General features: G+C 38.4%; 1 protein-coding gene across 1 annotated transcript; it reads right to left on the reverse strand.

The window, feature by feature from the left end:
• Positions 1-33,635: 33,635 nt before the first annotated feature.
• Positions 33,636-46,008, reverse strand: KLRB1 (killer cell lectin like receptor B1). The gene is made up of 6 exons (XM_023741549.1): positions 45,736-46,008; positions 41,489-41,587; positions 40,460-40,555; positions 39,154-39,308; positions 38,686-38,801; positions 33,636-35,883 (listed from the first exon to the last, which is right to left on the reverse strand). The coding sequence occupies exons 1-6, from the start codon at positions 45,818-45,820 to the stop codon at positions 35,742-35,744; spliced, it is 693 nt and encodes a 230-aa protein (XP_023597317.1). The 5' UTR covers positions 45,821-46,008; the 3' UTR covers positions 33,636-35,741.
• Positions 46,009-64,633: the final 18,625 nt, after the last annotated feature.

Raw genomic sequence — 64,633 nt, forward strand, 5'->3', positions numbered from 1 at the left:
AGCCTCTGGGGTCTTAAAAGCCTGTGAGCAGCCATCTAAGATACTCCACTGGTCTCACCCCTTCGGGAGCAAGGGAGAATGAAGAAAACAAGATATAAGGAAAAAATTAGTCCAAAGGACTAATAGACCACAGCTACCAAGGCCTCCACCAGACTGAGTCCAGTACAGCTAGATGGTGCCCGGCTACCACCACTGACTGCACTGACCGGGATCACAACAGAGGGTCTCGGACAGAGCTGGAGAAAAATGTAGAACAAAATTCTAACTCACAAAAAAAGACCAGACTTACTGGCCTGACAGAGACTGGAGAAACCCCTAGAGTATGGCCCCTGGACACTCTTTTAGCTCAGTAATGAAGTCGTTTCTGAGGTTCACTGTTCAGCCAAATATTAGACAATGCCATAAAACAAAACGAGACTAATGGGGCACAAGAGTCCAGGGACAAGGACTAGAAGGCAGGAGGGGACAGGAAAGCTGGTAATAGGGAACCCAAAGTTGGGAAGGGACAGTGTTGACATGTCATGGAGTTCTTAACCATTGTCATAAGACACTATGTGTACTGTTTAATGAGAAACTATTTGTTCTATAAACCTTCATCTAAAGTACAAAAAAAAAAAAAAAATTTTCCCCCTTATGAAGAGAATGAAAATACAAGTTACAGACTGGGAGAAAATATTTGCAATCACATATCTGGCAAAGGACTGGTATCCAAAATATACAAAACCAAAACCAAACCAGTTGCTGTCAAGTTGATTCTGACTCATGGCAAACCCATGTGTGTCAGAGTAGAATCGTAACCTGTAGAGTTTTCAATGTTGATTTTTTTAGAAGTAGATGGCCAGGCCTTCTTCAGAGACACCTCTGGGTGAACTCAAGCTTCCCACATTTTGGTTAGCAGCCAAGTGTGTTCATGTTTGCACTGCCCGGGAACTAACATATACAAAAACTCTTAAAATTCCAAAATAAGAAAGAAAAAAAAAATTATAAAATCAGCAAAAGATCTAAATAGATACCTCATCAAAGAAGATATAACCTGTTAAAACCTGTTGCTATCAAGTCAGTTTCTACTCACAGTGACGCTATAGGACAGAGTAGAACTGCCCAATAGGGTTTCCAAGGCCATAATCTTTATGCAAGCAAATTGCCACTCTTTCTTCAGTGAAGCGGCTGGTGGGTTCAAACCACTGACCTTTCAGTTAGCAGCTGAGTGCTTAAGCAGTGCACCACAGCACCCCTTAAAGAAGATATAATGTGTTTTTATTCAAATATTGCTCACCTTCTGTGTTTGTTTGCCCTTGAAGATATTTTCATAAGTGTATTACGCTAAATATTTTTACAGCAACAAGTGGAAGAGGATTGGCATGGCAGCACTTGCGAGGGTGCCTTGCAGTGGGGAGGGTGTGACCAGCAAACAAAAGCAGAAGGCAGGCATTATTTGCATAAACATATCGTACAGATGGAAAATAAGCATCTTAAAAGTATGTCCATCATTAAGCAATTGCAAGTTAAAACAATGAGATACCACTACATACCTATTAATCAAACCAGTCATGATCGACTCAACTCCAACTCATAGTGACTACTTGTGTGTCACAGTAGAACTGTGCTCCAAAGGTTTTCAATGGCTGATTTTTTTGGAATTAGATCACCAGGTCTTTCTTCCAAGGCACCTCTGGGTGGACTCCAAGCTCCAATCTTTCGGTTAGCAACCAAGTACGTTAACAATTTGCACCACCCAGGCCCTCCATATACCTATTAGAATGGCTAAAATCCAAAATGCTGGCAGCACCAAAGGCTGGTGAGGATGTAGAGCAACAGGAATGCTCATTCATTGCTACTGGGAATGCAAAATGGTACAGCCACTTTAGAAGACAGTCCGGGAGGTTTTTTTTTTTTTTTTACAAAGTTAAACATAGGCTTAAGAGCAGTGAAACTATTCTGCATAAAACTATAATAGTAAATACATGACCTTATGCATTTGTCAACACTCATAGAACTGTGCCACACAAAGAGTGAACCCTAAGGGAAGTTTTACACTTTAGTTAATAATAATGTACCAATATTAGTTCATCAATTGTAACAAATGTATCACTCTAATGCAAGATGCGAATGATAGTAGAAACTGCAGGGAGAAGGGTTATATGGAGATTCTCCATACTTTTGTGCAATTTTTATGTAAACTTGAAAACACTCTAAAAAATTCTATTAAAATTTTCCTTTAGAACTACCTGCGTAGAATCTAGTTAGACATAACTTCTTCATAGAATTGCACCTTCACAGTTTGAGTTTCAGAGATGATCTCAGCACTATCGTATCTAGCAGTAAGTGGACTTAATCACATTATCTAATACCGCAGCAGAAAATGACAGTGACGGACAACCTAACTTCTTGGGGTTCATTGTAAAAGTTTCTTACAGATACACACTATAGGGGCACTTGATGTCACATCTAACAAGTATAAAAGGAGGGAAAAAAAGGTCAAAGTTTGGAACGAATTCGGAACTATCTTGATGGGTTTAGACCGACCCTGAGTTGCTTTAGAAGGTTGCTATGAACATCGTTCCAAAGAGGTGGGAATGTATGTTGTTAACCATGGATGAATATTTTCTTCAGATTCTGTTCTCCTACTAGTGTCACTACAGGCTTCTTCCCAAAAAGTGTCAAACAGCTCAAAAATCTCACTTTTAACATATATCATTCTGCACTGATGCTTTTGTCTAAAATGTTTTCCTAAATAATTTATTTCCTACTTAGCAGAAAATGAATTATAGTTTTGATGTGTTCAAAATTTTATATCAGTAAGAAGTATTCTAAATTTTCATGCACAAGGAATAAGAAATTGAGAACTTATTTTGGTCATTATAGTATATACTTGAATTTATAATTCACTTTGACATTGAATTATGAGGGTAGGTAGATAAGTATTTTTTCAGAAGTTTTATTTATAAGTCTCTTTATAGTGTTAATCCAATATTATAATGCATTTGTTTCTCATCCAAAATTTGGGATTTTTTTGAAAAGTAGACATTCAAGAGATCTATTTCAGAATAAACGTTTCCTTTTTTTACTCTAGTTCTCCTATAGCAGAGTTGAAAAGATATCACTTGTCGTTCCATTAGAATAATGAAAGATTTAATTACAGGCAGTCCCCGGATTACGAACAAGTTCTGTTTCTAAATCTGTCTTTAAGTCGAATTTGTATGTAAGTCAGAACATTTAGGTACGGTTCGATACTAATGTCAGTTAGTCAAATGTTTGTCTTAGTATATGCTATATAGTGTACCTTACTATGCATAAAAAAAATTAAAGAAGCACTTTCAGAGACACTAAAATATCTTTAACATAATACAGTAATAATAATAATGTTTTGATATATGTCACAAAGTAGTTCCTGTTATATACCTCAAATTTTTAGTATAATAGGCTTTATGGGGGTTGGTCACAACTACGGGTTGTACTTAAGTTGGACGTTTATAACCCGGGGACCGCCTACACATATTATCTGCTACTTGTGCTGAGTCATGTGAGAAAAGAAACAAAGAGAAAATTAAACAGGATGAGCTGTGATATGGTGGGAAGAGTTAAGGTCCCTTTCCAAACTCCTTTCGTTATCAGATCTCTGGGGTAAGAGTCAAGAGAATGGGCTTTGTCATGGATTGAACTGTGTCCCCCCAAAATATTTGTCGATTTGACTGAGTCATGATTCCCAGTATTGTATAATTGTGTACCATTTCGTAAACTGATGTGATTTCATTATTTGCTGTAAATTCAATTCAATCACTATGATCTAATAAGATGGATTAGTGGCAGTTATACTGATGAGGTATACAAGATTGGACAGTGTCTTAAGAGAGAAGTGAGCAGAGACACATGGGAACCTCATACCACCAAGAAAGCAGTGCTGGGAGCAGAGTGCGTCCTTTGGACCTGAAGTTCCTGTGCAGAGAAGCTCCCAGACCAAGAGAAGATTGATGACACAAACCTTCCTGTAGAGGCGACAGAGAAAGCGTTCCTTTGGAGCTGACGCCCTGGATTTGAACTTGCAGCCAACTGGATTGTGAGAGAATAAACTTCTCTTTGTTAAAGCCACCCACTTGTGGCATTTCTGTTATAGCAGCACTAGATGACTAAGACAGGCTTTAATCAAGATTCTGCTACTACTCCGTCACGTGATGGTCAGAAAAATCAGAATATCAGAGATGTGCAAGACTTTAGAAATCATTTACTACAACTTTTCTTGAGAGGAGCTAAAGCATATAGTGGATCAATGATGGCCACACAAGTAAGCCAGGATAAGAATCCAATTCCCCTCAACTGGTCCACACTTCTTTTCATCAAACATCACTGTCTCTTAAACTGATACACGTATTCTCTATGTATTCATTTCCTGATTTATAGAGGTGGACATGAACATCTGTAAGATTCGTAGAAGTTTTAGAATTCTCCATACTTGTTCCTTTTGTGCCACTAAACGTACATTAGGCAGTATCCACGGTTTATGCAATTGAAAGTTCGGAGGCTTGTAATGGAAAGTAAAGAAGTTCAGAAAGGATTCGTAAACATAGTTAACTGTCAGGACATACTTTATTTCTGACAAGTTTTAGTTCTTTTTGGCAGATCCATTTATTACCTGAATGACAATTCTCAGAAATCATATTTTCATTTGAGAAGAAAGCACAGCTGTTTTCATAAGTATTACCAACAATTTTAAATCTGTGGAGCAAAAGAGACACTTCTTTAAGTGTCTAGGATGTTCTCACATAATTCTCCTCATCCAGCCAATGATTTCCTAGGACTTTCAGTAAACAATGGAATGCTAAATGATGAAGCACAGAGTAAGTATACAGTCACAAAAGTAATGGTATAAACTTTGAAGATAAAGCTCATGTAAATCTCTAGAATTTGCAGGCTCATCTTAACTGGAAAAGAATCCTTCTAACAAAAAGCTTCATAATGATATAAAAAAAGAAAATGCTTTGGAGACTGGGAATTGAATCTCCTGTTCTACTACTAACATTCCATATGCTAAGTTTCTTAATTTGACTGAACCTCGGTTGTTTTCTTTTGTTTTGTTTTATAAAAAAGGAATACCACCTAATATTTGGGGAGGCATGTGAAAATTCTTTTTAAAAAAGTATGTGCTCAGTAAAAGTAAGTATATAGAAGGTGGTGGACATACAAGCTCTACAGAATTTGGTTGCAGCTGGGGAAAAAGGCTAGGTTCATGTGGATTGTAGTCATTTCCTTTTTTCTCCATTTAAAACACAGGTTGAAGGGTATCAGCTTCAATATATTATTAGTTCTAAACAAGCATGAATCTTGTGGCTCACTGCAGATGGGGATGGTGATAGAATTCAGACAGTGGAATAGGCAGTATTAGGATTGAGTCATGAGGATGGGGTGGTTCAAACTCACCTATTTGTCTCAAAAAAAGGGTGAGGGGATAGCATTGGGCAGGGCTCCTTCACAGCTTCTTTGCTCCTTAGTTCCATTTCTTCAGGCAGCCCCTGGAGCCTGAGCAGCTAGTCTGATCTCTTCCTAGTGCTACCCCTTTAGTTAAACCACGAATTTCTCTCAAGTAGACTATGCTAAATCCCCTAACCTGTACTTCTTCAACCATTCTGATTTTCAGGGTAATGTGTTAAATGCAATTCTGCCCAAGTGACCCAGCTCCGTTTTCAAAAATGCCTCAATGGCTTCCCAGGCTTTCCATGACCAGATACCTGTCTAGTTCTGTGACATTTATCTCATTCAATCCCCAAAGCAATCCAGCAAAAGAAATATCTTTTTTTTTTTTTGTTAATTACCTGAAAACCAGAGCTTAGAGAGTTAAAATAAAAGTAGAGTCTAAGTGATGCTCTTTCTACTCTAATAAGCTACCTTCCAGGTTTACAGAGTCGACTCAATAGCAATTAGTATGGTTTTAAACAAAGCACACTTTTAATCCTCCGAATAAAATGGGATGTTCCACTGAACTTAACATATCCACTTTACATACATTTCTGCTCACAGACATGTAAAATCAATGGTTTTCAATTTTTTTTTACTATGAACCACTGTAAAATAAATATTTTCTATCACCGCCTAATAAAGAAGCACACACACACAATAAATTCCATAAACTAAAATTAACCTTTACTGCATATGAAAAAATAAAAATAAGTTAATACAAAATAGAATTTAATTTATATGTAATTAAACTAATATACGTAGAAAATAATTCCCGGAACACATTATAAGCAAAGAAATCAGGAATGATTTTATTTAATGGAATTGGTATGCTTGTATTTTCATAAATTCTTTCTAGTCCAGAACATTATTTTAAGTAATTTTCATTTTAAAGTCTTGTACTTTAAAAAATATTTTAGAATGTGGCTCAAACAAAGTCAAAATTTCTATTTAGTTTGTAAATTTCAATGCTTAATATTTCAATAATTAAAAAATTATCACTATTTTAGATGAACTTGAACACACTTTTGAGCATTTAATTTCAACTTCTTGTCTTCTAATCATTAAAATATCACTTTAAATGCAATTTATATAAGTCTGGTTAAATGTTACAATCATTCACAGACTCATAAAATGTCACACTCAGTATCATCTCTTCTAGAAACTCACCAAAAGTCCTTTACAGAAACGTTTTTGGAAACCTGCACACTTCTGCTTGCAGGGCAAAAATTTTACCCTGCCCTTTGTTACACAATTAACTATAAATTCTGTTAAAATGTGTCATTTAACTGGCATATCTTTCCTATTACATTAATGGTTATTATGACCATTGTGATGGTTAAGATTGTGTGTCAACTTGGCTGGGCCATGATTCTCCGTGTTTTAATGTAATCACTCCTATGATTGAATATACTGTGAGTAGCCAATCAGATGAAAGGGAGTCTCCTTGGGGGTGTGGCCCACATCTGTATATAAGCTGACCTTCTGGCTTTTTGCTCTCTCTGGATCCTGCGGCTGCTTCCTGTCATCTCATCTCCCGTTCTTGGGATTGAGCTGTCAGCTTATCTGCCAAACCTGGGACTCGTGGATCTGCACAGCCTGTGAGTGGGAGCCCTGCTCTCCAACCTTCCTATCCTGGGCTTGCCAGCTTCTACAGTAGTGTGACTTGGGAGAGGCCTCTACCCTGATCCATGGACTTGGGACTTTCTAGCCTCTACAATCGTGTGAGCTGTTTCCTTGATACAATCTCTCTCTAGATATATATTTATACACTTTACTGGTTTTGCTTCTCTAGAGAACCCAGCCTAAGACAACCATCTTATACAAGAAATTAAAATGAAATATCAGAGAGAAAACATCAAATTGTTCCTTTGTGGGTTATGCATGTATTCATTACATCCCCTCAAATAACTGTCTCTTTCAAACCACTGGTTAAAATACACTGCAGTATTTATCATAAGGAGCCCTGGTGGTGCAGCAGTTAAGAGCTCGGCTGCTAACCCAAAGGTCGGCAGTTTGAATCCACCAGCACTCCTTGGAAACCCTATAGGGCAGTTCTACTCTGTCCTTTAGGGTCGTTATGAGTTGGAATCAACTCGACAGCAACAAGATTTATCATAACATGCATAGTTCCTCTTAAGTGTGTTACACACTCTGATGCCAAATTAGATTCATGATTCGCTAAGATATTTTGTCAAGCAGTTTGAAAAAACTTCTTGGGAAATCCAGTGTGCCAACAGTCTTCAGCTAGAGAATTTTTATTGATGTACCCCTCCGAAGAGGCTAATCTATTCCTTGTCTTCTAAAATTCCATTGTGGGCAAAAATATATATTCTTATAAATGACTGATGCGTTTTTATAAATAGAATTTTCAGCCAACTTAGTAATCATCCATTTCTCTGCTTATTCTGAATCTATTGAGAATTTATAAACTAAATAAAAACTACAAAATTCAATCTTCAATAACAATGTTAATACCTTGCAATGTAAACTTAATGTGAATGGAACATTAATATTAGCTCATCTAATACCCACACATCGGAAGTTTAAGAAGAGCCATTTATCCACTTCCAGTTCTTCTCTGATAATGCATACTTTAATCCAATCTAATATAGAATTCCTCCAGTCTTTATCAGGTACTGTATGAGTCTCTATAAATGGAACAGAAGAAATGACTGAATACTGAATCTGTTTATTTATTTATTCTACTCATCCACTAAAACCCAGTTCAAACATCACTCCATTTATAAAGTCTTTCCTGACTCCACATAAGAGTTAGTCATTCATTTACGTATTTATATATTTACATATTTTCATTGTTATATTCATTAAATTATTTGTCTGCTTGTCTGTTGAGTCTATAAGACTATAAGCTTCTTGAAGTCAAGGTGTCTACTTCCATCCGTATAAAACCTTTGGGCTACTGCCCTAAACCTTCTATGGTTTTCCATCAAGCAGACCTGAGTCTATTAAATGGCCTAATAATCGCTATTCAACCTGGATCTCCATAACTTCTCTGACTTCATCTCCTTCTGGTCTTCATGCATGCACTCTGCCATCTGACAGCAACCTACATGCTTCTCCTAAAAAAGGAAAGTCATGTTCCCGTCTCAGGGCTGTTGTATTTGCTGGTACAACATCCTAGAAGGTCAGAGAGCACACCTCTCTCCCTCACTTTTTTCAAGTCTTGATGCAAATGTTATCTTCTCAGAGAGACTTTCTATGACTCCTACTCCAAGTCCCAATCCTATGTTATAATTTTTCTCAACAGTGGCTAACACCATCTAATCTTTGTTGTTGTTGTTAGGCGCTGTGGAGTCGGTTCCAACTCACAGCAACCCTATGTACAGCAGAACAAAACGCTGCCTGGTCCTGCGCCATCCTCACAATTGTTGTTATGCTCGAGCCCATTGTTGGCAGCCACTGTGTCAATCCATCTCGTTAAGGGTCTTCCTTTTTTTCACTGACCCTATACTTTACCAAGCATTATGTCCTTCTCCAGGGACTGGTCCCTCCTGATAACATGTCCAAAGTAGAGTCCTTCAAAATTGCAACTCAAGGATTGAATTTGTTCTTTCAGCTTCAGAAATGCTGAGTGTGTTCTTCCCTTTTGGTTTTCTAACTCCAGGTCTTTGCACATATCATTATAATACTTTTGTCTTCTCGAGCTGCCCTTCGAAATCTTCTGTTTAGCTCTTTTTACTTCATCATTTCTTCCATTTGCTTTAGCTACTCTACATTCTAGAGCAAGTTACAGAATCTCTTCTGACATTCGTTTTGGTATTTCTTTCCTGTCTTTTTAAGGACCTTTTGCTTTCTTCATGTATGATGTCTTTGATGTCATCTGACAACTCGTCTGGTCTTTGGTCAGTAGTGTTCAATGTATCAAATGTATTCTTGAGATGGTCTTTAAATTCAGGTGGATATACTCAAGGCTGTATTTTGGCTTTCATGGAATTGTTTTACTTTTCTTCCGCTTCAAATTGAACTTGCATATGAGCAACTGATGGTCTGTTCTGTAATCGGCCCCTGGCCTTGTTCTGAATGATGATATTGAGCTTCTCCACCGTCTCTTTCCACAGATGTAGTTGATCTGATTCCTATGTATTTCATTTGGCAAGGTCCACTTGTATAGTTGCCATTTATGTTGTGGAAAAAAGGAATTTCCAATGAATAAGCTACTGATCTCGCAAAATTCTATCTTGCGATCTCCGGTGTCGTTTCTATCACCAAGACTGTATTTTCCTACACCCGACCCTTCTTTGTTTCCAGCTTCTGCATTCCAGTTACCAGTAATTATCAATGTATCTTGATTGCTTGTATCAATGTATCTTGATTGCATGTTTGATCAATTTCAGAATGCAGAAGTTGTTAAAAATTTTCAATTTCTTCATCTTTGGCGTTGTGGTTGGTGCATAAATTTGAGTTATAGTCATATTATCTGGTCTTCCATGTAGGTGTATGGATATTATCGTTTCACTGACAGCATTGTACTTCAAGATAGAACTTGAAATGTTCTTTCTTATGATGAATGTGATGCCATCCCTCTTCAATTTGTCTTTCCTGGCAAAGTAGAATATATGATTATCTGATTCAAAATGGCCAATACCACTCCATTTCAGCTTACTAATTAATGCCTAGGATATCGATGTTTATGTGTTCCATTTCATTTTTGATGACTTCCAATTTTCCTAGATTCATACTTAGTACAATTCTATGTTCTGATTATTAATGGATGTTTGCAGCTGTTTCTTCTCATTTTGAGTTGTACCACATCAGCAAATAAAGGTCTTGAAAACCTGACTCCATCCGCATCATCAAGGTCGACTCTACTTTAAGGAGGCAGCTCTTTCTCAGTCATATTTTGAGTGCCTCTCAACCTGACGGGCTCATCTTCTGGCACTATATCAGACAATGTTCCACTGCTATTCATAAGGTTTTCACTAGTCTTTTTCCTAAGTAGGCTGCCATGTCCTTCTTCCTAGTCTGTCTTAGTCTGGAAGTTCCGCTGAGACCAGTCTGTCCATCATGGGTTATCCAGCTGGTATTTGAAATACTGGTGGCATAGCTTCCAGCAACACAGCAACATGAAAGCCCTCACAGTACAACAAACTGACAGACGAGTGGTGGAAGAGCCCAGTAGTGGTTTCAAAATAATTGTAATACCAGGCAAGTGTTCTGTAGTCACACATTTTGCTCTGACATTATTCTACTACATTTTTTTTTTTTTCAGATTTACTTTTAGAATGTTATTTTATACAATAATGATTACAATGAGAGTAGACTGATTTTCTGGACACTTTGAATTGGGACCATAGTAGCTTTTGAGGAACTCTCAATGCCTTTCTCTATATTCACTTTTTTACATCCCCATTCAACAAACTCCTTCCTATTTACTAGATACGAACAGGGGAGAAGAAAGTCTTGTTCTTTCTCATTAAAAAAAACTGAGACTTTACCAAACCCTCACTGCCATTCAAAATTCTCCAATTTCCCCTGTCCCTGGCATGAAGATTACAGAGAAAATTACTTGATGATTTAATAATTTCTAATTTAATAGTTTCAAACTTACATCAAACAGTTCTTGATTGTATTCTTGGTCAGCACAATATGGAATGACTATCAGATTGGATAATAATTGTTATATTATTGATGTCAGCAAATTTGGCTAGATTTCAGAAGGTAGTACTATGTCTTGATAATTTCATATGTGTTTTCTGTCTAGGTTTCAGTTTTCATCCATCCTTAGACTATGCGACCCATCATCTATCATCTCACATTAAACTTCTCCATTTCTTTCACTCAGAATGCTAACTCCCCTGACACAGAAAAGTACTGATTTCAACAGTAACAAATAAGTTTGTTAGTGATATGCCTCAGAGTATTTTGGATTATATTCTCCTAAGGCGTGATGCTTTTATATCAGAAACTACCAGTTGTAATTATAGTTAAGTCTTTGATCTTGAAAATAATTTTATTCCAGGAGTTATTTCCATATCCCTTTGGAAAATGGAAGGTGTTAATAATAAGCATATACTTTGTATTCTGAAAGGAATGCTATGGATGTAAGTGCACAAGAATGTAATCATAAAATTAATATTTTGTAGAGGGATTTGGAATAAGGTAGGTTGCTATTACAGCAAGGTAGCAATTTTTAGTTCCTTAAATATTTCTTTGTTCATATATGTAAAATGTTGTTTCTTTAGGGTTTTTTGACTAAGGCTCAGTAATAAAAGGCGTGTTTATTTTTTACACTGACAATCTTGATTAAAAAAAAAATCTAATGAGGCGTGCATTTTTCTCCACAGTAGAGGTGACCTAAATGCAAGCTATGTTAACTCCATTTGTCAATAAAATAGAACAGCTGCTCAACTTCAAATCAACAACTTTAAGCCATAAATTTAAGATGAAAAACTGAGAGATATACAAATGGCAAAAGGAAATTATTCCACTTACCCTGAGGAAGAGATGGGGATGATGAACTTCTAAGGGCTGACTCCCTGGATATATTTAAATTACCATGTGTCACTTTATTGTCCATTGCAGACAGAAGAAAAAGTATGGCATGAAACTTGTGTATAGGCGCAAACTCCAGCTTCTATGAGCAACATCAGTGAAAGGAAGTGCCAAGACTGAAATTCTTTGCTGTCTCTCTTGTGCCACCACCCACCCACACGTCTATTAGTGAGTTTTTTCGCAAATTTTTCAGGCATTCCACTTCCTTGGTGTTCATTATACTTATAAATATAATATCCATCTTGGTTAATTAATTGGTTTGTTGCTTGAAAAAGCTCTAGGAAGGCTTCGTTTGTTGTTGTTCTTCTAACTGTCTCTTTTTGAGTCTCTGTCCCAGGGCCAGGACCTGCGTCAGGTGAATGAACCACTCACGTCAGGTGTGAAATTTGAGGGGGTCCCAAAAAAACTTAGTAATCATGATAAATAATATTTAATACTAAGTCATCAATAATAAAAATAATGCAAAATTTTCCTTGATGCCATTCAAAAGCTTTAAACCCTCTGACATATCTGTGCTCCAAAGAAAGTGGCAAATGTGAAAATGATGTCACAAATGTGGGAAAGACCCCTGAACAATATGAGGGAAAAAGCAAAGAGCTAAAGATCAACAGACTCTTAGTGTGCACTGCTTATGTTCTAGCTGATTTAACATTAACTCACTAGATTGTGTGCACCATAACTAGGTCATTCAAATGTGGGCTTATAAGCAAAACGAGTGCTGCCAAATTTAAACAATTTAAAAATACTTACCCTCAACTGAGAAAATTTTAAAATATTAAGAAGGTTAACTGTGGTTTCAGAGAAATAAGATAATTAGCTTCTAACCATAGAAAAGCTCATCACTTGGCTTTGCACTGTAGCTGTTTGCTTAGCCTTTTCCCTCACTTCAGTTCAGCTGTACCCCCTAAGACAGAGGTTCCTAGGCTTCAGAAAATTCCACTACCTCAGGTAGCTTGCTTGTCACACCTAGTAGCTTTACATTAAAATCCTGGGCTCCCCTCATCCTTAACTGCTGTCCAAAACTAGAGGAAATAGGCAGAAACCAGTTTAGGTGTCATGTTGACATTCAGGATAACCTTGTGGCTTATTGATTACCTCATACATAGTAACTTCCCTGCCTCTGGGTGGAGTTTAACCACCATTTTCTGAACATGCGGATGCATGAAGTTATAAGTAAACCCCATTGTGCCTGTGTAGTATGATTAAGAATGTTGCTGATGTAACTTCTATGAAATTCCTACTTGTAAATCCCTTAGAAGTTACCTTCCCCCTCATCCTCACTGAGCAGTCTTGGCAGCAACAGCCCCTACTGTTCCCTTCCTTAAGCGACGAAATAAATGCACCTTTCTACTCTCCCACCTTGGTCTGTCACTTACTGGCTGAGATGAGCTGCGATGAGCAGAATCTGGGGTTCCACCCAGCAACATTTCTGGTGAGCCAGGCGGGAGCCATCTGATCAATTCCATAGGTGGATCGGACAACAGACTGGCCCTGATGTCTGGCGCCACCAGGAGATTTCTCCTGGAGACCTGGGAGCAGCTCTGTAAGCCGATCTGCCTCAGACTCAATGCTGATTCCGTGGAAGATATTAAGTGCACCTGAATTATTTGGTAAGTACCGAGGTAAGGCCTTAGGTAAGTCCCAAGAAGCGGGAGGAATTGACTGTTGAGGGTGTAAAAGACTCTAGGTGTCTGTTACTAGGTTGGTGCACCAAATTAGGTTGTGTGAGTGTGTGAGTGTGTGTGTGTCCAGAGAATGGGAAACTTTCAATGGATCCTGGAATGCAGCCTTCTAGGATGCACCCTTAAGAACTGGGAATATTTTGGGTCAGACCCCATGAAAAAGGAAAAAATGATTTCCTTTTGTAACACTGCATGGCCTCAATATGAATAGGCAGGTGGAGAGGAATGGTCAGAGAATGGATTCCTAAAGTATAATACCATCCTTCAGTTAGACCTTTTCTGTACTTGCGACGGCAAGTGGGATGAGAAGTATTATATAGAAGATTTCATGACTCTATATCAGGACAAGGGATTACAGAAGAGACGTAAAATTCTAGTCCAGAAGGGGACCAGCGGATCGCGAATGCTAGGAGAAGCGGCAGTGCCAGCAGTAATTCCCACCACTGAACCCTCTAGGCCCCATATCCCCACTCCCAAGCCCTTCTGCCCTGGCGTTGGGCTCGCTGCACGATACGTGGAGTGGAACGGCCTTTGGGTGCCCCAATTCAGTGACTAGGGAGAACAAAAGTAACACGAGTGCAAACAATTCTTGGGAGAGCCACAGCACAGCCAAGCCCAGGGACATGCATCCCCTCCAACAAGTCCTGGCAGCAGATGTCGGCATGGTCTGGTTCCACCAACCTTTCTCAAAAGTAATCTTTATAACTGAAAAAAATCATTACTCCATGTAGCAGGAAGACTCTAAGAGAATGCAGGATCTTTTTGCCTCCATCTTTTGCACTCATAACTCTAATTGCGCAGATTTTCAGGCACTGCTAGATGTGCTCCTGACCCCAGAAGAAAGGCACATGGTTCTAGAAAAGGCTAAGGAGGAGGCCTACAGGCGCCATGAAGCGCAGGCAGTATATCAGCTGGGGGCAGAGATTTTCCCCATGGGGGGCCTGGCTGGGATCAGAATATGGCCAAGGGATAGACCCACCTTGCTTATCATAGGGAGTGCCTTTTAGAAGGGTCTAAAAACTGGCCTTAAAAGAAAAAAAAAAAACCTTATCAAAATATATGGGATCAAACAAGAACCAACCAAAGATCCCTCTAAGTTTCTGGAAAAAATTTATGAGGCTTTTAGACAATTTGCAGACACAAACCCTAAGAGTCATGAAAACACTCACATGGTAAATATGATTTTTATCAGGCAGAGTGCCCCGGACATATGGAGAAAACTCCAGAAACTTGAGGGAGGTGTGGAGTTGAGGATCTCACAGCTTGTTGAGCTTGCCTACCAGGTAAATTCCAGTCAGGACCAGGAACCAGAAAAGAGAAAAGTCACCAGTCAGAAGAGACAGACTGCATTCCCGGCTGCTGCCTTGAAAGGAATTGACCCATCTCTTGGTGGCCCAAGAAGAGGAGCACCCATGAGGAGAAAGAGAAGTGAGAGGTCCCAACCCCCGTTAAGCCGAGATCAATGCACCTGGTGCAAGAAGAGAGGATATTGGAAGAGAGAGTGCCCAAAATGCCTACCCAAAGGTAACAAAGAGCCTGCGGCTGCCCAGTGCCCAATGATGCTGATGGGGGAAGGTTGAGGAGGATGGGAGGTGAGTCCTCCACCTAAGCCGCTGGTTATAATGAAGGCGAGGGAGGGGGACCTGTGCACTTTCTAGCGGATACCAGAGCAACTCACTCTGTCCTGACGCAGAAAAATACAGCCCCGATGAAACAAACTCTGTTGGTTGTGCGAGTTTCAGGTAAGAAGAAGAACCTTCCCTTCCTCCAGCCTCTAACTTGCTCCATACAAGGGAAGTCATTAATACATTCTTTTCTCTACATGCCTGACTGTCTCTTCCCTTTCTGTGAAGAGACTTATTGTGCAAACTGCAAGCACAAATTTATTTTGATCAAGGGACCATGCAGATGTAGGTACCACCAGCGAATGGATGGCGACTGCAGATGGCACTTATCGCTGAGTCACCCACCAGTTATAGCATGGAAGGACACTACCAGGGATTGGTAGGGACAGTTATAGAGGCCTCAGCCTTAGGAGTCCCCAATATGAGCAAACCTTTTGACCCGTATGTACATGAGTCCACCGGAGTGTTGGCCGGGGTACTAACCCAGACTCTCGAGACTTGGCCAAGACCTGAGGGGGCCACTCTAAACAAGGATGGATGGCTGTACATCCCTCATGGAAAGATTTTCATTCCATCAAAACTCATGCACCCTTTGCTACAGACAGCCCACCAGTCCACCCGTTATGGGCGAGATGGACCATATGATTGTGTTTAGAGACATTTAACTGGACCAAAGGTCCATGCCACTATTTCGGCAGTGGTAAAGGGCTGCCCTGCCTGAGTGAAAAATAATCCCAAGAACACTGCCGAAGTGCCCCATGGGTCCAGCAAACTGGGGCAATGCCTAGAGACAACTGGCAGGTGGATTTCACTGACATGCCTCGAGTTTCTGAAAATTACAAATATCTGATAGTCTTTATCAGCACCTTCACTAACTGGGTTGAAGCTTTTCCTTGCAGGACTGAAAAGGCCACCAAGGTTGTGAAGCACATCCTGAACAAAATCATCCCTTGATTTAGGCTTCTCATCTCCACTGGCAGTGACAATGGGCCCCATTTTGTGGCCTTGATAGTGCAATCGGTGGTAACCCCCCTAGACATTAATTGCAAGTTACACACAGCCTGGAGACCCCAGTTCGGTGGTAAAGTAGAGCAGGTTAACCAGACTCTGAAGAGATGCCTAGCAAAGCTGTGCCAAGAGACCAAGTTGGTATAGACAAAAGCACTGCCTATGGCCCACTTGAGAGTTCTATCTGCCCCCTAGAGGCAAACTAAAACTTAGCCCGTTTGAGCTATTATACAGGCATCCTTTATTAAAGAACCCCAGTATGACCAACCTCCCTTCCTCCACAAGGTTGGAGATGTTCAAGTTACTAAATACTTGGAGTCTCTTTGGGTGACTCTGTCTTTTCTCCACAGATACAGTCACCTGAGGAGCCCGCCTGAGCAAAAAGTGCCCCTCCATCCTTTCCAGTCTGGTGATTGAGTCCTTCTTAAGGCGTGGAGAGCCAACCCCTTTCAGTAGAAGTGGACCGACCCCTTTGAAGTCCTCTTGGCTACCCCGACAGCTGTCAAACTCAGTGGACTCAAAGCTTGGATCCACCACCCCACCAGACACTGAGGGAGAAACTCCTCGGAACTGTGAGAACTGGACTTGTGAGCCAGTTGAGGACCTTAAGTACTTGTTTTCCCAACGTCCTTCTGCTTGGGTGAGATCCCCCAAAGACTCTTAACACTTCTAATTAACCTTGATGTTACTATTCTATTTCCTATACCTGTATACCCTACTTGAACAGGTTAGATTGCCGTAGACCTTTGAGTGAGCAGAATCAAGCATGAACTGGGTGACGTGGTTATTCCTAGGAGTCACCCTATGTGTAAATGCTGGATAGGATTTCAGAGTTCTTAATAGGTTGTACCAGGCAGTTGTAAACCATACTGCATGAGCTAACAATTGCTGGATTTGTTCACAGTCCCCTTTGTATGTAGAGCAAGGATTACCTATAATCCCTATACCTGTCCATCCAATTTACTGGCTAAAAGAAGAGGGGGTGCAACTAATAAATAAAAAACAAAACCCTAGGTAGAATCCAATACACCACTATGAGGTCTGCCTACCCATAATACCTCAATGGTAGATCAGTGGCCACGATGAAAGGTCAACTGTTCAAGCCTATGTCTAATATTTGCCCCCTCCCTGAGAACAGGCCAAACAAATCTGAGCCAGGCTTCGGTTCCTAATGGACACTGGTCCTGAATGAACAACATCCAGAAAGAAAAGGAGATAATAAGACAAAGCTCCCCAGGTTGCAGGAAATTCCACTGCCTCAAGCAGCTTGCTTGGCACGCCCCATAGTTTTACATTAAAATTCTGGCTCCCCTCCCCTTAACTGCTGCCCGAAACTAGAGGAAATTGGCAGAAACCAGTTTAGGTGCCATGTTGACATTCAGGATAATCTTTTAGCTCATTAATGTATCTCATACATAGTAACTTCTCTGCCTCTGGGTGGAGTTTAACCACCATTTTCTGAACGCGGTGCTTGAAGTTGTATGTAAACCCCATCGTGCCTGTGCAGTATGATTAAGAATGTCACTGATGTAACTTGTATGAACTTCCTGCTTGTAAACCCTTTAAAAGTAACCTTCCCCCTCACCCTTCCTGAGCAGTCTTGGTGGCAGCACCCCCAACTCTTCCTCTCCTTGTGCAATGAGATAAAAGTATCTTTCTACTCTCCCACCTTGGTCTCTCATTTATTGGCTGAGAAGAACTGCACTGTGTAGAATTTGGGATTTCCACCTGGCAACACACCAACATTCCCATTATTTTTTTATATGTCATTACTTCAGTGGTTGGCAAAAAATGGATACATCGTATCACTTCCTATTCCATGTTCCTATCCTTTCGGCCCACAAAACAGCTATAATGTACTTGCAATGTGTTATCGTCAATTTATATCTGCTTTTGGTGTAAAATGGAAATTTTCCCTTTAACTATGACTTTTTTGGAATGCCAGAGAGTTAAATGAATATATATTGAAGGAATAAAAGAATGTGTGATATACTTATTGTACTTATCCAGTGCTTCACATTTGTATTGGGGAGTAGGTGTAGGAGGTCTTCTAGTGAATTTTCCACATTTAAGTCAGGCTAAGGATTATATTGGCTGTAAAAGACGATTTTTTGTGTGTGATTGGATATTATTACCAAATTTGTGGGTATTAATATAAGCATACTGCAAAAATTCATAATTTCTAATACATACTGAATCTACTGATTAATATCCACTGCCATCGAGTCAATTCCGACTCAAATCGACCCTACGTGAGGGAGTAGTACTGCCCCAGAGGGTTTTTTAAACTGTGATCTTTACGGAGCCACATCTTTATCCTGCAGAGCAACTGGTGGGTTCAAACTACAGACCTTTCGGTTACCAGTCGAGCACTCAACCACTGATTATGAGTTCAAATACAAACGCCTTCAAACAGCAAATGTACTTTTGGTAGCTTGGTCTGTAATAAAACCAAAACCAAGCACGTTGCCATCAAGTGGATTCGGGACTCATTGCAACTCCACATGTTAGAGTAGAATTGTACTCCATAGGATTTTCTTGGCTATAATCTTTACAGAGGCAGATCACCAGGTCTTTCTTCCATGGCACCATTAAAACCAAACCAAACCTATTGCCATCGAGTCAATTCTGACTCTTAGAGACCCTATAGGACAGAGTAGAACTGCTACATAGGGTTTCCAAGGAGCATCTGGTGGATTCAAACCACTGACCTTTTGGTTAGCAATCGTAACTCTTAACCACTGTGCCACCAGGTCTCTGTGGCACTATTAGATGGGTTCAAACTTCCAACTTTCAGGTATTCATTCAAGTGCAAACTGTTTGTGCCACCCAGGGGCCTGCTCCAAAATAGATTCTACCAATATTCTGAGCATTTTCAACATAATGATGATAAAAAGATACTGCATAAGAATTTTTAATGTTTAAGGTTCAGAAATTTCCATTGCAAACAAAAATAGGTCAGTTGCTTGTATGTACAGGAAATACTTACCACAAAGGTCTCCAAAGAAACAATTACAATTTTAAATGCAAAGGTCAGTCAGAATGTTAGCTAGCAGTGGGGCTATTAGCAGCTGCCTGAAGTCCATTCACTAGAAAGAGGATCAATATAGTTAAAAATAATTGTTATAATCTAACAGTTGTTTTTACTTTCAGAGTGGCACAGGTATCTCATTGTGTTATGAAATACAGAGGGTGTACATAAAGCAGCTACTGAAAGTCAAATTCATAAAGTCATCCTTTTATAAGTAATATGATACCCTTCTAATGGTATTACTCCAACTCAGTTATTCAATCCATATTTATAAATAATCTGTTAGTTTCCCTCTATATTCCTTGTTGTGAGGGTTATGTAAGAAAATTTAAATGTGAAATATACATACACAATAAAAACAACACAAAAAACATTGGTTTTTCCAAAAAATAAAAAAAATGGCATAAATTTTTAGCTGATAATGTGTGGCTGGTTGTGGTGATGGCAATGGAGGTGGAGGCAGTGAAATTTGTCTGAAGAAAAAGAAGTCTTAAAACAACAGGCCAAGAGGCCTGTGTTTGAACATCATGTGAGGTAAAAATTACATGAAAAAATTTTCTCTTATTAATCAATAAATATTTATAGTAAACGTATAAAAAATACATGCAAATGATCCACACCAACCTAAGTATAGACATTACTTTTGAAAGTGAGAAAAGGGGAAAACTGGCTTTACTGGTACCTGTAAATTTTTTTTATTTATATTTTAATCTGATCTGAAGGAATTACGGCAAAGGTATTAATACAAGTTATATATAGGTGCCATATCCTTTTACATAGCTTATTTACCTATATATTTTTTCCTTTTTGAAATTCTCAGGTATGTATTTGGCCATAGTTTTATTTTCAATATCTTTAGTCATTTTGATTATATGCATTTCATAATCAGCAATTTTTATTTGATACAAGCAAATATCAAATAAATGTATGAAGTATGAATCTAGGAAAATTAGAAATCATCAAAAATGAAATGGAACACATAAACATCAATATCCTAGGTATCAGTAAGCTGAAATGGACTGGTATTGGCCATTTTGAATCGGACAATCATATGGTTTACTATGCCCGGAATGACAACTTGAAGAGAAATGGAGTTGCACTCATCTTCAAAAGAAACATTTCAAGATCTATCCTGAAGTACAACGCTGTCAATGATAGGATAATATCCATACACCTACAAGGAAGACCACTTAACACGACTATTATTCAAATTTACCCACCAAACTCTAGGTCAAATATGAAGAAATTGAAGATTTTTACCAACTTCTGCAGTCTGAAATTGATCAAACATGCAACCAGGATGCATTGATAATTACTGATGATTGGAATGCGAAAGTTGGAAACAAAGAAAACGGATCAGTAGTTGGAAAATATGGCCTTGGTGATAGAAATGATACCGGAGATCGCATGACAGAATTTTGCAAGACCAACGACTTCTTCATTGCAAATACCTTTTTTCAGTAACATAAACAGTGACTACACACGTGGACCTCGCCAGATGGGAATCATCTGTAGAAAGAGAGATGATGGAAAAGCTCAAGAACAAGGCCATGGGCTGACTGCTCCTAAGCAAGTTCAAGTTGAAGCTGAAGAAAATTAAATCAAGTCCACAAAAGCCAAAGTACAACCTTGAGTATATCTCACCTGAATTTAGAGACCATCACAAGAACAGATTTGACTCCTTGAACACTAATGAGCGAAGACTAGAAGAGTTGTGGAATGACATCAAGGACATCATACATGAAGAAAGCAAGAGGTCATTAAAAAGACAGGAAAGAAAGAACAGACCAAAATGGATGTCAGCAGAGACTCTGAAACTTGCTGTTGAACATCGAGTAGCTAAAACAAACAGAAGAAACAATGAAGTAAAGAGCTAAACAGAAGATTTCAAAGGGCAGCTTGAGAAGACAAAGTAAAGTATTATAATGATAGGTGCAAAGACCTACAGTTAGAAAACCAAAAGGGATAAACAAACTCAGCATTTCTCAAGCTGAAAGAACTGAAGAAAAATTCAAGCCTCAAGCTGAAATATTGAAGGATTCCATGGGTGAAAATATTAAATGATGCAGAAAACATCAAAAGAAGATGTAAGGTATACACAAATACACAGAGTCACTATACCAAAAGAACTGGTTGACGTTCAACCATTTCAGGAGGTAGCATATGATTAGGAATCTATGGTCCTGAAGAAGTCCAAGCTGCACTGAAGATATTGGCAAAAAACAAGGCTCCAGGGATGATGGAACACCAACTGAGGCGTTTCAACAAACGGATGCAGTGCTGGAAGTGCTCACTCATCTATGCCAAGAAATTTGGAAGACAGATACCTACCTGGCCAACCCACTGGAAGAGATCCATAATTATGCCTATTCCAAAGAAAGGTGATCCATCCCTTTTGTCTCAGCCCAGGTAGTGTTCCAAAGAAAGGTGATCCAACTGAATGTGGAAATTATCAAACAATATCATTAATATCATCTGCAAGTAAAATTTTGCTTAAGATCATTCAAAAGCAGCTGCAGCAGTACATCAACAAGCAACTGCCAGAAATTCAAACCAGATTCAGAAGAGGACTTGGAACGAGGGATATCATTGCTGATATCAGATGGATCCTGGCTGAAAGCAGAGAAAACCAGAAAGATGTTTACCTAGGTTTCGTTGACTATGCAAAGGCATTCAACTGTGTGGATCATAACAAATTATGGATAACGTTAAGAAGAATGGGAATTCCAGAACACTTAATTGTGCTCACGAGGAACCTGTACATAGATCAAGAGGCAGTTGTTAGAACAGAGCAAGGGGATACTGTGTGGTTTACAGTTAGCAAAGATATGCATCAGGGTTGTATCCTTTCACCATACTTATTCAGTCTGTATGAGAGCAAATAATCCCAGAAGCTGGACCATATGAAGAAGAATGGGGCATCAGGATTGGAGAAAGACTCATTAACAACCTGCATTATGCAGATGACACAACATTGCTTGCTGAAAGCGAAGAGGACTTGAAGCACTTACTTATGAAGTTCAAAACAAAAATCCTCACAACTGGGTCAATAAGTAACATCATAATAAATGGAGAAAAGATTGAATTTGTCAAGGATTTCGTTTTACTTGGATCCACGATCAACACCCATGGAAGCAGCAGTCAAGAAATCAAAGGACACATTTCATTGGGCAAATCTGCTGCAAAAGACCTCTGTAAGGTGTTAAAAAGCAAAGCTGTCGCCTTGAAGACTAAGGTTTGCCTGACCCAAGCCATGAGTGTTTTCAGTCGCCTCATATGCATGTGAAAGCTGGCCAATGAATAAGGAATACTGATGAATTGCCTCCTTTGAATTATGGTGTTTGTGAAGAATATTGAATATACCAGAAGAACAAACAAATCTGTCTTGGAAGAAGTACAGCCAGAATGCTCCTTATAAGCTAGAATGGCAAAACCTCATCTCACATACACTGGACATGTTATCAGGAGGGGTCAGTCCCTGGAGAAGGACATCATGCTTGGTAAAGTAGAGGTTCAGTGAAAAAGAGGAAGACCTTCAACAAGACGGATTGATACAGTGGCTGCAACAATGGGCTCAAGCATAACAATTTTGAGGATGGCGCAGGACCAGGTAGTGTTTTGTTCTGTTGTACATAGGGTGGCTATGAGTTGGAAACAAATCAAGGGCACCTAACAACAACACACACATCAGTTTCTATTAATATATGATTTTATCTCATCTACATTTGTCAGTGAAATGCTATGTACAGAATAATTTATTCTAATGGAATAAAAGACCAATCTTTCACTGGTAACTTTTATAACTTCAACTAATGTACTTAATTTTTCTAGGTGTATCAATAAAGTCTATTATTTGAATATTTTTGTCAGTATAGAACTTAGCCACATTTACATTTCCTACATGTACATTTTGTTTTTATAGTCATAATTTCTATTGTATTTCAGCCTTAGTTCTGTACTTCATCGTAGACAGTGTAATGTTAATTACGAGCTACTTAGTTTTAGCATAAACATCAAGAATAATCACTAGCCCTAATGAGAATCTGTAGTTCCAGACACTTCACACAGTATCTTCTCAATTCCTAAAACAGTTACTTTCAACTATCCATTGATTCACTGAATTTCTTTACCAAGTAGTTTATTTTCAGAAAGAGTCTATATATTTGTATTCAATAAGTTCCTAAGATTGAGTTTTGCTTTTACATTTGCATGAGAACTTGATGGGAATAACTTGATGGTTTACTCATTTACTCATTTTTTTCCCTCAGATAGGGTAGACATTGTTCTTTTATCTTTAATCTTCTGCTATTGATCTGGTTGTGGCAAATTCTGAGTCCAGGCTGATGTTTCCTATTGTAAACAACATACTTTTTCCTTATACTTTAAAATAAGTAACTTTACCAGTACATGCTTTGGTTTTTTATTTTTTTTTCTGGAATGCTCAGATTTAGTTGTTATCCTATTTCAGTTAAGTTTTCTTCTATCAAGGTCTAAGTTTTTTTTCCTTATCCTTTATTCTAGTTTAATCTTCAGGAATAACAATTTTATACATGTCAGCTTGAAAAGGAGTTACTCTTTGTTAGACATTACATCACCTGGCCCTTAGCGTGCAAGACCAGATAAGAAAATCACATATAAACTATGGATTTGAGACCACTCACTGAGAGAAGGCAAAGGCAGAATATCTCTGTCAAAACTCATCTCTATTCAAAGACCGATTATCTGTCAGAGATTCTGCCTACCATGGCCATCCTTGGACCCCAGCTACAAGAGACGTCCGCTGAGCACAAGCCATGGTCAAGCCTTCCTCCTGAGATCAGGTGTTAAAGACAAAAGCTTGAAGTATAAAGATCTGGATTCTCACCACTGGGCTAAACTTATATTAGAAGTCCCTGGATGGCACAAATGTTTAAGCACTGGACTATTAACCAAAAGATTGGTGGTTCAAACCCACCCAGAGGAACCTTGGAAATAAGGCCTGGTGATCTGCTTTGAAAGGTCACAGCCTTGAAAACCCTATGGAGCAATTCTACTCTGCACCCATGGGATTGCCGTGAGTTGGAATCTATTCAACAGCTTCCTGGGTAATTCTTTAACACATAATATGTCACTTACAAGAAACATGTCTTAAGTATCAAAAAATACAATTCAAATTTAGAAAATTTAACAGACCAGCCCTTTAACGACTCCACCACAATGCGTTTGTTTTTCTTTTTTTGGTAGTTCCTTATAGTTTGCATTTTAACTCTCTTCTAAACATACTACACATTTTCCCTTTGTTTGGAGATTCATTTATATGGCTGTATTGATTGTCTATTGATGTGTAAGTAATTACTCCAAAACTGGGCAGCTTAAAACAACAAACATGTCATACTGCAGTGTCTGCAGGTCAGGAATCTGAATGCAGCTTGGTTGTTATCTCTAACTGAAGGTTTCTCATGAGGATACAATCAAGGTGCTAGAGAGGGCTGAAGTCACTTAAAGGTTCAACTGGGGGAGGCACTGCTTCCAAACTCACTCACATAGCTGTTAACTGGCCTTAGCTCCCAGCTGACTGTTGGCTGGAGACATCACTTTCTTCTCATGTGGGTCTCTCCATTGGGTTTCAGGAAATAGAGAGCAAGAGAGTTTGGGTAAGATGGAATTCACAGTCTCCTTGTAATCTAATCTCAGAAGTGATATATCATCATTTTGCTGTATTCTATTCATTAGAGGGTGATTACTAGGTCCAGCCCACACTTAACGGGGTGGGGAATACACTGGGAATGAACACCAGGAGGGAGGGTCATTGGGGGCCGTCTTAGAGGCTGCCTATCACAGTTCACTCTTTCGCCTGCAATGATTCACATCTCTCCTACATGAAAAATATATTCACCTCCTCCCAAGTCCCCCCAGAGTTTAATCCCATTATAGTATCTGCTCAAAGTCCAGAATCTCATCATCTAAGTCAGGTTCATGAGTGGATGAAGATTTTAGGGTATATAGTTCTTTAAGTAAGCTCTTTGAGTAGGTTCTCTAGATGTATAAATTTTAGACACTAGAGAGACAAGTCATCTGCTCGCCACACACTCAACATACAGTGACAGACACAGGATAATCACTGTAGACATTCCTGTTCAAAAAGAGGGGAAATGGAAGGCACAGAGGGGTGATCAGTTCTTAACAATTTTAACCTCCAGCTGGACAAATATTGGAAGTTCTTTGATTATGTCTCAAGGCACAGAAATACCTCTCCATGGCTCTCAGCTCCATGCTATGTACTCTTGGTTCCACTTGCTGAGTCATCATTCCTTTCCATGAAAAGTAGTAAGTAGCAGTTTTCTCAGTCTACTTGTAGACAGTAGAATTTGGTGGGTCAACTGCCTCTTTCATTTTGTATTATCTCTATCTTTTCAACCCAGACTGACAATGTTTCTGCTGATACCATTTTCGCAAAAACTCTGTGGCCTCCTGTGACTCTCCTTATGGCTGACAAAACAAGCAAACAAAAAACAAAACAGTTGTGCTCAAGTTGCATCTGATTCATAGCAACCCCATGTATTGCCGAGAACTGCGCCCCATAGAGGTTCTCAAAGCTGTGACATTTTGGAAGCAGTACACCAGGTCTTTCTTCAGAGTCACTACTTGGTGGGTTCAGACCACTAACCTTTTGATTTATGAGTCAAGTGCTTAACCATTTATGACACATGGGGACTCCCTCCTTAGGATAGGCTCCATTAAACAAAACAAAACCTATAAATCTCTGAGAGATAAGGCTTTTTCTAACAAACCCCTACTGAGATACTGAGGGACAGTGTCCTTAACTGTCCTAGAAGGCCTGTTGTTTGGTTGAAAGAATTATGGGTAATAACCTAAATCTCTTTGAAGGGACTTTTGTGTGATTATAGTACTCTGTTGATTGTTTTTAGGTGCCCTCAATTTGGTTCCAATTCATAGCAATCCTATGCATAACAGAATGAAACACTGCCCAGTCCTGCGCTATCTTCACAATCTTTGCTATGTTTGAGCCCATTGTTGCAGCGACTGTGTCAATCTATCTCGTTCCTCTTTTTCGCTGACCCTCTACTTTACCAAGCATGATGTCTTTCTCTAGGTGCTGGTCCCTCCTGATAACATGTTCAAAGAGGTGAGACAAAGTCTCTGTATTCACGCTTCTAGAAAGCATTCTGGCTGTACATCTTCCAAGATAGATTTGTTTGTTATATATTTGTATGTTATATACTCAATACAACATAGTACTCTAAATACCACTTTTAATCTTTTTCAAATCTTAACAAAACGTTTTTGTTAAGGTTTTTGTTGAGTTTTATGAGACCAGTCTGCTCAAGGCTCAAGGTTGAAAAGAAGATCTCAAGGGCAATGGCCTGTTGTGTCACCCCAATTAAATAGAAATTTGGATTTCAGGAGAATTAAAAATGGTTTCTCACTGAAGAAAAAACTAAAGCAAAACATTGTCCAACTTGCAATTTTGCCTAAGGCTGGCTCTAGTACTTAACCATGTAGCCCTGCTCCAGGTTAAGTAGTTGGGCTAAATTTGAGTGGATCAAAATGAAATTTACTGGGCTGGTTTGCTAAGAGACTTTTAACTGTTGCAATACAAAATGTAATCCATATTTATAAACTTTGAAAATTTAAATATTCTATTAGGTCTTCTGCTAGAAATTTTGAGGGTGAATGAATAATAAGGTATATCAGAATAAGATTTATGTATGTATATGGCCTGTTGTTGTTGTTAGGTGTCATGGAGTTGATTTTTGACTCATAGCAACCCCATGTGATAGAGTAGAACTGCCCCAGAGGGTTTTCTAGGCTGTACACCCTCTCCTCACTCATCGACATGGTTAAGTTCCAAAGACCAGACCATTACGTGAAATTGGCATTATGCGAAAATGGAGGATGACCACATCAGATCACAAAGTAGAGGATGACTACATCACTACAGAACTGCCAAATTACATCATTACATAAGTACCAAACCACTGAGAATGATAGCCTAGCCAAGTTGACACATAACCTTAATCATCACAGCAGCATTAATCTTGCCTCACGCCTCAGCATTTGTTACTGCCAGATGTACATCGTTAATATACAAATTAGTTGGATAGTAGATTTTTTACTATTGTCATAAATTGGAAGTGTCAGATAAAGAGATAATCGATAAGTGAGGAGAAGGTGTAATCTTTACAGGAGCACATCACCAGGTCTTAACCAAGCACTTAACCATTGTGCCACCAGGGCTCCTTGTATGTGGCCTACATTGATGAAAATACAATAATGATATTAACTCACTATTAGCTACTTGTATAGCATTGGCATTCTTTATGGCTCATTATCAGAAAATAGTAAGTGTAATTGTGGAATTTGTTGATTTCCCGCCATATGCTTGATACTGCTGAAGAGGAATACTATAAACAAAGCATCTCCTGCTCAATGTCTTTCCATCATGTCTTCTCCAAAGTACCACATTCGTCTGCTTTTCTTCCTTGTTTCCTGACCCATACTCTTCTGCTTTCTTCTAGACGCTGAAGTGCCTTAGAATTTTATTCTTTGCCCTCCTCTCTTCTGTATTTACACACTCTCAGTAGATCAATGGTTCTCATTGTCTGCTGCTTCCACTGTTGCCCTTCTGTGAACAATCCCCACCTGGCAGCTAGAGTTATCTTTCTAAAGTATGAACCAGATTTCATCTTTCTTCTGCTTAACCAGAACCAGATACTATAGATTCAACCCTGATACATGACAACCCCATGTGTGTCGGAGTAGAACTATGCTCCATATGGTTTTCAGTGGCTGATTTTCTAGAAGTAGATTATCAGGCCTTTTTCCCAAGGTTCCCCTGAGTGGACTCAAACCTCCAACCTTTGGCTTAGCAGCTGAGTGTATTAACCATTTATACTATGCAGGGACTCCACCCTCCAATAACTCCCCATTGCAGTTAAAGAAAAATATATTGAAATTCCTTTTACTGTCCTACAAGGTCCAGTAGACTCTTTTACATCTCCCCAAACTCATCTTTTATCACTCAACCTTCACGAACCTTGCCTCTGCTGACATATTGATTATATTCTATCCACAAAAATTTCTCTCTGTTCCAAGCACATGTCAGCTCCCTCCTACCTTAGATGCTTTGCTCCAAAGAATCCTTATGTTTGGAATGCTCCTGCCTCACATCTTCACATTCTCAGGGAGGTTTTCCCTGACTATTGGATCTAATATAGCCTGCCAGTTACTTTATCACACCTACCTTTATAGTATTTAACACTATCTGCAATTACTTTCATTTTATTGTGTATTTATTTATTGTTTGTTTCATCCTTGCTAGAATGGGAGGTGTAAGACAGCAAGAACTTTTCCTGTCTTGTTCACATCTCTTTAGTGCCTGATGCATAGCAGGCACATAATAAATCTGTATTGAATAAATGAATATATGCATTGGTATCACTGTGTACAGTATTATAAGGAATAACTGGGTGGTACAAACGATTAACGGGCTCAACTGCTAACTGAAAGGCTGGCTACTGTAGTTCACCCAGAGGTGCCTGGGAAGAAAGACCTGGCAATCTACCTCTGAAAAATCAGCCACTGAAAACCCTCCAACATGAGTCAGAGCTGAATCAGTGGCAACTGGTTTGGTTAATAGGCGTGTAGTAGTATCTCATTGTTGTATCAACTCGCAATTCCCTAATGATGCATTCTCACAAATGCATTCTTACTCCTCGTAGCATCTTCTGAAAAATGGGTTTATTAACTACCTAAATCAGTTGCCACCAAGTTGACTCTGACTCACGGTGATCTCGTGTGTGTCAGAGTAGAAGTGTGTCCCATAGGGTTTTCAGTGGCTGATTTTTTAGAAGTAAATTGCCAAGCCCTTCTTCCTAGGCATCAAGAAGCTGCGTATGTTAACCATTTGTGTCACCCAGGACTGGTGCGTTGAGATAGAGAATACAATTAGCATCATACCGGGAACATCAGACTTCTGTCCTAGCTGTGTTAATGGATCAGCTCCTCAGTGTGGACAAATCACTCTACCTTCCTGCTTTATTACTTGTAATAAGTTATTTATTTGTTCAGGAATTACTACGCATCTACTGGATGGCAATGGTTGTTACTGTTGCTTGTGTGCCAGAACTAGGCATTTGTAACAAATACTAAGAAAGTCCTTCTTCTCAAGGAGCTCATATTGCCACCATAAAAACCAAACCTGATGCCGTCGAGTCGATTCCGACTCGTAGCGACCCTATAGGACAGAGCAGAACTGGCCCATATGGTTTCCAAGGTGGGGCTGGTAGATGGATTGGAAATACCGACCCTTTTGGTTAGGAGCGGTAGCTCGTCGTAGCTCTTACCCACTCCGCCACCAGGGCTCCCGTATTGCCTCAGTTAGAGGCAAGTAACAACAACAACATCAATAATAATAATAAGCAAATAAATAAATAAATAGCTTATCTATTTTTATATATTATGAAGGAAATAAACAAGGTGTTGCAAAGGGCAAAAATGGGGGTGGTGGTTCTGGATAAACCTGTCCTGATTGATAGGGAATTTTTTTTTTTTCCTGTTTTGCTTGGAGAGAAACAAGAGCAGCCACAAAAGAAAAAACAAATAAGGTCAAAATGTGACAGAACAGAGTTCATCAGAAACAGTTACAGAAGTAAACTTGAATTGCTGCTAAGGTGTACGCAAAAGGCTCCCCGCACCAGACCAGGATAAGTTAGTTGGTTTATGACTTTATGAGTGGTTTTTTTGTTTTTCAGAATTATCTTTTTTTCCCCTGTATTTGTATTTTTTCCCTAAGCTGTGTGATAAAGGAGGCAAAAGCTACTCTTGTTTACCTATACCTGTATTATGAGGGAAGCATCTGATTGCTGACTGCTTAGATATTTGTGGATTAGAGACAATGAATTGTAAAAAATAAAAAACTAGGCTAGTGCATGAAAAACATTTTCTTTTATAATTTTTTCACCCTAAGTGTTTTCTTACTATACCTACTTTTTAACCCACACCGTGCATATTGAAGAATTCTCTGGAATGAGTAGGTGGAATGTAAAACAAAAGCAAATAGACTTCAAAGCCAAGCATGTGACATGAAATAGAGGGAAACTCACTGATCCAGCCTCAGGGTCCTTTTACTACAACAAACAGACCATCATTCTGCCAAGACTAACTTCTTTTTACCTTACTATATTAAAATGAGTAGGTGACTGTCTCCTTTCTTTCTTTAACTGTCCTATCTTGGTGCTTGTCCAACTCCAACCAGGGGAGAAGCACAATCAGCCTTGTGGACATAAAAACAACCACAAAATAACAAAAAAGGAAGTAAATTATATTTCAGAAAAGTGGAAAGAAATAGATTATAAATTATGAGGAGAAATGTGGAGAAATATTCATAAAGAATTTAATACTTGAATCAAATCTTCTACAGTTACTAGGATTTTTCTAGGTAAAGAATGAAAGATTAGGTGATAAGAGAATCTCAGGCTTGTGGGACAACATGCATTAAACCATGAAGGCGTAAAAGGTTAAGATGTGTTTGCTATGGTAAGGAGTCATTGTCCTGGAGCATGGACTGCACAGGAGCACAGAGTGTAAGATAACACCCATAATGTGGGTGGCAGACTTTGAATGTCCTACTAAGAAGCTCTTTTGGCATGGCTTGAAGTTGTAGGAAGTTTATTGTCCATAAATATTCACTCAAATACTGTAACCAAAATTTTTCCCTTGTTAAGAGAATGAAAAGAAAAGTCACAGACTGGGAGAAAATATTTGCAAAACGCATCTGATTAAGGACTTGTATCCAAAATATACAAAGAGCTCTTAAAACCCCAAAATAAGGGGGAAAAAATCTCATTACAAAATGGGCAAAACATCTGAACAGACACCTCACCAAAGAAGATATACAAAAGGCAAATGCACATATTAAAATGTGCTCAATATCATACATGCAAGTTCAGCAACAGTGAGAAACCCCTACACACATATTAATGAAACCAGTTGCCCTTGAGTCAACGCCAACTCATGGCAACTCCATGTGAGTCAGAATAGAATTGTACTCCATAGGGTTTTCAGTGGCTGACTTTTCAGAAGTAGATCACCAGTCCTTTCTTTCAAGGCACCTCTGGGTGGATTCAAACCTCCAACCTTTCCGTTAGCAGTTGAGCATGTTAACTGTTTGCAGCACACAGGGATTCTACACACCAATTACCAGTTTCTGTGGAGGCAAGTCTGACTCATGGCAACTACACTGTTGTTGTTAGGTGCCATCCAGTCAGTTCCGGCTCATAGTGACCCTACGTACAACAGAAGGAAACACTGCCCTGCCCTGTGCTATCCTCACAATCGTTGCTATGTTTGAGCACATTGTTGCAGCTACTGTGTAAATCCATCTCATTGAGGGTATTCCTCTTTTTCGCTGACCCTCTACTTTACTAAGCATGATGTCTTTCTCCAGGGACTGGTCCCTTCTGATAACATATCCAAAGTACTTCAGAAGTCTCACCATCCTCGCTTCTAATGGGCATTCTCACAGTACTTCTCCCAAGACAGATTTGTTCTTTCTTATGGCAGTTCATGGTATATTCCATATTCTTTGCCAACACCATAATTCAAAGGCATCGATTCTTCTTCTGTCTTTCTTATTCAATGTCCAGCTTTCACACGCATATGAGTCAATTGAAAATACCGTGGCTTGGGTCAGGTGTACCTTAGTCCTCAAAGCGACATCTTTGCTTTTTAACACTTCAAAAAGATCTTTGGCAACAGATTTGCCCAATGCAATACATCATTTCATTTCTTGACTGCTGCTTCCATGGGCTTTGATTGTGGATCCAAGTAAAATGAAATCCCTGACAACTTCAGCATTTTCTCTGTTTATCACGTTGTCGCTTATTGGTCCAATTGTGAGGATTTCTGTTTTCATTATTTTGAGGTGTAACCCATACTGACAGTGTATTCTTTGATCTTCATCAGTAAGTGCTTCAAGTCTTCTTTGCTTTCAGCAAGCAAGGGTATGTCATCTGCATATCGTAGGTTATTAATGAGTCTTCCTACAATCCTCATGCCACGTTCTTCATATAGTCCAGCTTCTCAAATTATTTGCTCGGCATACATATTGAATAAGTATGGTGAAAAGAAAAAACCCTGATGCATTTCCTGATTTTAATCCATGCAGTATCCTCTTGTTCTGTCAAAGGACTGCATCTTGGTCTATGTACAGGTTTTGCATGAGCACAATTAAGTGTTCTGGAATTTCTATTCTTTGAAATGTTACCCATAATTTGTTATGATCCACACAGTCAAATGCCTTTGCATAGTCAGTAAAACACAGGTAAACATCTGTCATGGTTTGAATTATGTCCCCCAAAAAAATGTGTGTATCAATTTGGCTGGGCCGTGATTCCCAGAATTGTGTGGTTGGCCTCCATTTTGTGATTGTAATTTTATGTTAAAGAGGATTAGGGTGGGATGGTAACACCTCCTTTACCCAGGTCACATCCCTGATCCAATGTAAAGGGCGTTTCCTTGGGGTGTGGCCTGCACCACCTTTTATCTCCCAAGAGATAAAACGAAAGGGAAGCAAGCAGAGAGCTGGGGACCTCATACCATCAAGAAAGCAGTGCCGGGAGTAGAGCATGTCCTTTGGACCAGGCTCCCTGCGCCGAGAAGCTCCTAGTCCGGGGGAACATTGATGAGAAGGCCGACAGATAGAGAAAGCCTTCCTCTGGAGCTGATGCCCTGAATTTGGACTTTTAGCCTACTTTACTGTGAAGAAATAATTTCTCTTTGTGAAAGCCATCCACTTGTGGTATTTCTGTTGTAGTAGCACTAGATGACTAAGATAACATCTTTCTGGTATTCTTTGCCTTCAGCCAGGCTCCATCTGACATCAGCAATGATATCCCCGGTTCTACATCCTCTTCTGAATCCGGCTTGAATTTCTGGAAGTTCCCTGTTGACGTACTGCTGCAACTGTTTTAGAATTATCTTCAGCAAAATTTTACTTGCTTGTGATATTAATAATATTTTTCAATAATTTCCACTTTCGGTTGGATCACCGTTCTTTGAAATGGGCACAAGTATGGATTTCTTCCAGCTGGTTGACCAGGTAACTCTCTTCCAAATTTCTTGGCATAGATAAGTGAGTGCTTCCAGCATTGCTTCCATTTGTTGAAACATCTCAACTGATATTCCATCAATTCCTGAAGCTTTCTTTTTCACCAATGCCTTCAGTGCATTTTGGACTTCTTAGGGTGGTTAAAATCCAAAACACTGACAACACCAAATGCTAGCGAGGATGTGGAGCAAAAGGAACTCTTCTTCATTGCTGGTGGGAATGTAAAATGGTACAGCCACTGTGGAAGACAGTCTTACAGTTTTTTACAAAGCTAAACATAAACTTACTTTAAGGGCAATGAAACTATTCTGCACAATACTATAATGGGAGGTATGTGAGATTATGTATTTGCCAAAATTCATGAAGTTATACAACACAAAGAGTGAACCCTAAGGTAAACTATAGACTTCAGTTAATAATAATGTATCAATATTGATTTATTAATTGTAACAAAAGTACCACACTAATACAATATGTTAATAATAGGAGAAACTATGCAAGGAGGAGGAGGAGTATACAGGGACTCTACTTTTTGTGCAATTTTTCCTGAATCTAAAATTTCTCTAGTAAATAGCCTATTAAAACTTTTCCTCCTTAAACCTAGTATTTTTTAACCTGCATAGAATCTAGCCAGTCATGCCTTCCTTATGTAATCGTACCTTCATAGTTTGAGTTTCAGAGGTGATGTCAGCAGTACAATATCCAGCAGTAAGTAGACTTAAACAAATTATCTGGTTATCTAAGCAAATTATCTGATATTGCAATTGCAAATGACAGTGACAGATAAACTAACTTCTCTGGGTTACTTTCATTGTAAAAGTTTCTTATAGATGCATGTTTTAAGGGCACATGATTTCAGATATGTCAAGTATAAGAGGAGGAAAACGTCAAAGTTTGCAATGAATTCTGAACTAATTAGATGAGCTTAGAGAGATTTACCCTGAGTTGCTTTAGAAGGTTGCTATGAACATCTTTCCAAAGAGGGAGGAACGTACATTGCTAATCATGGGAATATTTTCTTCAGACTTCTGTTCTACTAGTGTCACTATAGGTTTCTTCCCAAAAAGTGTCAAACAGTTCAAAAATCTCATTTTTATTGTATATTATTTTATATTGATGCTTTTGTCTAAAATGCTTCTCTAAGTAATATATTTCCAAGAAATTGGCACAAAATTAATTATATTTTGGATTTTTTTATATAATTAAAATTTTATTGGTGAAAAGTATTATAAATTTTCATTTGTGGGGCACAGGAAATTAGGAAGTTGTTTTGGTCATTATAGTAAAACACCTGTTGCCGTTGAGTTGATTCCGATTCATAGTGACCCTATAGGACAGAGTAGAAGTGCCCCATAGTATTTCCAAGGAGCAGCTGGTTGATTTGGACTGCCGACCTTTTGATTAGCAGCATAGCTCTTTACCGCTGCACCACCAGGGCACCTTGGTCACTATAGTACAATACTCAAATTTATATAATTCACTTTGGCATTGAATTATCAGGGTAACTAAATATCTATTTTTTTCAGAAGTTTTGTTTTAAGTCTCTTTATAGGGTAAATCTAAGATTATAATGTATTTGTCTTCCATTAGAAAATGACATTTTTTGAAAAGTAGACTTGTAAGAAATCTATTTCAGAACAAACATTTCTTTAAAAAAAAAAAAAAAACTTTAGTTTCTCCAACTGCAGTTCGAAGCTATCCCTTGTTTTCTATTAGGATAATGAAATATTTAATTACACATCACCTACTACTTGTGTGTGAGCCAGAGAAAGAAGGAGACATAGAGGAAAAAGAAGTAATGAGAAAATTCAGTGCGAAGAGCTTTGGTATGGTGGGAAGAGTTAAGGTCCCTTTCCAAACTCTTTAGTTATCAGACCCCTGGTCTAGAGTCAAGAAATGGGCTTTAACCAAGGCTCCGCCACCACTCAGTTATGTGACGATCTCATAGATTATGAGAGATGCACAGGACTTTAGAAATAATTTACTACAACTTTTATCGAGATGAGCTAAGGCATAGAAGGGATCACTGAAGGTCACACATATAAGCCAGGAGAAGAATCCAGTTCCCTTCAATTGGTCTGAACTTCTTTCCATCAAATACCACTGTCTCTTAAAATGGCAAATGTATTCTCCATGTCTCCATGTCCTCATTTTTTAGAATGAGTAGGTTGGATACGAACATATGTAAGGTCCATAACAGTTTTAGAATTCTCAGAATTTGTTCGTTTCGTGTCACTAAACATATATTAGGCAGTATCAGTTAAAAGTTCAGAGATCTGTAATGGAAAGTAAAGAAGTTCAGATGGGATTTGTAAACGTTGTCAAGTGTCAGGGCACACTCTGACAGATTTTAGTTCTTTTTGGCAGATCCATCCATTTTCTGAATGACAGTCTTCAGAAAAAATTTTTTCCTTTGAGAAGGAAGCACAGCTGTTTTCTTTAGTATGACCATCAATGTTTAATCTGTGGAGCAAAAAAAAAAAATCTCTAAGCGTTTAGGATTTTCTTACATAATTCCCCTCATCGAGCTCAGTATTTCCTAAGACTTTCAGTAAACACTAGAATGTTAAATGATGAAACACAAAGTACACAGCCACAAATATTATAATGGTATAAACTTTGAAGAGAAAGCTAATGTAAGCCTCTAGAATTTATAAGTTCATCTTCAGCGGAAAAGAATTCTTCTAGCAAGATACTTCATAATGACACAAAAAAAGAGAGAAAGCTTTGGCGACTGGGAATTGAATCTCCTGTTCTCCTACAAACATTCCATATGCGCAGATTCTTAACTTCACTGAACCTCATTTTTTTTTCTTAAATATACAAGGGAATAACCACCTAATAGTTGGGGGTGGCATGGAGGTGATGATAAGAAAGTGTGACAATACATAAGGAAAGTATGTGCTCAGTAAAAGTAGTAAGTATATACAGGGTAGTGGACATAGTGTGCATACAGGCTCTATAGAATTTTGTTGCAGCTAAGGGAAAGAGGGTAGGAGTCCTGATGGCACAGTGGTTAACGCACTTGGGTGCAAACCAAAAAGTTGGCTGTTTCAATCCACCAGCAGCTCACAGAAGAAAGATGTGGCATTCTGTTTCCATAAAGATTACAGCCTTGGAAACTCTATGGGTCAGTTCTATTCTGTCCTATAGGGTCACTATGAGTCAGAATCCACTCCACAGTGGTGGGTTTGCGTTTTTTTTTTTTTTTTTTTGGCAGGAAAAGAGACTAGGTTCATGTGGTATGTAGTCAATTTCCTTTTTTCCCCATTTTGAACACAGGTTGACAGGTATCAGCTTCAATATATTATTAGTTCCAAATAAGCATGAATCTTGTTGACTGCAGGTGGGGATGGCGATGGAATTCTAACAATGGGATGGGCAGTATTAGCGCTGAGTTGCAAGCATGGGGTGAGTTCAGGACTCACCTATTTGTCTCAAAAAGAGGGTGAAGGGGTGTCATTGGGCAGGGCTTCTTCATGACTTCTTTGCTCCTTGGTTCCGTTTCTTCATGCAGCCCCTTGGGCCCGAGCAGCTAGTTTGGTATTTTTCTAGTGCCACCTTTCTAGTTCAACCACAAAATTCTCTCAAGTGGACCACTGCAAAAGTCCCCTAACTTGTATCTCTTCCACCACTTCAATTCTTCCTTCAACTTTCAGGGTAATTTTTTAAATTCCAATCTGGCCAAATGACTCAACTTCTTTTCAAAAATTAATCAATGGCTTCCCAGGCCTTGCATGACCAGATAGGTATCTGCCTAGTTCTGTGACATTATCTCCTTTAATCTCCAGAACAATTTAGGAAAGAACTGTTATCTATTTTTTTTTTTTTCACTTACCTAAAAACCAGGGCTCAGAGAGTTAAAATAAAAGCAGAGTCTAACTGATGCTCTTCCTACTCTAACAAAATACCTTCCAGGTTTACAGTCGACTTAGAGAGCAACAGGTACGGTTTTAAACAAAGCATCACTTTTATTCTCAGAATAAAATGGGATGTTCCGTTGAATTTAATATATTCACTTTACATATATTTCTGCCCACAGATATTTAAATCAATGGTTTTCAATTTCTTTTTTCACTATGAACCATAACCAAAAAACCACATTTATATCACAGCCCAATAATGACACACAAACACACATAATAAATTTCATAAACCAATATTAACCCTTACTACATATTTAAAAAAAACTAAGTGCATATAAAACAGTCTAATTTACATGTAATTAAAATAGCATATGTAGAAAATAATCCCCAGAAAGCATTATAAGAAAAGAAATGAAGAACAATTTTATTTGATGGAATTGATGAATTGATGTGCTTGCCTTTTCATAAATTCATTCTAGTCCACAACACATACTTTAAATAGTATTACACTTTAAAAAATATTTTAGAATGTAGCTCAAACAAGGTCAAAATTTGTTAATTGAGCCAGTATTTTATTCAATGCTTACTATTTTTCAAAAATCAATAAATTATCACCATATTTTAGATGAACTTGAACATGCTTCTATGTTTTAAACTTCAACTTCTTGTTTTTCTAATTATTAAAAATATCACTTTAAGTGCACTATATAGAAGTTTGATTAAATGTTGCAATCCTTCATAGACTCATAAAATGTCACACTGGGTATCATCTCTTCCAAAAACACATTGAAAGTTCTTTACAGAAACTTGGTTGAATGTTTGCACACTTTGCTTGCAGGGCAATAAAAGTCACCCTGCCCTTTGCTAGCCGATTAAAACTGTCTGTTTCACATCATTGGTTAAAATCCACTGCAGTATTTGTCATAACACACACTTTTCTTCCTAAATGTGCTGGCTACATACTATGAGACTTACTGTGTTTTTTCCTTTTATATTCATTATTTTAATGTTAGTTGTGACACATCAAATTGGTTTCATGACTCACTAAGGTATTTTGGCCAACAGTTTTAAAAAAATCCTTGGGAAATTCTGTGTGCCAACAGACTCTAGCTAGAGAATTTTTATTGAGATACCCCTCCAAGGAAGCTAGTCTATTTCTTGTCTTCTAAAATTCCATTTCAGGCAAGAAAATATATTCTTATGAACTGCTGATGTCTTTTCATAAATGGAATTTTCAACCAACTTTATAATCAGCCATCTTCTCTGCTTCTTCTGAATCTATTGAAAATTTCTAAACTAAAGAGAAACTATAAAATTCAATCATCAATAACAATTTTACTGCCTTGCAGTATGAATCTGATGTGAATCAAACATTAAAAATAGCTCATCTGATACTCACATGTTAGAGTTTAAAAAAGAGCCATTTATCCACTTCCAGTTCTTCTCTGGTGTTGTAAAATTTAATCCAATCCAGTACAGAAGTCCTTTAGTCTTTATCAAGCTTTTTATGAGTCTCTATAAACGGAACAGAAAGAATGACTGAATACTGAACTGGTTTATCTATTCAGTAACTGCCTTGTTCTAATCATCCCCTAAGACCCAATTCAAACATTACTCCCTCTATAAAGTCTTTCCTGACTCCACATCAGAGTTAATCATTCTTTTTTTGTAATATTTCTCTATAATTATATATTTCTATTATTACATTCATCATGTTATATTCAATTATTTTCTTACATGTCTGTTCAGTCTTGAAGTCAAGGTGTCTACTTCCATCTGCATAAAACCTTTGGGCTAAAGCCCAAGCACCTTGACATGGTTTAAAGAAAGTGTTAAATTTTATTAAGGTCTTTTAGTAATTATTTACCAATTCTTTCTCATCTTGAATAAGTAGCAAACTGGACTGTTTTGTGTAACAATCTGCTGAGCTGTCCTTCCAGGAGCTGGAATTGTGAGAAAGAAACAAGCATTTCTCTTGGAGTTGATGCCAATGTATTGGGCACTTTAATGGACCTGATCTCTCTAAAGTAATAAAGGAAAGAAAGAGTGAAAGAAACATCATAGTTTCAACCTGTCTCCACTCCACTACAACCGATGTCACACACATGCACACACACACACATCATTATACATGCTTGAAAGTCACCGATTGTCACTATGAAAACAACTATAATGAATTCATTATAATTTTGAGGTTTTTAAGACCTACTGTTCATTCTCGTACCAAGAATTGGAAAGCAATGACCAGTTATATCAAGCATAAATTGAATCGTAGAATATTAAAGAAGAAAAACAATCAAAATAATGTAAACAGCCACATTTTACATTTTCAGCCACTGAGAGACAGACTAACACAATCAGATGGTGGTAGAGTCAAGATTATATCTGTGTTTCCTTGAGTTTGTCAACAGTGCTTATTCCAGTATATGGACAACAGTATCACACTCACCTAACAAATAGTAATTTTAAACAATATGCAAAGTGTGAAGCATATAATAATTCATTTCACTAAATTAATGAGAAATACCATGGGGAAATCATGAGAAAAAATTTAATTGCTGAATAATATTATTGCCTACTTAATGTGATCTACTGGATTCCATTTTCCAGAAAAATTTTGCAGTTGTCTTAAAATACACACAGATCATATTTTGCTGCCATCACACAACGTAGTTGCCTTTATTAACACACACTACACATTGAACCAAGAATGATGTTGTTATATGTCAAAGAAATATGAAACATATTAAAAAATTCATTCTATGTTTTTGGTTCTATTTATTCATTTCAGACCAAAGTTAACAGTTTAATATGTTCATTAATATCATCAAATATCAATTTAAATGCATATTTTACTTTTTAACTTGATATTTGGCTATTAATTATTGAATAGCCTAGCAGCAGCTTCTCATGAAGCAGTATACTCTGGTGCGTAAGGCCATAGGCTCCGGAGCCAGACTACCTAAGTACAATTTCTGGTGTCACCACTTATTAGTATGTCACCTTGAGCAAGTTATTTAACCTTTCGAAGCCTTAGTTTTCTGAAATGTAAAACCAGAATGATAATGATTGTATCTTAACATATGGGATTGTTGTCAGCCTTAAATAAGGTAATGCATGAAATTAGTTAAAAACCAGCTGTTATTCTTAGGAAATTTAAGCCACAAAATTACCTGTTGTTTCATTCCTGTACTCTTGAGTACTCCTGTACTCTTTATGAGCATCCACATGACATTTTTCTATTGATGATTTTTGACTTAAAAATATCACTAGTAAATAAAGAAAAACAATTAAGAAGATTAAATGCGGAAATGTATGGCTGAATGGAAAAGTTACATTGTCTCTACGTATCCTCCTGAAGCTAGAAGCTAGACCAAGCATCAGTAATAAAGTTGTGGTTCCACTTACAATTTCAGCAGGAAACTGAGTTATCTCAGTCAGCTTGAATATGGATAGAAGGTAAAGGCAATAGCAATGTGGTAACAATGGGTCTAGTTAGGAGACAGCCTACATAAATAAACGAGAAAAAATGTATAATAGTGAACTCTCATACAGATCTTCTGTTACCTGTTACCTACTAGATAAGTAAATTTAAGGTATTAAACTCTCAAAATGATTATACTCTTATCATAACTTTCTCATCTTCAGAAAGAGTACAATCATGCTTATCACAAGAGAGACACTGCCTAGTGCAATCTGGAATTTAAAACCCAAAACCTGTTGCCATCGAGTCGATTCAGACTCATAGCAACCTTATAGGACAGAGTAGAACCACCCCATAGAGTTTCCAAAGAGTGGCTCGTGAATTTGAACTGCTGATCTTTTTGTTAGCAGCCAAGCTCTTAACTACGCCATAAGGGCTGGAATTTAGCAGGTACTTAGTAAACTGCAAAGCCTTGATAATTGTTATTTTCATTGTTATCATCATTTTTTCATCACCATCGTGAATTTTTTGTTTTTAAGTTTTTGGAGCACACGGAAAATACCACAGGGTGACTCTCGGAACAATTGGGAAGGGAAATGTGGAAGGCTGAAGTTTCCATAGTGGATATGGGCTGAGCCATAGAAGCATTGCTTTGTTCCTGTTTTTATTTCATTGGTCCTTTGCTAAGTTTGAGGTGGCCAAATTATGTTAAGATGCTCCCATATTTATGAAGGAAGTAGAGTAAATATTCTGAGATGAATGATCTCACATTACTTACCTGAAGCACTCAGCCCTATCACAGCCAAGGCAAAGAGAATAATCCCAGCACAGCCAAGTTTCAGAGCAAATTGATTCCAACGTGGACTCTGACAGGCATCTGAGAAATTAAGATAATATTCTCAATTAACTCAGTTGAGTACATGTGGCACAAAAATTAAAGGTGGTTTGGATGACATATGGACAGCTAGGCTCTGGTCGGGAGCTGGGGCAGGAAAGAACATTTGTCAGTCATCTTAGAGATCCACAAAATGGATTCAATGAGATCCGTCTGAAAGTATGCTCATTGATAAAATAGGAATACTTATGCTTGTTTTGTGTACAAAGGCTGGATCTGAGAGTCATATAGGCTAGATGCTGTTAAGAGTGAGGAAAAACTTAGAAATGGATAATGGTGATGGTTGAACTACACGATGAACATAATTAATGTCACTGAATTGTGCATGTGAAGAATGTTGAAATAACAGATGTTTTGTTACATGTATTTATCAAAATAACAAAAGATAGATGTGAAAATACTTTGAAAATTGCCAAGTGCTATACAAAAATAAGGCGCATGCCCTATTGTAGAAAATTAGCATTTTGGATTATCACCTGGTGTTGTTTAAGACATGTTGTGCCAGTGGAGGTGGGGAGGTAGGAGTAGATACCCAAAGGAGATTCCATGACCCTGGACATACATCTGAATATGAGGAAATCAAGCTTGGTAATATTGGCCTAGAACTTCTAAGGAGTGCCAGATTGATGCAAGACTGGAAAAACCTATTCAATGAGCAACCACCACTAAGATGTCTTTCCTTCCAGTTATGTATTATTGTGGTTAAGGTTACGTGTCAACTTGGCTAGGCCATGATTCTCAGTGGTTTGGCAGGTTTTATGTATTTATCCTCCATTTTGTGATTTGATGTGAGTAGCCAATCCGTTGAAAGGGGATTTTCCTTGGGTGTGTGGCCTGCATCCGATATAAATGGATGTTCTGGCAAAGCTCACTCTCTTTTGCTCCTGCATCTGACTCGTCATCCTCTGACCTCTGGTTCTTGGAACATGAGCCAGCAGCCTGCCATCTGACCTGCAGATTTTGGGATTCACCAGCTTCCACAACCACGTGAGTCTGGAGAAGCCTCCAGCCTGACGCCTAACTCACAGATTTGGGACTCTCCAGCCTCCACAACTGCGTGAGCCATTTCCTTGAAATAAATCTCTCTATATAAATTTATGTATGTACGCTTCACTGATTTTGCTCCTCTAGAGAACCCAGCCTGAGATGTATATACATGTTCTTTTACCCTTTGGTCTCTTCTCTTCTTCATCCTTTCCTCTCTTGAAGCTCCAACTTTATTTGCAAAATGGAGCAAATGCCATATAGTCACTATTTTAATATTTATTACTGAAGTATGGCAATAGTTAAGAGCAGAGGCTCTCAAATTCAGTAGATCTGAGTCTATGGCTGCTAGTTACAGCTTTGTGACTTCAGGCAATGTATTCAACTTCCGTAAACCACAAACTTCCTCATCCATAAAATGTAGAATAGGGTCTACTTCATAAGGTTTTGGAGAGGATTATATGAAACAGTGCTTCTGAAATGCTGTGCTTAGTGTCTGGTGCAAAGTAACTATTTGATAAATCTTGGTTATTATTGTTTTTCTGAAAGATAGAGATTGTTTTTCTAAAAATACAGAGAAAGATAAAAACTATATTATTGTTTTTCTAAATAGGTAAAAGACAATTTGGGATGACTTTATTTACTCCTGATAATACTTAAGGAATTGAGTGGAAGGTCTTGTGCCTGGGAGGAATGCTCTCCTGCACTGTTTCTGCTACACAGCGCAGCATGAGATTAGAATGAATGGAGTTACAATAGATAATCGAAGAGGCCAGGTAAACTTTACTTATCTGGCAATACTCACTAGGGCTATTCTTTGTTTGGGTTTAAACAGTATGTTAAATCATATCATTTCCCTGCCCTAAACCTTCAATGGCTTTCCATCAAACAGACCCAAATCTATAAAATGCCCTACAAATCCCTATTTAACCTGGCTCCCCATTACTTCTCTGACTTCATCTCCTTCTGGTCTCCAAGCATACACTCTGCCATCCTACACCTTCCAAAATTAAATGACCTCTGGCAGAAAATCATCCTGCTAACAATCAATACCTCAGTTATTCTGCTCCAACTCTTCTTAGATAACTCCTGCCTGCTTTTCCTAAAAAAATGACAGGCATGTTCCCATCTCAGAGCTGCTGCACTTGCTGATCCAACTTCTAGAAGGCTCCTCTTCGAGACAGCAGGCCTCTGTCTCTCACTTCTTTTGAGTCTTGACTCAAACGTTGTCTTCTCAGAGAGACTTTCTATGACTTTCCTATTTTATATGGAATTTTCCCGAATTTTGATTTTTCCGGATTTTAATTTTTCTCAATAGCAATCAACACCATCTAGTTTTTATATTATCAGTTATTTTATTGATTATATCCACAGTAATATAAGATACACTTCATGGAGGTAAATATTTTTCTCTATTTTGTTCACTGCTATATCCTCAGCACCTAGAGTATGTCTGGCATATAGTTGGCACTTATTGTTGAATGAATGAATAAACTTTAAAGGGATTTTGTAGACCCTTTATTCACTTTTTTAAAAGGTACACTCTTGAACTTTTGGCCATAAACTGGGTCACTGTTCACATTCTCTTTCTGGTTTTTTGCTGACTTCCTTAGATACAATCACTATTTTACCCAGTTATCAGAGCCTCAACAGTTTGGTCAAAGAGTCCAGTGGAGTTTTGCAATAACACTAATGCCGGGCCAGTGTTCTGTCTTCACACATTTTGCTCTGACATTATTCTCCTTTTTTTTTTTTTTTTCAGATTTACTTTTAGGATGATATTTTGTAATGACAATTACTAATTTTTTGGACCAATTGAATCGGAGACATAGTAGCATAACATCTTTCTTTATATTCGCTTTCTGACATCCCCTTTCAACAACCCTCTCCCATTTATTAGATAGGAGCCAGGAAGAAGTCTTGCTCTTTCCCATCAGAAAATAACAGATTTGACCAAGCCCTCACTGCTGTTATCAAAATTTTCCAATTTCCCCATCCCTGATACAAAAATTATAGAGAAACTTATTTGATGATTCTAAGACTTTCTTCCTGATTTAGAACTTTGCTAATTTAATAGTTTCAAACTTACATCAAACAGTTCTAAAAACGTATAATCCACATACTCAGCACAATATGGAATGAATATCAGATCAGGTAACAATTGCAATAGTATTGATGTCAGTAAAGTCAATTAGATTTTAGAAGGTAATCCTATGTCATGATAATTTTATGCATTTTTTTGTGCATCCATCCCCAGACCATAACACCCATATCTACTACCTCACATTAGATTTCTCCATTTCTTTCACTCAGAATACTAATTCGTCTGACACAGAAAAGTGCTGATTTCAACAGTGTCAGATAAGTTCATTATTGATATACTTCAGTGTTTTGTGGTTTATCTCCTTCTAAGCTGTGATACTTTTATATTAGAACCTACCAGGTTGTAATTATAGTCACATGTTTGATATTGTCTATAATTTTATCTCAGGAGTTATTTCTCTATCCCTTTGGAAAACGGAGGAAGTTAATCATATGCATAAACTTGGCGTTCTGAAAGGAATCCTAGGGATGTAAATGCACCAGAATATAATCACAAAATTAATATTTAGTAGAGGGATTTGGAATAAGGTAGGTTGCTATTACAGCAAGGTAGTAATAAGTCCCTTAAATATTCCTTTGTTCATATATGTAAAACGTTGTTTCTTTAGGGTTTTTGACCAAGACTTTGTTAAGCAGTAGACTATTAGCCAAAGGAATGATGGTTCAAACCCACCCAGAGGTACCTTGGAAGACAGGTGTGGTGATCTGCTTCTGTAAGGTCACAGCCTTGAAAACCCTATGGAACAGTTCTACTCCTCACACATGGGGTCGCCATGAATTGGAATTGACTGGAAGGCAACTAACAATAACAACAACAGCAATAGAAGGCGTGTTTACTTTTCATATTCTCTAGATAAAAAAACAAAATCTAATGAGGTATGTTTTTCTCCACAATAGTTGTTATGTAAACTCAAACTACGTTAACTCTACTTAGCAATAAAATAGAAGTGCTGTCCAACTTCAACAATTTAAAACCGCAAATTTAAGAGGAAAAACTAATTCTGGGAGATATACAAATGGCAAAAGGAAATTATTCCACTTACCCTGAGGAAGAGCCGGGGGTGATGAACTTCCAAGGGCTGACTGCCTGAGTAAGTTTAAATCAGCATATGTCACTTGCCTGTCCATTGCAGATTAAAGAATTTGGCACTAAGCTTGTGTATAAAACCAAACTCCAAGTTCTGTGAGACAACATCAGCAAAAGGAAGTGCCGAGTCTGAAATATTTTGCTGTGTCTTTCATGCCCTCACCCACCCACACATCTATCTGTGGGCATTCCACTTCCTGTGTGTCCATTATACTTAGAAATGTAATATCCACTTAGCTTAATTAATTGGTGCGTTGCTTGACCATATTCTAAGGCTACTTTGTTGTTGTCCTTCTGTTGTTGCTGTTAGATGCCGTCAAGTCGTTTCCGACTCTCAGTGACCCCATATGACAGACTAGAACTGTCCCATAGGGTTTCTTGGCTGTAATCTTTACAGAAGCAGATCACCAAGTCTTTCTGCCCCTGAGTAGCTGGGTGGGTTTGAACCGCGAACCTTGTGGTTAGCAGCTGAGTGCTTACTTTTGGGCCACGAGCACTCCACTTAGGGCCAGGGTCAAGTGAAAGAGGCACTCTCTTCAGGGGCAGAATTTTAGGGGTTCCAAAATACCCAGTAATCAAGATAAATAATATTTAATGCAATGTTATAAAAAAAATTAAGAAGAATACCCTGAATTTGGACTTCTAGCCTGCTAAACTGTGAGAAAATTAATTTCTGTTTGTTAAAGCCACCCGCTTGTGGTATTTCTGTTATAACAGCACTGGATAACTAAGACACTGTGGTATTTCTGTTGTAGCAGCACCAGATAACGAAGACAGCATTTTTCAGCCCCCTCTGCTATAGCCAACCCCCTTCCCCAAACAATCTTGACTTGTGTCCTAATGATTTTATTTAGATTAATATTAAAATAAATTTGCATCCCTTGGGAAAAAGATTTAACAATAATGCAAAAATGTCCATGATGCCATTCAAAAGCTTTAAACCCTGCTGAAGTACCCGTGCTCCAAAAAAAGTGACAAAATGTGGAAAATGAGGTCATATATGTGGAAAAGGCCCTGAATAATATGACAGATAAAGCAAAGAGCTAAAGATCAATATATTACTCTTAGCTTAGTTCTCAAGGCACTCATACACATACTAGAGTCTCCACATAAGTAAACGAATTAGAAATCTGCCAGAATTACAGAAAGTGGAAAACTTTGGTCTATGGAGAATCCTATCTCTTTCAAGGATTTTCAGGCATAGAACCTTAGAGCAGGGTAGACCTTAGGTGACACCAAGTCTGACATTCTTACCCTGTAGGTGAGAAAGAAGAAAACCGGGAATTCCCACAAGCCACTTGCTGGATAGTGAAGGTCCTCAAAATTACTTGACAGTGGAAGCAGTCCCTGGCTTTGAACCCCAGAAAATAAGAAATGTCTATTTATAGCAGAAAATTGTTGTTCTGTACCTGTTAAGGGGATACACATTAATTCCTTAAAGACCAGCGATGACTATGAAGTGAGACGTGGGCATTTGTGAGAGTTGCACAACCAAAGAAGATAAATATGAAGTTTATAATACATTCATCTTTCAGATGATGATGAGGAAAACAAAAGCGGTTGCTGCTTTTATTTTAGACCATTAGTATGCAAACATATCTACCATTACTGGTACTAATACTCTGAACGTAAAGATTCTAGACATATCTGTTTATTTTGTTTTATTTTCTTGTGAGAGTTTAATTCCTAGGGTGATGCACCAAAGATTATCCACTAGTATTTAGAAGATGGCTGTTTCACCCTCCTGGAAATTGTCAAAATTTTGAGTTCAATATATCCAGTTACTAGAACTAGCCTAGATTAATGATATTCTTTGAGTGATTCAGTTAAAATGTTCTTCAGCTGTCTGACTATTTTGTACTTGAAAGTCGTTTTATTGGTGCTAGGGTATTTGGTTCTGCCACATCCTTCATCTAATTTCTTTGAATACAGATAATCTGCCAGATTTGGGGAAGGCTGTGCTGGGTCATGCATTAGAATAGGGGCTGTTAAGCTCTCTCTCTCTCTGTCTCTCCATCTCTCTCTCTATATATATACATACATGTGTGTACGTATCTGGGTGGTATAAATGGTTAAAACACTCAGCTGCTAATGGAAAGGTTGGAGGATCAGTCCACCCAGAGGTACCAAGGAAGAAAGCCCTGGCAATCTACTTAGGAAAATCAGCCATTGAAAACCTTATGAAGCACAGTTGTACGCTGACACACATGGGGTCTCTGTGAGTCAGAATCAACTCCATGGCAACTGGTTTGGTTTTGGTTTTATTTAAAAAAAAAAAAAATGCCATTGAGTTGATTCCGATGCATAGCAACCCTATAGGATAGGGTAGAATTGCCCCATAGAGTTTCCAAAGAGGGAGCGGCTGGTGGATTCAAACTGCTGACCTTTTGGTTAGCAGTCACAGCTCTTAACCACTGCACCACCAGAACTTCTGGTTTTATATATGTATATATGAATGTATATGTATATACATATATATATGAATGTATATGTATATATATCTATATATCTATAGCCTGAAATTTTGTTAATAATGTAGATTTCTGCCACATTTGCTGCTTTTCTCCCCAAGATGAAGTTAGCTGCAGTGGAGAAAGCGTTAAAAAGCACCACAGGTTATCCAGTGATGCATAGACCACACTTAAAGAAGCACCCATTAGTTTTTTTGTTTGTTTTATTTTAATTTAATTTTATTTTACTTTTTTATTGTGCTTTAGGTGAAGGTTTACAGAGCAAATTAGTTTCTCATTAAACAATTAATATACACATTGTTTTGTGACATTTGTTGTCAACACTCCCCTTCTCGACCTTGGGTTCCCCATTTCCATTTGTTCAGCTTCCCTGTCCCCTCCTGCCTTCTCATCCTTGCCCCTGAAGTGGTGTGTCCATTTAGTCTCATATACATGATTGAGCTATGTATATTATTGTTTGTTTGATGGGCCTGTCTAATCTTTGACTGTAGGGTGAACCTCAGGAGTGACTTCCGTGCTGAGTTAAAAGGGTGCTCGGGGGCTATATTCTTGGGGTTTCTCCAATCGCCATCAGATCAGTGGAAATCTAGTCTTTTTTGTGAGTTAGAATTTTGTCCTACATTTTTCTCCAGCTCTGTCCAGGAACCTCTGTTGTGATTCCTGTCGGAGCAGTCAGTGGTGGTAGTCGGACATCATCTAGTTGTGCTGGACTCAGTCTGGTGGAGGCTGTGGTAGCTGTGGTCCATTAGTCCTTTGGACTAATCTTGTGTCTTTGGTTTTCTTCATTCTCCCTTGCTCCAGATGGGGTGGGACCAGTAGACGTATCTTAGATGGCCTCTCACAAGCTTTTAAGACCTCAGATGCTACTCACCAAAGCAGGATGTAGAATATTTTCCTTATAAAGTATGTTATGCCAATTGAGCTAGATGTCCACCGAGCCCATGTTCCCTAGCCCTCAGCCCAGTAACTCAATCCCTATGGGAGTTTGGATTTGTCTATGAAGCTTCTATGACTTTGCCTTGGTCAACTTGTGCTGGTTTCCCCTGTATTTTGTACTATCTTACCCTTCACCAAATCTACCGCTTATCTGTTGTCTAGTTAGTACTTTTCCCTCTCCCCCCTCCCCTCCCTCATAACCATCAAAGATTGTTTCTTTCTGTGTGTAAACCTTTTCATGAGTTTTTATAATAGTGGTCTCATACAGTATTTGTCCTTTTTTGATTGACTTATTTCACTCAACATAATGCCTTACAGATTCATCCGCGTTGTGAGATGTTTCACAGATTCATCAGTTATTTATTGTTGATTAGTATTCCATTGTGTGTATGTACCACAGTTTGTTTATCCATTCATCTGTTGATGGGTACTTAGGTTGTTTCCATCTTTTTGCTATTGTGAATAATGCTGCAATGAACGTGGGTGTGCATATGTTTGTTTATGTGACGACTCATTTCTCTAGGATGTATTCCTAGGAGTGGGATTGTTGGATCATATGGTATTTCTATTTCTAGCTTTTTAAGGAAGTGCCATATTGTTTTCCAAAATGGTTATACCATTTTGCATTCCCACCAGCAAGGCATAAGAGTTCCAATCTCCCTGCAGCCTCTCCAACATTTGTTATTTTATGTTTTTTTGATTCGTGCCAGTAATGCCGGGGTTAGATGGTATCTCATTGTGGTTTTGATTTGCATTTCTTTAATGGCTAGTGATCCGGAGCATTTCCTCATGCATCTGTTAGCCACCTAAATGTCTTCTTTGGTGAAGTCTCTGTTCATATCCTTTGCACATTTTTTAATTGGATTGTTTGTCTTTTTGTTGTAGAAGTGTTGTATTTTCTTATGGATTTTAGAGATTAGACCTTTGTCGGATATGTCATACCCCAAATTTTTTTCCCAGTCTGTAGGTTCTCTCTTTACTCTCTTGGTGAAGTCTTTTGATGAGCATAAGTGTTTAATTTTTGGAAGAGCCAAGTCATCTAGCTTATCTTCTGGTGTTTGTGTATTGTTAGTTGTGGTCTGTATCCTATTTATGCCATGTATTAGGGCCTCTAATGTTGACCCTAGTTTTTCTTCTATGATTTTTATAGTTTTTGGTTAACTTAATTTTTAAGGGGGGAATACATAACTTTATTTTTAACATTGTAATCAAATTCCCCCACAGAATAAGGATACCATGGGATTCTAATAAAATAAAAATGGATAAAAATATTCTGTTTTGTAAAAAGACTGATTCTCTTTGTTTTCCAGATTTCATGGAAGCCTGATGGATAAATGCAGGCCCTTGTTTGAGGTCTATCTCCTAATGTAGCTATAACACTCCAAAATTCCATTTCCACATACCTACACCAACATAAGCCACTTTTTCACTCTTTACGAAAAGAGCTATGTTGTTGGGTGCTGTCAAGTCAATTCCGACTCATAGCGACCGTATGGAACAGAGTAGAACTTACCCATAGGGTTTCCAAGACTGTAACTATATACAGGAGCAGATCACTGGGTCTTTTCTCCCTCCAGTGGCTGGTGGATTTGAACTGCTGATCTTTCGGTTAGCAGCCAAGTACTTAACCATTTTGACACAAGGGCTCCTTGAAAAAAGTTATAGAGTACCTTGTGTAATATACCTGGAAATACTATTTATGTACTCCCCATCTTCTTCCAGGTACTCGCTATTGCACTGAATTTCAAACATACATTTTTAAACACTAATTTTAAAAACTTAAGTTCAGTGATGGCAAATAAGGAGAGGAGAGCATATTCTCTGAAAAAGTTGAAGATATAAGGACAGCGTTTACAGTGTAATATCTTCCCTCACTCCCCTCCCTGCCCAGAGAATTGGAAAATGGCCAATTGTTGGAGGAATGCAGTGGGAGAACTGAGATGGAAGAGCAAGAGAAGCCTGTAAGGATTAAGAGTGTTCTGTAAGTTTTAGCACTGACACGTGAGCCTGTGTGCACCATGACTAGCTCATTCAAATACGGGCTTCTAAACAAAATGCCAAATTTAAATAATTTTTTAAACATTTAGCCTCATCTAAGAAAATTTAAAATATTAGGAAGGTTAGCTGTTTCTTAAACCTTTCTCTGAAAGTTTCAGAGAAGTAAGACAAATACTTCCTAACCCTAGGAGAAACTCATCATTTGGCTTTGCATTGTTCTGTTTGCTTGGCCTTTTCATTCGCTAGAGTCCAGCTGTGTCCACCTAAGTTCTAATTTTTTTTTTAAGTCTCATTATTTCAGTGGTCTGTAAAAACAGACACATCGAATCACCTCCTCCTCTGCGTTCCTGTTATTTTGAACACAAACTATATAGCTATAAACTATTACAGCTATAATGTACTTGCAATGTGGTATCATCAATTTATAGCTGCTTTTGCTATTAATTGGAAACTTTCCCTTGCATGACTTTTTTTATAATGCTAGAAAATTAAATGAATATATAGAAGGAATAAATGAATTGTGATGTACTTATTGTGCTTATCTGACGCTTCACATTTGCATTGGGGAGTAGATATGTCACACCTTCTTATGAATTTTCCCCATTTAAGCCAGGCTAATGGGTTATATCTGGCTGTAAAAGAGGATTTTTGTGTGTGTGATTGATATTATAACTGAATTTGTGGTTATTAATATAAGCAGATCATACAGCAAAAATTCATGATTTTTAAACACACTGAATCTGCCAATTAATATAAGACTTAAAATACAAACTCTTTCAAACAGTAAATGTACTCATTATATAGCTTGCTCCATAATGTATTATACCAATATTCAGAACATTTTCAACATTATGATGATAAAAGGATACTGCACAAGAATTGTTGATGTTCCAGGTTCAAAACTTTCCACTGCAAACAAAAATAGGTCAGTTGCCTTTATGCACAGGAAATACTTACCACAAAGGTCTCCCTGGAAACAATTACATTTTTATAAGCTGTGGTCAGTCAGCATGTCAGCTAGCAGTGGGCCTATAAATATCTGCCCGAAGTCCAAATTTATCTGAAAAAAAAAGTACTAAAACAAGAGGCTTGTGTTTGAACACAACGTGAGGTAAAAATCTACGTAAAATAATCTACTAGAAAGAGGATCAATATGTTAAAAATCACTTTTATTACCTAATAATTGTATTTATTTTTTGAGTGGCAGGGTCTCCTGCCATTGTTGCATTAACAAATACAAAGGCGGTACATAAGGAATAAAGCAGCTACTGAAAGTTAAATTCCTAAATAGTCCTTTTATAAGTAATATGATACCCTTATAAGGGGATTAGTACAATTCAGTCACTCAACAATATTTATAATAATCTACTATGTTACTCTCCATATTCCTAGTTGTGAAGGTTATAAGGGGAATTTTTAAATAGGAAATATTAATTAAACGAATAATTTCCTTTATAAGGATCAACACAAAGCTGGTTCCTATGAGGCAGAGGTTAAAAATGTCCCAACTAACTTTTTCAACCTGCTGTACCACTCCATCATCTCTAACATCAACTACATCCTCTTGCCTAAGTACTCTCCTTCCTGTCTTTGGGTTCCCTAATTCACTGCAATGTCTCACAGAACTCATGAACTGTATAAAGGAAATGGCTCACACAGTTGTGGAGGCTGGCAAGTCCCAGATTTGTGGGCGAGGCATTGACTTCTCCCTGGCCCTCAGTCTCTGCCCAAAGGCACTCAGCTTTCTCGCACTGTAGGCTGGGAAACCCACTGCTCCGTCTTCTGTGAGTCTCTGCTGTGGGTCTCTGCTGCTGGTCTCTGCTTCTTTGGTGGTGGTAGGCTCTTCTCTGGAATTGGCTCTTTTAAGGCAAAACTGACCAATCCCCGGGGTGGGCCACAATTATCTTATTTGCATAGCCCCACCCAATTACCTGGGTTCGAGTCACAGGACTATGGCTAGAAAGGCAACACACAACAGTAATTAATCATACCACATAAATACACACTACAAACAACAACAAAAATTTTAAAGTACAAGTTGGGTCTTGGAAAAAATAAAGAAGATGGGGTAAATTCCTAGTTGATGTCCTTTGGGTGGTTGTGATGGTAGAGATGGTGGTGGAAGCGATGAAATTTACCTGAAGAAAAAAAAGTCTCAAAACAAGAGGCTTGTATTTAAACATCATGTGAGGTCGAAAGTTACGTAAAATAATCTATGTTATTTGCCATTAAATATTTATAACAAATGTATTTAAAACACATGCAAATGATCCACACCAAAATAAGAATAGACATTGACTCTGAGAAGGAGGAAAGGGGAAAAATGACTTTGGTTGTATCTATATTTTGTTTATATTTTAAGCTGATCTGAAGGAAATATGGGCAAAAGTATTAATACATGCTATATATGAGTAATACATTGTTTTAAACAGCTTATTTATCTCTACTATTTCCTTTTCACAATTCTCAGGTACGGACTTGGTCATAATTTCATTTTCAATATCTTTAGTCATTTTGCTAACATGCATTACATGATCAGAAATTTGTATTTGATGCAAGTGTCAATTTCTGTCAGTATGCAATTTTATCCCATTTACATTTGTTAATGAAATATTATAGGTGAAATAATTCATTCCCATGGAATAGAAGACCAATCTTACTAAGACCTTTTAGTGGTAATTTTTATAACTTCAATTAATTTGCTTAATATTATATTTCATAAAACCCATTGCCATTGAGTCAATTTCGACTCATACCGACCCTATGTATTTCTTGGCTGATCAAAAAAGATGATGTTGAATTCCCATCTTTTTCAGTGGGAGAATTGAACACATTTACATTTCCTACATTAACGTTCTGTTTTTGTAATCATAGTTTCTTTTATAGCTATCCTTAGTTTTATAATTTGTGATAGATAATATGTTAGTTATGTGCTGTTTAATTTAAGCTTTAACATCAAGGATAATCATTTGCCCTAATAGAGAATCTGTAGTTCCAGTTATTTCATACAATATCTTCTCCCTTCCCGAGATAATTATTACCTACTATCTATTGATTGACTGGATTTCATCATCAAGCAGTCTATTTTCAGAAACAGTCTACAAATGTGTATCCAGTAAGTTCCTAAGATTGAGTTTTCCATGAGAATTTGATGGGTATAAGTGCTTAGTTCACTCATTATTTCCCTCAAATAGTGTAGACATTATTACTGTTTTATTTTTAGTCTTATTTCATTGACCTGGCTGTGGCAAAGTTTCAGGCCAGGCTGATGTTTCTCATTGTAAACAACATATTTTTTCTTTATACTTTAAAATAAGTAACATCACCGGGATTTGCTTTGTTTGTTTGTTTTGTTTTTCTGGAATGCTCAGATTTAATTGTTCTCTTATTTCAGTAAAGTTTTTTTTTTTTTAATTAATGCTTAATCTTTTTTCTTTATCTTCTATTCTGGTCTACTCTTCAGGAATACGATATTATACATGTCAGATCTCCTTATTCTCTTTCTCAGCTCTCATCTTTTAAATTGCTTTTACTTTATTGGCAGAGCCAATTTTCTACCTTGTTATTTCAAATATAGTTTTTCTTTCTTAAATGTTTATTGTCTTCCATTTCTGTGCTGAATGCTGCCAGCTCATTTTTCATCTCTTTTTTATATCATATGGTTTTTATTATTTCATCTGTTGTGTGATTTCTTTTTTCAGAGTCTGTTCTCCATAATTTCTTAGCACACGAAGAAGTATTTATATGCAATCATCTTCTTTCTTCTAAAATATTTATTCTAATACAAAAGTCTTCATCTGCTTTTGGTGCCTTTTCCCCCTATTTTTGGTGGGGATGGTAGCAAAGCAGTGTGAGGGGTGATCTGTGCACAGGTTTCATGTAAGTTTTTTCTGGACATTATTGTTTGTGCATGTTCAGTTGACTTCTTACACCAGCCACCAGAGAGGGGTCAAATGTCACAAGTTAGGGCACAGTTCTCCAGACTCTGCCAAGTGTACCTAAGACTTCAGACACCAGCCATAAGCTCAGGGTTTCCTAAGCTACCCTCATGTCTGTTCAACTGATTAAAATTTGGGGGTCCCCTCTACCCTCTCAGGTTTGATAATTTGCTGGAAAGACTCACAGAACTCAGTGAAAGTGCTATATTTATGATTACAGTTTTATTATAACCAAAGGATATCAATCAGAACCAGCCAAAGGGCAAGATGTAAAAGGAGAGGCCTGGGAGGGCCCCCAACATGACATTTTTTGTGTCCCTAGGGGTGCATTACTTTCTCAGCACATCGTTGTACACAGAATATTGTCAATCAAGGAAGCTCACTTGAGCTTTGGTGTCCAGAGTTTTTACTGGAGTTTCATTATGCAGGCATGATGGATAGAACTATTGACCACAAGTTTGAGTCAAATCTTCAGCCCCACTCCTCTCCCCAGAGGTTGGGCTGACGGGTCTTTCTAGCATGTCAAGCTTCCACCATAAGTCAACTTGTTATCATAAATCATCAGATTTGGTCAAGGTTCTCCATGAATAACAAAGACACTCTAATTACTCAGAAAATTTCAAGGGTCTAGAGGTTATCTCCCAGAAACCAGGGACAAAAGCAGAAAAATCCTTTGGATAAAGTTAATTTTTCACTACACAGAATAAGAACAGCTATCTAGGAAAGCTATTTGTTCAAAGAGTTTAGGTAGAGATGGGTAGAAATTTTCAATTTTATACCAAGTGTAATATAAAACCATTGAAGGATTTTAAGGAAGGAGTAAACTGAATGCAAACATTAAGAAAAATATAAATATAATTTATATGGTATATTTAAGATAAATGATGTAAATAAATATAAAATAAACATTATAATCTAGTTTTAATAATATCACCTGGAGGTAGGAAATTATTATATTTTCATAACCCTATCTCTTGCATGCTTTACAGGAAAATTTGGAGATCAGTTTAGAATAATTCGTCTTGTTAAGGCCTTGTTGTACCAATTAAAATAAATGATACATCTTTTTTTCTTAGTGTACTTTTCAAATAGAAGAATTTATATTAAAGTTTTTCAAAGTAGCTATAAAAGTCTAAATCATAAGACAGATACAAGATACAATTTTTATTGGATGAGGAAATAACTGAGATTTTAAGACAGCCTTACAAAACCCAGCAACTGTCAGCCATGCTTCCAACCTGCAACTGTCAGCCGTGTCCTCCAACCTGATACAAGACAGAAGCTCAAACACAACACTCTAGACAAGAAGCAAGCTGTCAAAACAAAATGAGACAGAAAAACCACATAAACTCACCTGTCTTTGAGGTCAGCACAAAGAACAGAATCATACAATACCACACAAAACAAGGATATGGGAAACCTAGTTTCTTAAAGTATGTATAGCAATTTTTGATAAGATGAACTCAATTCGATGGCAAAAACAGGTTCTAGATAAAATTTATTAACTTGCCAGAGCCACAGATGGAGGACTGTCAGACCCTCTAACAAACCTGAGCACCAAAAGAAATTTCCTCCAAAAGGAAAGAAAAGACAACATAAATGGGAGCTCATTTTTTCAAAATGGAAAGTGCCTTAGTTATCTAATGCTGCTATAACAGAAATACCACAAGTGGATAGCTTCAAGAAAGAGAAGTCCTGACACTTACAGATTGGAGGCATGGCTGACAGTTACTGTTATTTGTAAGGCTGTCTTAAAACCTCTTTTCTTTCCTCATCCAAGAAAAATTGTATCTTGTGTCTGTTTTATGATTCAGACTTTTATAGCTATTTCGAAAAACTTTAATATAGATTGTTCTACTTGAAATGTACACTAAGGAAAAAAAGATGAATCATTTATTTTAACTGGTACAAGGCCTTACCAAAACAAATTATTCTAAACTGATTCTCCAAATGTTCCTATAAAGCATGCAAAGGATAGAGTTATGAAAATATAATAATAATTTCCTACCTCCAGATGATATTATTAAAACTAGATTATAATATTCCTTCAAAAACAACTTTATTCTGGTCAATTTAATGATAAATAAGTGCTTATATAAATTTAGTAGTCTGAATATTTCCAGGAATTAATGAAAGCAAATTCATTCAGACGAAGATTTTTATGTTCTGTACTATGTCAATCTTAAAGGTTGTCTTAGTTATCCAGTGCTGCTATAACAGAAATACCACAAGCAGATGGCTTTAACTCACAGAATTTATTCTCTCACAGTTTAGGAGGCTAGAAGCCTGAATTCAAGGTGCTAGTCCAGGGGAAGGCTTTCTCTCTCTGTCTTCTCTGGGGGTAGGTCCTTGTTATCTATCGTCCCTTGAATGGGTCTAGAAGTTTCTCAGTGCAGGGACCCTGTGTCCAAAGGATGTGCTCCCCTCCTGGTTCTTCATTCTTGGTGGTAGGAAGTCCCTCTGGTCTCTCTGCTCACTTCTCTCTTTTATATCTCAAAAGAGATTGACTGAAGATACAACCTAATCTTATGGATGGAGTCCTGCCTCATTAATATAACTGTCTCTAATCCTGCCTCATTAACATCACAGAGGTAGGATTTACAACACATAGAAAAATAACATCAGATGACAAAATGATGGGCAATCACACAATACTGGGTATCATGGCCTAGTCAAGTTGACACATATTTTGGGGGGACACAATTCAAGCCATAACAGAAGGGAGGGGAAAAAAAGAAAACAAGAGCAGATGAGAACTAATTTTCCCAAAGTGATCACTGAAATTCCAAATTACTTCTAGTATATTCAGCTTATTGTGTTTTTAAATATGAACCCCAAACTGGCATCCCAGTAGGGTAGGGGGAAATCCAGGCTCATTTATCCAAGATGTTAAGCTCTAAGATTCAGGCTTTTGGTTCCCTTCTTTTTGAATTTAATTCATTCTGTCGGCTAGAGACCGAGTCTCTTATTTTAGATCTTAAAGATACTAGTTCCTCCAACTGGAAAGTACTTTAAAGTAGCTCCTGATGATTTTAATTTTAACATTGTAATTATGTTACTGAACTCAATGGATTTGCCACTTGTACTCTCCTTAAGAACAACTAAGAGTCAAGTGGATTTAAAGCAAGGCATAGTTTATTACTCGCAGCAAGTAAGTAGACAGGGAGATTACTCTCAAAGCACTGTCTCCCCGAACAAAGGGCTAGAGGAAGTTTTACACTACACAAGAAAGGGGAAGTCATACATATTCATTAATTTCATACATATTCAAAATGGGTCAGGCTAGGATTTGGCACGGAAGTGGCTGATGGACTTCTCGCTTTTGAAAGGGGCTCGGTGACCCCTCAGTGATGTATGTCTGGTGATTTTGGTTCCTCGGCATGGGTCTTTAGGTTCCTAGGCAATACTTACTATGGGATGGGGCCATCTGGCAGTCAACCTGGTCTCTTACCACGCATGCCCAGGATTCTAGTTTTAGCTGGTTGATCTGAAAGACAGCTGCAAGAGGAAAGACTAGGAGGAAGCAGATGACATTGTGCTTAAACTTTAACCACAAGTGAGGTAAACAATGTTTTGTGATTGACACCATTTTTCTGGAAAATTTTTAACTGACATAACTTGTTGTTTAAGGCTTTTTCTGTCTCTATCTAGTCTAAACTATAGAGACACTGTGTCATAAAACAGGCCCAGAGCTATCTATCACCTCCCCCTGCAGATTTCATAAAATAGATCAGGACCTGCCACTTGCCCCTGAAAATGGCCATCATCTATTTTCTTGCAGGATTTGGTGATTCTGCCCAAATACATACTTACAAAATTTTAGAATTTGAAAGTGGAGCATTACTAATTTTGGTTTCTCAGGGGCTAAGACAAAATCCTAGGGAGGGACTGCTAGAGAATGGGGTGAGTCATAAGACTCTGAGATCCTTTGCAACAACCTTCATCAAGTCAATTTGTACACCAAAATCCAGGTCAACATAAAAAGACAAACAGAAATAATACAGGGCAAACAAACAAACAAAAAAAAACCTGAAGAGCTAAAAGGCATATCAGCAGGAGTATAAGAAGGTAAGGGTGGATAAAGAAGGATGACTATAGGAGGAGCAGAAGGGGAAGAAGGATCAGAGAAAGAGTCAGAGACAGGAGCAGAAGAAACAGCCAAAGAAGTTACAGAGCTCTGACACTGCAGTTTCTTAATTGGTTTGGACTGTTTAGAAACAATGTCTTATAAGGATGCAAATTTACTGTCCTGATGCCTTCTAGAAGTTTTTGAATGCCAATCAAAAACGGAAAACTGACAATAAATCTCCCAAAGTGCCATCTACACAACAAAGCGGACGCTCAAGATTTGAGAGGGCTTGCCTTCACAACCTTGAGATTTTGTGGAGATGGACTGAGCACAAGGGGCTCAAGCTGGCTCCGGAGCTCCAGTCCTCAACAATCTCAGGGTTCACTGAAGATAAAATACCTTCAAAATCCTGCCAACTATGCCAACGTTGTAGAGTGAAACTCTCAGATTTTGCTAAAGGAAAACAAAGATTTATTGAAAGCATAAGAAATATTTGAATAGGGAGATATTAACCCACACAGAGTGAAGACCAATAAATCCAAGGGCAACTGTTTCACAAGGATAGATATAAGGTGGAATCAGGAATCTCCCAGTAAGGTTCTGATTGGTTGACCCTCTCTGGACTTTCCTGAACTTGCCTGGGTCTGCCCAGGCTTGCCCTGGCTTGCCTAGGCATAATCACATTGTCTGTTGGTTGTACCCAGTCAGAGGCCCAAGTCAATATGCATATGAATGGGAAGAGGTCAAAGTTAAATTCTCAGGAATGCAGAAGCAGGAGCTTGTAACAAAATGGAGTCAGGCCTGTGTCTCGGCCAGCCACCTTAAATATGCCAGGTACTTCTGTTCTGAAGTTCTTATTCAAGCTAAAAACAACAGTTATTATCTCACAGTTTCTATGGATCAGGAGTCTCGGCACAGATTAGCTAGGTGCCTCTAACTCAGTGTCTCTTACAAGGCTAGAGGACCTTGTCAAGGTTGACCAGAACTACAGTGATCTTGTTACCGCAATAATGCAGATTGGAGCTGCCTGCTGCCATAGCCAATTCTGAGATGGGGTGAGGTGAGCAGCAAGATGTTTATTATATACCAACATACAGGAGACAGAGGGGAATAGATTCCTCCAAAAAACTTGTCTCCCCCACTGGAGATCGGCTGAAGGCTTTTATATGGACAGGATCATGTATCCTAGAAGTTTGTCTTAGTTTCCCCTTGAGGTGGTCATGTCTTAGACAAGTTAATCTTCTACTGGTATTCTTGGGGGTTATCTGGTGACATCCTTGGGGATTATCTGGTGACATCCTTGGGGATTATCTGGCAACATCCTGTTTTTTTCTTGTCACAAGATGGGTGTTTTGTTTGGTTTTTATCCTTAGATCATTATCACTTGTTTTCCACCCTCCAAGGAGGAACATCAATTAATCTTAAACCTTTTGCAGAGATTGGAGAAAAAAGATCATGAGACAATGTGGTGGTTAGCAATGGGGAGTAAATAATAGTGAGCCAGGCCTGTGCAGCCTCTTCCAATCCCCCCTTTTACTGGAAGTTTCTCAATCTTGGGAAACAGGGCGTTGCTTCTTTTCTGGCTACTTCCTGCTGGTTAGGGGCGTCGCTGGGGTGAAAAACCTCCTGGTATAGACTAGGGGCCATATTTTGGGGAGGGGGGTGAGTTAGAGTGGATATTGGCTGCATCTTGGTGAATTATATGACAATCGTCTTCAGAGCTTGAAAAAGGGGTGTCCCAACTTACCAGGGTAAAAATTTTTCTAGTCTTAGAAGTATTTGTAGTTCCTTTTGCTAATATTCTCATAAAACAGGAAACACAAAAACAAACTAGAATAATCACTATTCTTAAGCTTCCTCTTTCAGGCTCTTTTATGGCCCACTTAACTGGACATACTGGAGGTTAGGATTGAGACTACACACGGGAGGGTCAGAGTGTCCCCAGCTTGCAGGGTCAATGTCCCCTTTGCCTATAGGATCACCGGCACCTTTTCTGTCCAGGTCTTCTGGAAAAAACAGAAAGATAGAGGGAAATAAGGTCAAAATTATTGTGCTGTAGGCTTCTTGAACTTGTACTTCAGGCCTTCAATTGGAGTACAAGAGTATGGTGGCTCTCTGTTTTCTACTTCTTTCTCTTCTTCTGGTGGGGCTGCTTTTACTCTCGAGTGATGCACCCCCACAGCCACTCTTGCTAATTTCAGAGAGTGGGTGGTCAGGAGAACTTCAAAAGGTCCCTCCCACTGAGGGAACAGTTGATCTTCTGGGGGTTGATTCTTCTAGGTTTTCAACAAGACCTGATCTCCAGTCTCTGGGTTGGAACCTGTGGAGGGGAGTGTCAGAAGGAAAAGACAAACAAGAAGAAGCATACTGATTAACAGTGTTTATGACAGCTCTCAGAGAATGGACCCAGTCTCTTTTCTCTACCTCAGTCATCACCGAGGTGGCAGAAAGTCGACTCTTTCAGGAATGGTCTCCCATATATTAATTTGTAAGGGCTCAATTTGAGCCCACTTCAAGGGGCTACCCGGATTCTGAGCAGGGCAATGGGGAGAACTTGTATCTAAGTGGAGCTTGTCCCCTGGCAAAGTTTCACCAAAGACTTTTTCAGAGTATGGTTCATCTTTTTGGTCTCTCCAGTCAATTGTGGTCTCCAGGCTGAGTGTAGTTTCCAATTTATATCTAAAACCTTATTGACTTCTTGGGTGACTATTGCCGTAAAAGCTCCCCTGTTGTCACTCTGTACTGAGACTGGAAGATCAAAACAGGGTATGATTTCTTTGAGTAACACCTTGGTCACTTCTTGAGCTCGTTCGTTTTGACAAAGGAAAGCCTCTACCCTCCCTGAGTAGGTGTCCACAAAAATGAACAGATACTTAAAATTTCCAGGCGTCCGGGGCATTATACCACTGCCACCTGAATGGGATCATTGACTGCCTTCAGGAGTTCTAGGATTTCTGGTACGTGTTTTATTTCTTTGTTGGCAGATTCAGAAGTTCCCTTTTTTTCTACAAGGCACCATGTGAGTGAAGGACCAGATGGGCATATTTATTTATTAATATACACAGTTATGCGTCTTCTTATTCCTAGTCGCAGGGCCCACCCGAGGACTATGAGATCACCCTTTTGAGCTGAAGTGCCAACAGGAAGTGGAGCTGCCTCTAAGACCTCAGCTCATGTCACCACCGCATATCCCGCCTTGTGGCATCCTTCATATAGAAAGCTACTGCCATCCCTATACATTTCTGTCTCTGGGTCAGTCAAAGGAACATCTGAGAGATTTGGTCTGCTAGAATAAACTTCTTCAATTATCTTTAGGCAGTCATGTACAGGGGCATCTTCTGAAATAGGCAGCAATGTGGTGGGATTGAGGGAGGAGACAGCCTTCAGAACCACGTTTGAGTTGTCTAAAAAGATTGCCTGACATTTTCCCATCCATCCTGCCGTGAGCCAAAAAGACCCCCTTTTATTCCAAAAGAGGCAAAACTGTATGTGGTGTATTTACCATTTACCGTTACCTTTTGTCCAAGGGTGAATTTCTTGGCTTCCTGTAACAAGTCACATGTTGCAGCCACAGCTGGAAGACAAGGGGGCCATCCCCAGGCCGTGTTGTCCAGCTGTTTTGAAAAGTAGGCCACCGGTCACCTGGCTGGTCCCAGGGTTTGAGTTAGTACCCCCACAGCAATTCCCTGTCTCAATATAAGTTTATTCAATGGAAAATAGACGCTGAGACTCGGGGTGTAGACGAATACAAAAGAAGGCATCTTTCAAGTCTAGTACTGAAAACCAAGCACACTGACTGGGTATAGTAACCAAGAGAATATATGGGTTTGGCACAATCAGATGAATGTCCTCTCCTATTGGGTTGATTTTTCTTAGGTCTCGAACAGACCAATATTCTCTTGTCCCGGGTTTCAACACCGGTACGATAGGGGTGTTGTATGGAAACTGGCAACATTTTAAAAGTCCAGTTTTTATGTATCGATGCACCAATGGGGTGATCCCTTCTAAAGCTTCTTTGCAGAAGGGATACTGTCTCTGGTTATAATAGGTGCTCTAGGTTTTAAAGTAATTTTAACTGGTGCGGCTGACTGGGCTCATCCAGGCCTTTCTTATACCCAGACCTCTGGATTCACCTTTTGTTGAATATGGAAACTGTTGAATATGACACTACGTGTCACTATTTCTTCTTGTAATAGTGTCGCCTGCAAGGCACATGCATTTTCAGGTGGGATCTGTAGAAAATGGAAAGGAACAACTCCGCCATCCTATCTGGGTTACTCCGATAAGGAGGATTGTGATTCTTTTAATTATACAAGTTGGTAGAGGAAGGAGTACATACTAACATTGTTCCTCCTTCGGCTGGAATTTTTCTCAGAGGAAATTGCCCTGTCCGAGCCCCGGCAGTACCCTCACCGAAAACAGTACCCTGACGGGTGTGTGTACTGGAGGAAGACCACACCTGATGAAGTCGGACTCTTACTTCCCGATTCTCTTCCTTCGTCAGTTTCTCTCAAGCTGGCCAGACTAGAATCAGCCTCAGCCCTTTCTGTGAGGGTCTGTCATCATTCTTTGACCTGACCTGTTGGTTTTTACCGCACCTTCCCTATATGGCGGGGGGGGGGAGCCGAAGCAGTTATTGGGGCTATTCCTTCTAAGACGGGACCCTCCTGTGAGGATTCAGGAAGCACTTTTACCTTCAGCTTTTCCTGGAAAAGAACCTGGTTAGAGGAATTTAAAGTGTGATAGAGAGACATGAAAGCTTGAATATAGGGAACTTTGTCTCATTTTTCTTACAGAACAAGTCAAGCTGAAAAATCCTGCCATAAGCCAAAGACCCATTTTGGAGACAATGTTTCTGGTCCCCTAGCTGGTACTGGGGCATTGTACATTGTTATATACATGCTTATACATTGTTGCATAAGCATATCATTCTCTTTCTTGTCATAGGCTCATAGCTATACCTCCTCCAGTTTGTTAGAATGCAGCCTAGAGGAGATTTGGCTGGGGTAGATGGGCCTCCCCCCATAATAGTATTTGTTTATGCATAAGCAGCATCAGTGACTGCTTTTCATGTGCCTCAACAGCAACTACATTTTGCAAACCCTCAGACTGAGTATTAATATAAATATAGTAGCATTTATCTATTTAGGCACAAACTGTTTTTTGAGAGACCAACAGGAAAGGCTAATACTATTCTATTTTGTAAAATCATAGCTCAAATTTCAGTCACTTCTCTAGTTATGATAGTCACAACCTTGCTAAGTTTACCAACAGAACTTCTAATTCAAGAGTTACAATATCTAAACCCATTAGTTAGATACCATAGGAGAAAGGAAAATGATTTCTTATATCTAGAAAGTAGGACCTTAAAACATCAGCAATATTCCCATATAAAACCCAGAGTTTCCTTTCGTTTACTCAGTCTTATGTAGTTAATTTCTG

Source organism: Trichechus manatus, unplaced genomic scaffold (assembly GCF_000243295.1).
Source record: "Trichechus manatus latirostris isolate Lorelei unplaced genomic scaffold, TriManLat1.0 scaffold00182, whole genome shotgun sequence".
Classification (NCBI taxonomy): domain Eukaryota; kingdom Metazoa; phylum Chordata; class Mammalia; order Sirenia; family Trichechidae; genus Trichechus; species Trichechus manatus.

Bases quoted from the DNA above. Each gene is read 5' to 3' on its own strand.
- KLRB1 (XM_023741549.1), bottom strand. From the start codon at position 45,820: ATGGACAGGCAAGTGACATATGCTGATTTAAACTTACTCAGGCAGTCA. The intron at 41,588-45,735 runs GTAAGTGGAATA...TTAATTTCTCAG, and splicing joins ACCCCCGGCTCTTCCTCAGG to ATGCCTGTCAGAGTCCACGT. The intron at 40,556-41,488 runs GTAAGTAATGTG...TTTATTTACTAG, and splicing joins GATAGGGCTGAGTGCTTCAG to TGATATTTTTAAGTCAAAAA.